Source organism: Alnus glutinosa, chromosome 6 (genome assembly GCF_958979055.1).
Source record: "Alnus glutinosa chromosome 6, dhAlnGlut1.1, whole genome shotgun sequence".
Lineage (NCBI taxonomy): Eukaryota > Viridiplantae > Streptophyta > Magnoliopsida > Fagales > Betulaceae > Alnus > Alnus glutinosa.
In genome coordinates, this window is record NC_084891.1 from 24,848,678 (window position 1) to 24,920,766 (window position 72,089).

The following is a 72,089-nucleotide window of genomic DNA, read 5'->3' on the forward strand; positions in this document are numbered from 1 at the left end:
ATTTAATTTAACATATCGGATTAAGGTTAGCCTAAAAAGTCCTATTACATCCATGCTTCAATAGAATTCAGACCCGACACGGGCTGATAATATTTGACAGGACCTGTGATCGTAACACGAATCCAACACATAATTAGCGGATTATGATTAGTTTATATAATTTTATATTCATAGATCGATATGATTCGAGCCCGACACACGAATTTCACCCCAAAATCAAATTCCTACGTTTTCTCGAGGAAAAGGAAAAATAGCAAAATCATGATCGAAGAACCAAAATGGTACTTATATTTTATGATTAACTCCAAGTACAATAATGCAAAAGAACTAATTCCAACTTTATTCGGTGATTTTTCCTGCTTTAGCGGCAATGAGGTCCTGATTGTCGTCTTATTATTTAAGTACATAATGGTAAAGTATTGCAATCGAGATCAAACGTGCATGCAAGCGGGTGGAACACGTGGGAAACCCTCAGTAATATGCGGCTTTAAAGTTGTTTGAAGCGTCCACACACCAGGACATGGAATAGCTTTTGCATCCAAAATCATATTTTGGATTACAGCAAATGGAACTAGAAAAGCCACACAAATTTTTAAACATATCGCTTTTGCAGAAATGGGAGACAAGCCCTGACTAATTATGATCGTAAAATCCTAAAATATGGAAACTAAAAGCATTCATCCAAGAGTCTCTCCCAGCCCCTTTTTTGAATAATGAAGTGGAATGTTTGCTGCCTTTGAGGAAAGCTCTGATAAGCAAAAGGGAATTTGCAATGATGGTGTTATGCAGATTGAGGAACAGATTGGGGGATATAAAGAGAGATAGTGTGGTCAAAGCAAGGCCCCTTTGCATTATTGGGAAACATTGAGCTGGTTTTGTACTTAGCAGGGCTTAGAAAAGTAGAAAAGAAAAGAAAGCAAATTCAATAATGTAATGGCCACTTCCATATTGCAAACATCATTTCATTGAATATAATCATTAGACCCCCCCCCCCCCCCCCCCCCTAATCCTTCCCTCCATTTTGCAAAATCTTCATTCCAATATGAACCATAAAAAGGTTCAGTTTTGAAAAAGTTTCTTACACTTGAGGCCAGAGACAGATAGTTGGCCCGCAATTTGTCTTTTCATTAATGCCTAATTTCCTCCACTAAACACTTTTGAAAGACAATCAAAATCTTCTTACTTCACCCTCCTCCTTTCCTCCACCAGCAAACACCATTTCCTTTTTTTACTTGTGCATGCAAAACTTTACATGTAAGCATTTTCTAGGTATCAGTCCATGCAGCAAAAACTGGCAAGTGAGACATGGAGATTGCAGCAGGCCTCAACTGAGCTGATGGGAACCAAGAACTAGCTAATGGGGGCTTTGCAAAAAGCATTGTGGAGCCATTTTTATCCGGGCTGACCTCTCTTGAGCTGCTCAAACTGGTCACTATTGAGGATGGATTTGAAAAGTGGGTTCCGAGTTTGCCCGAGTCGTCGACCATCGCCTGGCTCGAGTTCACTAAATCAATGCCAATCAGATCTTGCAGGGCCATTGAGAAAGAGGGACTTCGATAATTAGATTTCTGATGATCAAGTGAGTCTACACAAGCGTTTGGTGTTTGCTGAGGGGGCTGGTACAAAGCCATCTTCCAATCTGAGCCATTCCCATTGTTGTTATTCTCAGGTTGATTGGCTTCCCCACCATTCTGCATTGATGGGTTGTAATCAATGGCTTCAGTTCGTGAGTCTATGTCTTTGTTTCGCCTAGCCAGCTCTCCAGCGAGAAGAGTATTGCTGGCCATGATCCTTTCAACATCATATCTGGTGATGTCAAAGTTGGTGACAGCATTTACACCTCGAAACTTGATGGCAGCTATGTCATAAGCTTCGGCTGCTTCCTCTTGGGTGCCTGAAATTTAGTTTTGAGGAAGGAAGTTATAAAGCCACATTGTCAAGAGCTTAAAATGTAGCAAACCCTTTGGTTCTCTTTATTATCTCGTCAAAGAGGAACAGCCTTAAAAAAAGTGCATTGTTACAGTCTCAAAGTAGCAATTCAGCAGCCTTATAAAAGCATGACTATTCACTAGTAGCTGGAAAGACAGACAGAGAACAGAGGTGTCATAAAAATCAAACTTTCGAATTTCTCCTATCACTACTAGACAATAATGAATTTTGAACATAAAAGATAAATAATGGAAAAAATTTCAAATAAAAAAACTCATTATTAGGAAAAACCAAAATGAAACCATGCCTAGAAGAATTTAGAAAACGCATGAACTTACTGAATGTCCCGAGATAAAGGTCCTTGTTCCCTGCAACTCTGCCAATCCGAGCTTGCCATCTTCCATGCTGGTGATGCCTGCAAAAGAAAAGAAAGAACAAATACTTAAAAACACAACAAAAAATTAGAATACTAGCTGGAATGAACTATTTTTCCTACACAAAAACAAAAACCTTGTGACCCCTCGGTACATTGAAGCTCCCCTTGAAAACCCACTGCTTTTCCTGCAAAGTAAGGGAAACACTTGAGTATCATCTGGAGTCGAAAAGGCAGCATAGGCAACAGAGTACAACAATAACTCGGAATTTTACCTCCTCAAGTGAGCAACAAATTCCTGCCGGCTCATCTTTTTCATTTCTTCCACTTCTACTTGATAGTTTTCTAACTGTCAGAAGGCCAAGAGAAGGGGGGAATTTCAGTAACTGAAAACCCAAATAACAATGATAGACATCCGGGTCGAATCATACCGGGAAGTTAATATGGGTCGAAGGTCCCCAGTATTTTAGCGCCGCAAGATCATAAGCTCTTGCAGCTTTCTCTTCCATATCATAACCCCCTGAAGTTCACATGTCAAATTGATTTAATTAATACAATAACAAGATTATTCAAGCGAAGTTAATCATTTAGTTTTTATGGTGGGAAAAAAAGCTTACCCAGATAAACTGAAACGTGCATCATTCGATTTAAATGGCATCCACAAGAGTCATGAACAAGGCACAAGTCAGATGTGAACACGAAATGGACCAAGAATTGCAGTCAAAAGGGAATACTTCCAAACAAATACTGAGAATGGCTTTTGTAGTTTTGTTTATTTCACTAACCTTGTCTTCCTTTCCTGGTTTGCCCTTCCTTCTTGCAACTGTTATCCCACAGATGGGCCTCATATCTACCAGTCCATCTGTGTCTGGTGGAGGTAAATTGAACATTCAGAAGGGAAAAAGTAAACCCAAAAAACAATTTTAATTAGAGGAACAGAGGAAAAAAATAATAAAAGGAAAATAACACAAGTTAACCATATACTATCAACTAACCTAGTAACACCTCTATACTGTGAAGTTCGCTGACCAAATGTGTCAATGGACTTCCTATGAACAGGCTGCTTTTGGGCAACTTTTCCAGGACCTCTCTTCTTTGTTTCCATGGCAAGACATTCTGTTCCGGTAGGTGAGATCTGCCTGGTAGCTGTAACACAGCTAGACTGAGAACCAGGACTCATTGACAAGCTTAGAGACTGTAAATCCCCACAACCCACTGCACCAACAGACCCAGAATTGCCACCATCATCAACCATGTTGCTATTCATCTGCTGCTCCAAAGCATGATGGGAAGAGTACTGCCTAGCCACCCAGTTTTTCAGGGAAGGTATCCCATCCTCTGCTATTTGGGAACCACAATCTGCTATATGGGTCTCCTTAGACTCCTCCAATGGTGCTTGATAAATCTCATGGCAGGGAAGTCCAGCATAATATAGGTGGTGGCCTTGAACTGGTTGCCTAAAGGGTTCTTGGAGAAGGTCCAAAGAATGTTCCCTGCTCGTTTCTCCCTCAGCATTTTGGTTATAATAGATACTATCTAAGCTAAGAGCCATTGCTTCTCTTTCATGGCTGCCGTACTCGTGGCTTCCCATACTTGCACCGCCCAGAAAGTCCTCCAATTTCGGAGAGGAACTCGGCACCATCCCTTAACACCAAAAGATGTGCAAAATAAAAGTTGAGTGTAAAGAATCATTTTTTTTTTAGTAGAACGAAGATAAATAAGAAAATAAACTTATTAAGCACACCTTCTGGTTGTGATCTACTGAGAGCTTCCATTATACAAAGAGAGCCGTCTGACTTGAGTGGCATCACAGACAAGGGAGAGTGGTAACCGCCATTTTCTCCGACCACATAACAGATTCCCGAGTTGTTGAGTTGAGGAGCGAGGTAGAAGCTGGTAGGAACAGCAGCAGAAGAAGGCTGGCCTTGGTGATGGTACTGATGTTGATGATGCTGAGGGTGGTCAGAAGTAACCTCCATTTTCATGTGGGGCGAGAGAGAGAATCCCAACCAGTTATTATTGCTCCCGTTATTATCATTCATGGACTTCATCTTCTTCCTCTCTCTGTCTCTCTCCTCCTTTTTTCACTCCCAAAGACTCTTCTTACTAGTATCTCCTGCAGGAAGGCAACTCAATGATTGGGAAGCAAATAAACTAATGATAGCAAAATCCTCTTGCCTCCCTCCATCTGAAAACTTGGGTTTTTTTTTTTTTTTGTTCTCTAGCTACAAGACTCAATGCAAGAGAATTCTATGCTCTTTCTCTCTCTCTAAATAGAACAACAAAACTGGTCTCTTTAAACTAAACAAAAAGAAGGAATATTAGCAAACGATGCTGGGAACCCCCCCTTGCATTCCATAGGGATCTGTGTATATGAGAAAGACCACCCTTCACGTCTTTTGCTTTTCCAGTTTTCCTCTCACCTCTCTCTCTCTCACCTTTTTCTTAAACCCTACAAAAAACCCAGATTCAATATAACACCAAAACCCATCTCCATCTCATAAAAAAACCTCTCAATTGCACCCTTAAGTCCTCGTTTCACACAAAAACCCAGATATTTATCAACTTCGTTCCTCCCTCTCTCTCTCTCTCTCTCTCTCTCTTAAAGGACAGTAGACAGTTGAATCTAGTGGATCAAGCAAGGGCCAATAGGGTGAGAGAGAGATTGCGCAAAACCTGATTGCTTTTATTTATTTATTTTTACAGTCACAGGTCCTTAACATAGATTTGACGAGCAGGACATCTGCCCATCCAGTCACTTCATACAGTACACCCTTCTGTGCCAATCTGCCACTCAAAAAGGGCCTCCAATATAAATCCCTTTTTTTTTTTTTTTTGGCTTCCAATTTAAATACTGCTCCTATTTCTGGTTTCCAGCTTTCAATTTCATATACCAGCAACGAACGACAAATTAGTGTCACGGCCCACTGCGACTTTAAATGGGTCACAGCCCATCATCTAACGTCCACTGGTGAAAAAACACGATGTGTTGTGTGGGTCACCTCACCTGACCTCTGCTGACCTTGAGCTTTAATTTTCTGACAGTGGGCTGTGACTGTCATCTAAAACAAAAGCATCAATGTAGTGCCCAATTTCAAATAGCTATAGTCTATTTTCGTAGCTTTATTCCTTTTTTTTTTTTTTTTTAATCAATATAAATTTATTTCTTAACCAATCGGGTCATTCCAATTTAATTTTTGACTTTTTTGAATTCCATTTTTTTACTTTTTACTTTTTATTTTTAATTCTTTCGTCTACAATCGTCTAAAATTGCTATTTCGAGGGCCACTTTAGCCAGCAGCAGGTTCAGATTCCACTTTTTTTCCCCAAGCGCTTTGAAATTCCACTTGAAGTAACTGGAAACCAGCCCAGTGCCCCGTGATTGCCCATTTTAGGAGTAATATTAATTTAAGGGATAACTTAAAAAATGTATTGAATTATGTGCTTATCTAAGATAAGGGTATTGAACTGTTGTTTTAAATTAGAGGATTAATATTTTCAAATGTCTCAATTAAGGGTATTTCATTAAGATTTACTGTTAAATTATGCCAAAATTTTTAAAATATTTATGTCTTGTTTTCTTTTTAAAAAAAAATTATAAAAATTTTCAAAGATTCAGACATGGGTATTTTTTTAAATTCCGTTAAATTCTGACTAACACTTAAGTCTTAGAATTTTTTTCTTAAAAAAAAAAGGGGTTATTTTAGGTATTCCTAACGGAGTACCTTTAAGTGAGACGTTCGAAAACGTTAATACCACAGTTTAAGACATTTGCTAGTTCAATACCTTTATATTAAAACGAAGTATAATTTGATACATTTTGTGAAGTTATCCTTTAATTTAATTGTTATCCCGTTAAAATGTTAAATTTATATCCCCACTTTATTGGTCATTTTAATTTTATTTTGTCCAGATTATTCCAATGATATTTTTGCTTTAAGAGGAGATGATTTTGTAATTTTAACATTTATAATTGTAAGTAGTTAGTATCTCTTAATATTTTTATTTTGTATTTATGAATTTTAAAAAAAAAATTATTAAATAACAAAGTGAAAAAAAAAGAAAAAAAAAAAGGGTCGAGTACCAAGGACACAAGCCGCACAACATTCAGGAGAACACGCAGAAAACAGCAAACAAAACCAGAGACCCACAAAAGAAGTGCATCTCTATAGTTTAAAACATTTTCGGACGTGACTCCACAAAATGTGTTAATTATATTGTCATAAGTTAAAAATTTCAAATTTAATAAAGAGCGTTTGAGTTTGTAATTTTAAAAAGTGTGATTTAAAAATATTATTTTTAAAGTGTGTGATTTGAAAAAATAATTTTTAAAAACGCAATAAAATATTTGACAAAATCGCAGTTTGACCTTTAAAATTTTACATTTTTTTTTTTAAAAAAAAATCCTCCTTATTTTCAATTTAAAAACGCAAATTTATCTCAATTTTTTAAAAATACAATTCAAAACAATTCATTTGCTACAATTTAATTTAAAATTACATCTTTTATTTATAAAATCACAGTATGAAGCTCACTTTAAGAATTATGGTAAGAATTAAGGTTAGGAGGGTCCTTGCCCGTTATGGTGGGGTGAGAATTACTCCAGTCGAGAGAGAGAGGCCGACTTCTTTTGCCGGACATTTTAGTGACACACTGACACAAATAAGTTTATCTCGTAATTAGTACTGCTTTATAGGGGTCAAAATAAAATTCACCGACAATTTGCTGTAGAAATTAGAATGTTATTTTGTATCGACTCAGCAATTTTTATTTTTTCCATTTTAATTATTCATTTTTTTTAAAGGACATATATCTAATTATTTATCTTCACTATTTTATTTATATATTATTTCTTTTCTCAAATACCTACGCTCCAAAATCACATATATATTTTATGATCAGGAGTCAAATTTTTGTTTTCTTATGTTTGATGAGCACTATATCACCTCATTAATTTTTTTTAACTAAAATAGCTAGTCAGTGCAGTTACATTTCACCCAATTTTTCATCTCGACTAGCCAAATGTAAATGCTTGCTGGTATTGGACGAGTGGAATACTCTTTTAAGACAAAATTTGGCTAAAACTCATAAAACCACTCTCTCACTTGACTCTAAAGCGCTAAAGTAATTGTTTTAGTTTACTTTAGCTAGTTGCTTTTCAAATGTAATCGGCAACACTAAAATTTGTTGTATTTTTGAAAGATGTGTAGCTAAAATAAATAAATAAATTAAAAAACAAAAAAGAGTTTTTAACTAAAATTTGGCTAGTCAAATGCTAGCACTTGAACAATATATAGTACTATCTAATATCTATGTATTATAGTGGACCAATTCTCTATTGATATTTAAGTAACAAAATTGATATTTTACCACCAAAAGACACGATTATTGACTTTTTTTTATTATTTTTTTTTAAAAAAAACCAACTTATTTACATGATTTTATATTTTATATTTAATAAAAATAATAATAATTATGTCATGTGGTGGCAACATATCATATATTTTTAAGTAATTATAACACTACAAGTGACCACATAAAATTTTTGTAGTAATGGACGCTTATATCACAAAAAAAAAAAAAAAAAAAAAAAAAACAATGGGGTATGTTTGTTGTTAAAGTGTTTGAGTATTTTTTTTTTGTTAATTTGTTAATCTATTTATGTTAACAATAGAAAACAAAAAATAATTGAAGGTTGGATGAGATGAGCAATAAGAGGGTGAGGACGTGAGGTATTAAAAGAATGAAGTGGTCAAAATGGCATTTGCTACAAATCATGCGTCATTAAAGCGTGTGGAATGATGTTTCTTTATATATATATATAAATAAGTAAAATGGATAACGAACAGAGACAAACTATTTACTTTTTATATATAATTAAGGGGAAGGGGGATATAGTCAACAACTGCTTCCAGACAAAAAGCGGGCAGTGGGTCTCTCATAAACTTGTAATATTCCAGGAATGATGAGCAAAGGGCCCCGAAAACAAGCTTTTGGTGGAAAATGTATTTTATTTTCTATCCTACAATACTCACTTTCATTTTCACTTTATCTATATCTTCTGCAAACGTATCCATGCATGTTTATGTGGATGCTGTTTTTTCTTAATTCCCCATGTTTTTGTAACAACTTAAATTGTTTTATTATTGATGGGATAGCTTTTTGACTATGGTAGGGAGATTTCTTTTTCTTCTTCCTTTTTTTCTTTTTTTTTTTTTTAAAAAAAAAACCACAAGTTAAATTAACATATATATATATATATATATATATATATATATATATATATATATATATATATATATATCATCTGCCCTGCCAAAAAAATATTTGGCAGGCTAGGGTTTTCCTGTCCTGTAACTTGTTGAGGTTCTTTTCTGAGTGGGAATGTTGCATGCAAATGTGCATGGAAGTCTTCATGGAGACAGATTTTCAAGTGGTAATCATAGTGTTTTGAACCTTGAATTTCGGAGGGAAAAAGATCCATGTACTAGGGAGAGCGTGTGGGTGCAAAGATATGGGAGTTTTTTTTTCTTTTTTCTTTTTTCCCTTTAAATTATGTAGCAATGATGAGTGAATCCATGATGAGCACTAGCAACAGAGAGATCACTGAGTTTGCTCTTTTCTTTTTATCCTTTCATTTGCACCAGCCTTTCAGTAGGAAGATAACAGAATCAACTCTGAAACACTAAAATTCATCTCCTAAAATGTATTTAATTATCAAAGTTTCTAATTTCTAACTTAGCTTATCTCTACCTTACATAGCCAATTTCTCTTTTAGATGATTAATTTTCCTTTTAGATCTCAACAATTGCAATATATTTCATGCTAGAACCTGTGCAATGGTTTGGAACGCGTTGAATTTTGATGAAATTTTAATTTTTCAAAGTTTGTGCTCTTTCGGGTTACCTTCAAAGAATCCGAATTCAATGGTCAATAAGCGCAATAGTAGCAATCTCTTTAAGATCATTAGTAGTAGTTTTCCTTCAATTTTTCTTAAATTTAAAGAGCAAAATTATTTTTTACTTCCATATTCAAATACACTTCACAATAGTTTTCCTTATTTTTTCTTATATTATTTCCTAACAAAATACAAGTTCCCTACCTACACTCACATTTTTTACAAAATTGCAACACAATCCCAAATTAAAGGTAAAAATATGAGAGGAGAGAGAGGAAAGATATATTTTTTGTTAAAATAATGTACATGGAAGGTAATAGGCTATAGGGGCTTTTTGTAGTTTTTTCTTTTTAAATTTTTCCTATATTTAAGGAAAGTAATAGGATATAGGAAAATTGTTACTAGTGGTCTAACAACACCAATCATGAGGGAGAGGCTATTTCGAGGGCTGAATCCATGGAGTACCAACATGCGAACACACAAGCATAGCAAGGGTACCAGTGTATGAATGTGCAAGCATAAAAAGAGTACCAGCATGCGAATGCGCAAGCGCAACAAGAGATGCAACAATCGATATGTGAGTTGCAGGAGACAATCGCAAGATTGACGGTTTGAGTTGTACAAAGGAAGGGCATTACGGAGATCGAGATAATGATGGAATCCGCGTATGACCTCTTCATCATCCTACTCCTATAAACTGACCATCGATTTATGAGGAAAACCTCAGTGATGATGAAGACTTTGTTGAATGGGTATTCGAAAGAAGGGAGGATGTTGGCGAAATTATCATCCCCCAAAGCTAAGTGGGCCTACAGCCGAACCGGGAGCCCAGTTGGTCTAACCGACCCGTCTCGACCCGCTTGGTCACCATCGTTTCAAATATTCACTACAAAGTTATGTGGTTGAGTCATATCGGATACATAGGAGGGCGTTTGAATGTCTTTTGTAGACTATGTCCGGGATTTACAGGTTAAGGTTAAAATCTGTAACTCTCCCTCATCGTCAAAAGAACTCTATCCCGAATATCTCGGGACAGGCTCTTATTCAATAAATCATGGGATAAGGTGTTTATTAGCATGGAATCAGCTGAAGAGTTAGTGTCCTACCCGAACTAGACTTTAAGAAGATCAGTCTAAAGCTTGTGCAATCTGGGTCTCAGACTCCTAATCCAACTGCACTCTATCACTCGAGTAATTTTAGAATTGTGTGCCTATAAATAGGCTACTACCCTAGGTATAAATTTACGCCATAATCTTTGAGTTTACTCTGCTATGAATACTCATAAAATTATTTATCAAAACTGACTTAAGCATCGGAGTGGGAACGCTGCCGGGAATGGAGGCACTAGACATGAGAGCACGGGGTATGGAGACTTTGAGCGCACATGCATTGAGACTGGCCAAGACACTTATGGTAGTGCTAGTTACAGACGCGCATACGGAGGATAAGGAATGAGCCATGAATACAAGGGCGAGGAATCCAACGATTACCGGATGAAGATCGACCTTCCCCCGTTTAACAGACATCTCCACAGCGAAGGCTTTCTTGATTGGGTGACGGAAGAAGAGAGATTCTTTAAATATGTGTATTCCTAGAGACTGTAAGGTGAAGTCGGTGGCTTACAAATTCAAATGAGGGGCGCGCTTCGACTGTAAGGTGAAGTCGTGGCTGAAGATGAAGCGACTCCTTAAAGCACAGTTTTATCACAAGATTTTGAATAGCAACTATTCCAGCAATACCAAGAGCGTAGGCAAGGTAGTAGATCGGTTTAGGACTACGTAGACGAATTCTATTGTTTATGAGAAATGATTGTTGTACAATTCTTGACACAACTCCTGTACAACTCCAACAATTTTTGTTTCAAACTAACAATTTGATATGTTTTCCTATACGTGAATCCTACATATCCAATGGTTTGATTTAAAAAAAAAAAAAAAAAAAAAAAAGCTGTTAGAATTGTATAGAAGTTGTAAACGTATCATATTTTATTGTCTATTAGCTCATAACAATCTCATAGAGACAAGGGCACAACAGGTGGAGTGATTTGTCAATGGGTTGCACCTTGTATTCGCCGTAACGAAAGCCATTAGCTTGGCAACTCAAGTGGAGATGCAATTGGAGCAGGGTAAGGCACCTACAATAGAGCGAATTTCAATGAATCTTTGCGACTTGCACAAAGTCGGGGAAAGCAATCCGCAGCCACACAGGCTTCACAGCCCCAACCCGCAGTGCTTGTGTGACGAGGAGCAAGTAGCAACAATACTACAAGGCTGGCAGCTGCAACCTCTTCATCCAATAACTCGTACGCATGCTTGGCCCAAATAAGTGCTTCAAGTGAAACCAGTCGAGGCACTAATCACATTAGTGTCTTAGACGGCAAATCATTAACCTAATTGAGACCGAGTTTGAAACAGGTGAAGAAAGCGAATGGTACTACTGACGATGACCCACTCACTATGAGAAAGACAATGTGATAAAAGGACAAGGTCGTAACACCCCGACTCTTATACACATGCCGTAAGTGGAAAATAAGTGAATTTTTCATGTGGCGTTACTACATAATAAATACAACACTCGCTGCAGAAATATCTAGTGTAAAATTTTCTTTTATTTTCTTTTGAAACCACAAACTCACCTCAAATCACAATGAACCAACACATTTAATTAAACTTAGTTACTTTATAAACATAACCTTGTAATGTTATTACAACGTACTCTACCATGCACTAACATTAAGATGTACATCAAAAGTTGTTATAGATTTTAAAACCAAGGATCCGTTTGATTTCGCGTTAAACCACTTGTCTATGGAAAAGGATTTAACCTTTTTAAAAATAAAACACTTGTATGGCATGGCTACCATAGGAAAAATGGATGAAGAATCTGGGGCACGTGCATACTATATATTTTTATGGGCTTGACCCTATGACCCTTGTTTCATATAAAATTTTAATTACCCTGAATTCAAGGGCTACTATGACATGCACAATCATCAACGGATGACGCTTACACCATGCATGCAGCATTGCTAGTTACGTGGATTGCTCGAGACCCGCATGAGGAAATGGATATGCATAGCTTTGTTCGTTACCTTTTTGGCACAATGGATGGAGTTGCATACTTTTGGGAGCATCATGAAGAATTTGAATTGCTCTTGTTGGGTTACATGTGCTGTGCATGGTACAAATAGTTTAAAAAGAAGAAGAAGAAAACAAAAAGCATGTACTTATCATGTGCTTAGAAATAAATGATAATTTTATAAACTACGTTCCAATTTGGAATAAATCTCTATCTTTTACCAAGTGGATGCTTGGAAATTTGGTATTTCTTTGAATTTCTGGTTCTATCTTATCCTAGGAATTAGATATAAGCATTATACACACTTGAAAGTGTGAGGTCCAATTGTGTCAAAAGAGAGTGGAGGTGGTTAGCAAAGTAAACACGCCCTAATAAATTTAATTTTATGACCACTTGAAAGTGTTTGCTTTTCTGTAGATGCAGCAACAATCTGGACAATCTATTCACTCGCTTTCATTCTTCATGGATGAGAACAACCGAAACAAAATTCCGATAGCTCTCAGTTTTAGAAGCATGAGTAACGAGTACGACAGAGAAATCCGTAATACTTAAGCTTATTGTTGTGTTCCACTTCTTTGATTCTAAAAATTTATTGTAATTATTGTTATTTCCTATAAATCAAAGAGAAATAAGAGTATAATGTAACTATTTGAGCTTTATTCTGTGGACGTAGATTTATAAACCTAACCACGTAAAATCTCTTATCTTCATTTTTATTATTTCCGTTATTATATTAATTTTCCCATGTGATTATCTTTTCTTTCAAGCACTCTACAAATTAGTTTTGATTGAGAATGTATACGAAAACAAATATTATAATTTTCAGCTACAGCACAATTATACAGAAATTATCAGTTTACAATGTTAAACGACTTCAATGTAAAAAGCACAACGAAATGTCCTTAAGAATAAGGATCAAACTCTAAATAGTCGAGGAAAACCGAATTTTATAAAATATGACCGAAGTCTAATTATTATATGAAATTAAATTACGAATCAAAATAAGTATTTCACCAATAACTTGGCGAAATCCGATAATAAAATCCTACTAAAATGGGAAAATCAATATTTCATAAAATGGCAAAAAATAACTCAAAAATAATGGATTTTGAGCCATAAAAAGATGCTCACCGAGCATAGCTCAATGTTCATGACTAGCGCGTGGTAAAGAGCTTTTTGGATTAGGGCTTTACGTGCGATTATGATACTTGTAGCAAAAGTTAATGCCTATTTCACTACAGTGCGCAATATTGTCCCAAATTCAATTATTCAAGCCCACTCTTTCATTTCTTGCGATGATATTTTCTATCAAGATATTTCAGTGTCATTAATGTAGTCAATCATGATATTTACAGATAGATTTAGGACTCTACAAAAATTAATTGCCCAAATTGTTATTGCCGCATGCGAAAGAGTTTATTTAAAATTTACCTACTTGAATAAGTGGTCGAACCCTTCAACATTTAAATTGAGTATACAAGTTACATATGAACTCTCTCGTAATATACTTCTTAAATTGTTAACCATTTGAACAGTTAATTGATGGAGTTCTAACAAATAACCCTGCTTTCAAAACTTGAGACAGGTTGGAGGAAAAGACATGGGAACCTAGAGAAATCAAATTTGAAGTTTTGAAAAGCATGCTTCCCATTTCCCCTGCCCACTGACTGCAAAGGACCACCTTTTTTGTGTGTGGCATTGGAAGGAAGTCAGGCTGCAATCGATGTATATATATATATTTGAAGTACAAATTCACATGAATTATAGTATTTTTAAGCTTTTATGGAAAACTTGGATGATACCGAACTGGGACATTCTTTTTCTTAATCATTTTTGTTTTGTTTTTGTTGATCTTTTGGCGCCAATTTGCAAAGGACAAAAGAAGGTCCGGTTTGTTTGCATTAAGACCCCTCTCTTTTAGAAGTCTGAGGCCCAGCCCACAGAGGCAGAGGCAGAGGCACAGAGAGAGAGACAGAGAGAGAGAGAGAGAGAGACTTGAATGAGGGAGGAAGGAGTAATGAGTATCACGTGATCATAACACAAAATCCAAACAAAATCTAGTGAAAGATCACGGAAATAGGCCATAAATGGCGGGGCAACACAAACAAAGTGGATTACGAGATATTTCTGGCCGATGGCAACTCAGCCTGAGAAGGACAACCAGCTCTGTCTCACTGTTCTGTTTTTCGCTGATCAAAATGCCCCCCCAACCCCATTTTGCTTTATTTTACTCTCTCTCTCCACTAACGCTTCCTTAACAAGCAAGGCCTTTTTAAATAAACCCTCTACGTCGCTTACATCCTCCTCACCATTTCTCTCTCTCTCTCTCTCTCTCTGTCTGTCTCGGCCGGGGATGACATGTCAAAATCTTGGCCCCTCTGTCATGTCACAGTCACCTTAGATTCTCTCTCTCTCTCCGGTACCGCTTTTTAATTTATTTCTTCAACAGTGGGACATGCTTCAAGAACCCACTAACTACAACTAGCTAGCTTTCATTTTAGTCACAATTGAAGTAAGAAGAACCTATGAAATAGAAACAAGTGTGTTTTAACTTTTAAGGAGCATTCAAACCTTAAGCAAATCAATAAGACAGACATTAATGCATATAGTTGGAAGAATTCAAAGCATGTTACATCTTCCTCCATAAAGGACCGGCTAGGCTCCTCACCATAAAAAAGAGACGTGCTTTTAATTTTTGTTAATCTGTTTCCCTTCCTACTTGATTGTTATTGGAAGAGAAAGATTATTTAAAGAATGTTTCTATTTATGGTGTTGGGAGCTTTTAGGAGCAAACATGTTCTGACTCGGCAGGAATGTGATGAAAAAGAAAGCCATCCCCACAACCTCTTTCCCACGATGGGCAAGACTCAAGACTCAAGAGGGCATCTCTCTCTCTCTCTCTAATTCACCCAGCTTAAACATGCAAACAATTAACTTTGCCTACTAATAAAAATGGCTCTCTGTCACCTGTGTCCTTGATGCGCTCAAAGCAGCAGAGTCTAAAGCAAAGCAAAGCAAAGCAAAATTGGACCATTTTTCACAGAAAATCGATTTAGGCGAGAAAACCAATTCTTTTGTACTATAAAGAGCAAAGGATTACACTTTCACAGGTCCACGGCTCTCGGGCTTTGGAGCTGCTAAACATGATGGCAGAGAGATTAATGATGTGGATTATTGGATAATCATAGCTATATGATCCACCGTTCAAAAACCAAGGATGGTCAACCCTGAGATTGATCAGCTAGCTGTGCCCAGAAAAGTAGTAGTAGTAGCATAATATATGACACCTTAGGCAGCTCAAACGAGTTTCTAGAGTGACGGCTATAGGCAATCTGTAGACGAGACTGACCAGTCTAGCGTAGCCCCGACCTATGTTTACTGTCACCTAGAGGGGGGGAATGTCCCATCATCGCTCAGCGTTACAGGTTATCCCCCCACTTGGATTAGAACATCTACAGGCTTCCTTACCAACAAAATCCAAAGGACAGTGCATAAAGTAACAAGAACAAGATTACGAGAGCACAAAACAAAAAAAGGCACCATCATGGCATGGGCCTCAACATGCCCTTGGAAAAGGCTGGCCCATTCCTTCTTTCATGCACCAGATGACAAACATACATGCGTAACGATCATAACATCCAACACATTGGGCTTTGAGAACTGGTTTTGTTTTGTCGCATGATTCCAATTCATTGGCAAATCTATTTTGGAAGAGTTTCTAATGGGGCAGCAACTCATGAACATGCCATGCTCGCATGTTTATGTTCCTCAATCTAGCAAGGGGAACATACATGCTCGCATATTTCAGCCATACAACTTGCCTAGCATGCCGTATATCATTTTTCCCATACATCTTGCCGAGGCATATCTCAGTTGGATCTGGCTTCAAAGCTGTAGTTTAAACTACGGCAAAAAATAAATGGCTCAGATTTAATAACGTCTTTTTAATCAGTGTTTTTTTACCAAATGTTTTTGAAATAAGATGTTTTATTTTTAACGCCGTTTAAGGAGAAAACACACCGGCTATTTCTTTTTGAAGCAGACATCTCTTTTCTTTTGCAAGAAAGCTTCCTCCATTGTTGGTTGGAGGAGAGATCGAGAGCGTCGATACCTTTCACTTGTCCTAGAGTCTTTGAAATAGGACCCGAAAGAATATTACTTGTCATGAATAATTCCTCCAAGCTCTTGCAGTTTCCAATTTAGCTGTGAATATTACCAGACAAACGGTTGTCAGAGAGGTCAATAGTAACAACACCTACCAAAGCAATTTCTAGAGGTAAAGGTCGACTTTGACAGATTCAAAACAGTGCTCAAACTAGGAAAACTTAGAATATCTTCGGGAATGCTCCCATTGAACCTGTTGTTGGATAAGTCCATGGAAAGAAGACTCTTTGAAGTTTCCAAAAGTAGTGGGTATTTTTTACCCACCAAACTGTTTCCTCCCTCCTTCAAGACTTGGAGCTTCGTCAAGTAGCTAAGCTCTTCCGGAACTCTTCTTTGGAATCTAGTTTGCAATCAAGTCCAGGATATGGAGTTAGGTCAATTGGCTTATATTTGAGGGTAGCCCACCTTCTATGCTGTTGGTGTTGGAGCTCATGTTTGGCACTCTCAAACGGAAAAAATTGTCGATTTGATGAGGAAGCTGTCTTGTAAATTGGTATGGAGGAAGGAGAGACGTCTGCTTCAAAAAGAAAAGTGACGATTGTTTTTCCTTAAATGGCGTAAAAACAAAAAATTAAGAATCGTCTTGAAAAGACCCACTTAAATCTAGGCCGTTTATTTTTTTTTTCCCGTAGTTTAAACTATAGCACTGAAGCAAGATCCATCTCAGTTGATGTCTTCCAAATTAGCATTTAATGACTAAATGACAACAGAAATCCCTGCCTATGATTGTGCTGCTTTAACTTTTCTGCCAAGATGGAGAGGTTGCAAGAATGGAAACAGCAATAACTCTAATATTCTACTATTCACAAAAGATTTTCCTTCAAGGGCACTAGTGCACTCAAATCCTGATTCTCCAAGGGCCACATATGGTTATAATGTATAAACCTAAGATATAGAAGATTCATCACTAGATTAAAAAAGAATTTCTCAAAACTGGAAGCCCATGGACATCTATCTCACCCACCTTGCTTCCCTAATACAAAGATTGGCATAAGGCGATCAACCATTTGAAGCTTACATTACCTTTTTCAATAGAGTAATGCTATCTGGTTGACTGTTATACGAATATCATATAACTTGAATGACGTGATAATAAAAATCAACCTTTGATTTTCTTTTTTACAAATGTTGATACAAGAGATGATTGTCACTGCCTCATCATCAAGTAGTATGGCAGTCTACTAGACTAAATAAATAGCATTACTCTTATCAATATGTCTAGTCAAACTAACAAAAAGGCTCTCTCAAAAGCCACATTCTTATCCTCATCACCAGCTCCTAGGGGCAATAATAGGTAAAACCAAACGACCCATTTATACCAACCCCAACAACTGTGTCGTCCATAAAGATGTGCTGCATTTCCATTGCCCTGGAAGAGGTGCATACCATTAAGAATCCTGTACCTAGGACCATAAATATAATGAAAGTATTTCTGCACTGTAAGTATAAAACCAGAGCCCATAGGCTTTGGGTTGTGCTGTGATGCATTACTACTACATGTCACTCTATCTAACCTCTTTCTTTAATTCTAGAACTCTTCCTCAGTTAAGAGTATTGGTAGACCCACTACACAAGTTGTTTTAGTTCTAAGACTGACTGAGGCTATTACTGTTACTAGAGTTCTTACAAAAAAAGTAAATCAGTTTCATTAAAAGTGCAGAGGAGTGCAGCCATAATACATAGGAATTAGGAAGTATACAAGACAGAGTTCTTACTTAAACCACCATTCTTTTGTTGGGGTGGCATGGTTCTCTAAACACATTACTATTCAAACTTGTTCCATAAGCTACAAAGACATCAAGCATCCATGATGAGCACCTTAGCCCTAGTCGTTGAGACCTCAATGACTTTGTCTCAGCGTATGCAAATTGATAGTGAGGCAATCTACTAAGTTCTCTAAAATTAAACTGAGAAGACTGAATTAGCTCAAGGAAATAGATGCAACAGAGTCAGTAAAGGTGCAAAACCAAATGATTCGAGTAGTTTTTTTTCTTACAAGTTAATGCAATTCATTAAAAAGCGCAACTCAGGTACATAAAAAGTATACAAGAGAAATATTTAGCTAGAAAAAGAAAGAAGATCAAGAAAAACATGAAAGCTAGAAATATTTAAGTCAAAAACAGTTGTCCAATTGTAAGGTGTTTATGTTAAAAAAAAAAATCCTCTAATTCTACCACCATCCATTCACAGTCTTCAAGACTCAGATTATTTCTTTTCCTCCAAACACGAAATTACGAATGATTCGAGTAGTTACTAAATGAGTTACTGAATTTCTGTCCAAACTTTTATCTTTATACTTATTTGGTTATTCCTTGTATCAACACATTAGATGAAACAAATTTTGGAGACTAAGCAAGAGCTATGATACCTGGATTTGAGAAATCAAAATTCGTACTTTTTTTTTTTTTTTTTGATAAGTAGAAATCAAAATTTGTACTTAACACATATCTATTCAAGATATTGCTCACTTGTTACATTACAGCAGATAAGTACAAGAGTCGGAGAAGAACCGAAAGAAACTGATGTCTAGGTGTATGACAATATGGTACAAGAACAAAAGAAATGGCTTTCATCGTCACCACCTCCGTACTAATGACATGAGCAACTGCAACAATAAAGAAATGAATCTCTATTAGGAATCAGTATCACAGTGTATTTGAAAAGGGCAGTGCCAATCCCTAAGAAATATCTAGGTCTAGTTCATTATAAACTGTACTAACAACCTCGTATTGGAAAGATTGGGAAAAACTGACAAATGTACCTGAAGATTTCTTCATCTTTCAAAATATACAAGAAAGTAGGAAAAGACAGGAAAAACTTTTCATATACTTTCAAGTGTCCTACAATTCCCAAGCTAATTGGGTTGCAAGGGTTATTGCCTAAGAACAAATTTACTCTTTTCCCCATGCTGTCTCATTAACTAAACAGGACTAGGAAATCATTTCCTAAGCTCAATTTCCTTAATTTCCTTCCAAGAAACCAACTTAATCTTAACAAGTTCTCTAGCATACAGTGCAAAACTTAGAAGCCAAAGGTTTTCCAGCATGCCACATGCTAAAAATTCCTACACAAGAAATTCCACCTGAAGCAAGTGGTTTTCTCTCTATTGGTAACATTAATATAAGTATTATGCAGGAAGATATTTCACTGGTAGAGAAAAAAGCTATCACCATAATATAAAAAATTTCAATATGCTGCTTAGGCAGAAAGAATCCCATACCTCAAATAGTTCAAATGGGCTGCCACGGCGATATACATCACTCTTCTTGCTCTTATCATTGGGAAGAATGTTGTACAATATTGATCTCCATCCAATAAGTAAAACAGCAGTACTTCCCATTGTTACTAATATAAATTTATATGGTGGAAAATGGCCTGACGTTACTGCCCTGATAATTATTCCTAGCTGAAATTAATGTACAACAAAAACAGTGTTTTAACAGGTATCTTGTTGGCTTAATAACATGGAAAAAAAAAAAAGAACCATGTGAGAAGTTACATAAGCGGATCATGTGCTACAAAGAACAACGACAATGCTAACAATATTTTCAAGAATATAAGAACCTCTATGAGTTCAAGGAACTAAATGCAAATAGTAGAAAATGCGACCTTCTAAGTAGACTTATGGAATATAATGATTTTCATTCAATCTCCTTAAACAGCAAACGAGACATTTGATAACCAAAAAAAAAGAAGCCAATTTAACACAAAAATTGTTGAGTCTAGGAAGATCACATCGTACAGTCATATTCTACTTTAATAGGAAGAAAAAAAAATGAATAAAAGATAAGAAAAACCTAACAATCAATTATAAGCAAGGTGCAACACAACTTTTCTATAAACAAGTTGTAACAAACTGCCTACATTGTATGAATTACCAATCAACCAATTTTAGTTGTCCGTTAAGAATCTGCGTCTATATAGATCCTGTTCATGTTCAAACGAAAATCTGCAAAGGCTCTATTTGCATCTACCATTCCCTCTCTTCTTTTTCACGGCTTTTTCGGATATCCCCAATAACCAATGAACGACAGTTGTATTTCCTTGTGCAGATCCTATTTCAATGGGAACTAGATGAGTTGATCTGCCTCGAAGTCTTTCTTTTACTGCTATATAAGGGATTTCTTCATATATTGCTTGAGGGAAAACTGATGTAACCTATAATCAACCCTAGTTGGATTTCTACATTAGGTAGAACGAGATAAGTGGAATGTCAGAAATGCCATGGGGTAAGATGCAGATTAGAAGATCCTTTGTTTGTTGTACCTTTATGTTGGAGACAAAGTTCTTCCTATATCTTCCATTAATAAGTTTCTATTATGTAAAAAGACTCAATAAGGTTTCTTAAGGTTTTTGGGGTTGGTTTGGGTGCTTTTAAGGTTTTTTTTGTATTCGGAGGTTACTATTGGGGGTTTCTTTTGTTTTGTGAAGGTTTATATTATGCTTGTTAGGGGTTTTCTTGTGGGTTCCTTGTGGTTTTATTGGTTTTTTTATGTGGGCTAGCTGAGTTGCTTTTGTGTATACATCATGTGTATTTAGGGGTGCCTTACACTTTTTTAATGAAATTCTCTTATCAAAAAAAAAAAAAAGACTCAATAACTGCATATGTTTCGGGCCTTCGCCAAGGGAACCCCTTCTTGCCTCTCCTTTACATGATTGTCATAGATGCTCTCAGCAGGATGCTCTCTCGAACAATGATTGGGGTTTATTTAGCAGGTTTCCAGGTAGACATCCATAATTCTGCCCCCTTGGAAATATCCCACCTTTTTGCAAATGATACACTTATTATGTGTGATGCAGATCATGATCAAATTCATAATTTGGGATACATTCTTCTTTGTTTTGAGGCTATTTCGGGCTTGAAGGTCAATGCAAATGATACTCTTATTATGTGTGATGCAGATCGTGATCAAATTCATAATTTGGGAGACATTCTTCTTTGTTTTGAGGCTAGTTCGGGCTTGAAGGTCAATCTCGAAAAATCTAAATTACTTGCACTGCATCAGGAAGAGTTGGTTGACATTCTCAGTTGTAGTATCTCTTCTCTACTCATGAAATATTTGGGATTCCTCTGGGTGCTACTTTTAAGTTGAAAGCTATTTGGGATAGGGTCGTTGAGAAAGTGGAAAAAAGATTGACTAGTTGGAAGAAGATTTACTTGTTACGAGGCGGTCCCCTAATTCTAATCAAGAGTACATTATCCAAGTTACCAATGTATTTTCACATCATTTCTGTGATCCATTGAAGGCAAACACTAACGAGGTCTCAATTTATAAATGCCAGAAACATAGGTCTAAATTCATCAAATTTAAAACTGGGGTAAAGCATAGGGTGTTGACAGTGTTGTGACATAGTTTTCCTTTGAGGGTAATACCTCTTAATGATCTGATGCAAGACCATGACAAGGAAGCCGAGTAGCTGCACCGATAAGGAGTGCATAAAAAAGAAGAAGAAGTGGAATTCAAACTCACAAAATGCATCCCGGTAATCTTAGAATAACTTCCAATGCAATTCTAATACTACCATTATTGAGATCATCACCAACAGTTGTTTACTGAATATAAAGTTCTTAAAAAAATATTCAGTTCCTATACAGATGAGAAGAGCAATTTCAGTGAAGTCTTTCACAGACTTGATGAATGAAAAAACTTTAGAACGTCAAGGAAAAAACAAAACAACGTTATGAACTTACCGGAATTCCCAGAGCCCACGACTTAGAAGTAGCAATGAGAGCCTTTGAAAGGCCATTCATTCCACGGCCATCCTCCGCATAACCTCCGAGGAAGTAACCACCCAAAAACCACCCTGATAACCCGCATTCGTTTTATTTTCTAAAATATCCCAATAATAAATATAACCTTATTTTGTCGAAATAAAGCCAAACCAACAAGAACAAAACGCACCGGCAATAAAAGGGTCGGCTGTGCGCAGGGTCTCAGTGTCAAAAACTGAGAAGCCGTGACTGAACCTCCCAATTGCAGCGAACAAAAGCAAGGCCATAACATCCCCACCAGCGAGCAAAGCCACCCAACTGGGAAACATAGCAAGCCCAAAACCATTAAATAAAAATCTCAACAAGAAAACAAAAAAAGAAACATGCTCAGTGCTTTTGAAATTACACTTACCCCCATTTGTTCAAACGAGAAGAAGAAGAAGCGGGTTTGTCGAATTGGATAACGCCCTCCAAAGGAACATTTTCCTGACCCACGAAAACAGTTTCTTCGTCATTCTGAAGAGGGGGAGGGGTGGTGGAGGAGGAGCTAGAGATATCCTGTTTGGTTGCGAGAGTAAGATTCAAGAGGGGTCTGTGACTGAATCTGGGTTTGCGGTTGGAGAAGAGAAGAGGATTTGGCTTACTGAATTTGGGAATGGGAGGGGAAGAGAGGGAACATCTCTTGGCTGATAGAGCTCCGCTTGGAGCTTGGCCTAGCACAAGCATCTCTCGCTCTTTTTGCGTTTTTTTGATTTGTGGGTTACGTTGTTGATATGCTTGCAAGAGTCACAGATTCTTTTTCATTCTTCTTTTGTTTTCGTTTTAATTTTTGGGGCCAGAATTATCGACTTATTTCTTTCTGGATTAAAAATGGATTCTTTTTTTTCCTGGGTAGTAAATTTATTATCTCGTATGAAGAAAAAACAAAAAATAAAATTGGGAAATAATGAGAGAAATGAGAAACCTCCACATTCAGTGATTTCTTTGTTGTTTTTCAACTTTCTTGAAAATTTAAGCTGACATTATGGTAAGAAAGGTTAAAATATTGATTAATTTTTTTTTTTTTTTATTGCCTTAAATTTTTAGGGTAATTACCTTTTTCCCCATGAACTATCAAAAAATGCGCGATGCCCCCATGAATTATCAACTCGACTAAAATAGAGCATTCAACTACCAAAGACAACTATTTTCTCCATTTCCATCAGTTAGAGGGGTTAAAAGAAACAGTCAACGGGTTATGTGCCGTTTTACATGGGGGCATGTTGGAAGATGGTGGTAGTTCATGAGGGAAAAGATGAAGAAAATGAGGGTAAAACGGCGTGTGACGGTCACGTGACCCGTTGATCGTTTGTTTTAACCTCTTTGACTGACGGAAGGGGAGAAAATGGTTGTCTTTGGTAGTTGAATGCTCTATTTTGGTCGAGTTGGTAGTTCATAGGAGCATCGCGCATTTTTTGGTAGTTAATGAGAAAAAAGGCAATTACCCCCAAATTTTTAGAATAAATAATAATTTAATATGAAATAGAGATTTCATATTATTAACATGGTCAATCATTGGTCCTGAGTACAAATGACTTTGTCTTTGTCCGAGCAAACAATGTAGCTCCATGCTAGAATATTCCTGACTATTATACGTTCTTTATTTTCTAACAAGAAACAAACAATGTGATTTATCTTTGACGGTGTAGTGTAATTGTTTGAATCGTTCAATCGGAAAATGGGTAGCAATTGATTGGATTGGGTGCAATTCGGGTCACAGTGAAGTCAAATTTGTGGGATCTTAATTTCTTATTATTCCTTGTTCAAAGAGGAAAGGGCGTGAAAAATAATAAAGAAATAGTGAAAATAACTTTCTTGCCCGAGCAGAGGAGTGCAAACAACGAATAAAGCCCTATTGGCAAAGGCGGAACGAATTGGGAGACAGAAATCCTCCCAAAATTATTAAAAACAACTAAATTTTTTAAAAATTCTCTTAAATTTTATAATTTTTTTTTATTATTATTATTGAGTTTAACCCCCCAAAATTAATTTCTTACCCCTTACAGATTTTTATTTTTTACTTCCGTCCTCCCTCATCTCATATCTTGGTACTTCCCTTGCCCACAGGTGAGCCTCCTGCTTGGATAAAGCTCTCTTCTACTAAAACAAAAAGCCTCTCTCACATACCTTTGCCTAAAAAGAAAAGGATAAGCGGAAATCCATGAATCAATTTGTGACAGCATTCTCGCACAGGAATCGGGCATTGCAGCGGATCCCAATCCCCTAGCACAAAATTGCCTAAAACCGACCTACCTGACCAAATAAAAATTAAGTTGTCCAACCATTTATCTGATTATGTTAATCTCAAAAATGGTATTTCAAAATCACCTATCCGAATTTTCTCAAATTTGAACAAATAATTGTAAAAGATCCTTATCCAGAGGTTAAGGCGGGGTTGAGCGAAAATTGCTGACCTTAGACAAACTTGCTTCTTGTTCTTTTGAATGCGTAATTTGTAAGAATCAATGGATATGAAAGTTTAAATGATTTAAATACAATCACGGTGTATTTAATTCTAGACCTAGCAACAGAGAGCTGACTTTCTCATCAGGGAACGAGCAGCCAACTAACTTTTAAGGTCCTTCAACTTAATCAGATGGCACACAAGCAGCTCCAGAAAAGTTTAATTTATCACCAAGCAGTAATACAAATAATGAATAATTAAAGAAAGTACCACCAGGCCAGGCTTATGTAACTTAGCAAAAGTAAAAAATAATTGTAATCCTTTCAAGCATCTTTATATACAGATGGTAAAATCGAGGTCAGGGGTTGCTCATTAAATAATTTTATACTGTTTCTTGGTGTCTAAGGCATCAATTGCAAGGGAACCCTAGGCCAATTTTCAACCTGCTAAATTTACAAATATTGCAGTTTTATTCAACTCTCTAAAGACAAATTAAAACATGCCCATGCTCCACTTTATAAACACATGCAATCTGCTGCCAACGTAATTAGAGCATCTCCAATAGTAATGGCTATTTTAACTATTCAAAATACACATTTTTCTATTTTAACAACCAATTTTTCAATACAAACAGTAACAGATGTCCTATTACACTATTTTCTTGAAATATTATTTTTTTCAGTTTTTTTTAATTATTGTTTGTTAACCCTCGTTTTCTTCCCCACTCTCTCTCTCTCTCATCTTCAGAGACCCTTCTGGGTCTTCTGTAATGTGCTATTTATTTGAGAGAGAGAGAAGAATAATAAAATGCTTCACTGTGCTACAGTAAACTTGTGAAAGTTCACTGTAGCAAAATTTCTATTTTGAAGCATCTCTTGAAGACAAAAAAAAATAGCTCGTAATAACTAAATATATATTATCAGCCCTTTAAAGCATCTGCTGGATATGCTCTTAGTTCTTTGCAAAAACAAAACTTCCAGAAAATTTTGTAATACAAATATAAAACAAACCAGATCATAAAAAATTAGAGGTGCAATCAAAACAAGCCAAGGACTGCTTAAAAAATGTATACAAGAACCAGCTACCAAGAACCAATTTATGATGTTTTTGCTACTACCAAATATGAGATAAAAGGATGTGATAACATTCCCTACCAAAACAGAGAGCCCACAAAACAAAACAAAAAAATCTTCCCTCAATTATTTGAATTTGATAGCATAACCTAATAGGAATGGTTTAATTAATTGGCACAAGCCTTCTAAACCCATCTATATACGGTCTCAAAGAAATAAAGCTATAATGATAAATGACAATATGCAGATAACGAATGCAAGCAGATATAACTGCAAAAATCATAAACAGAGTACCACATATTTATATCAAATACCAATATTTCATTTATGGTTCATTTGAATGGAAGAATTTCAAGAGAATGATTTGGATTTCAATTTTTTTATTCAAATGGCTTGAATGAAGTATGTAAAGGACAAATTTGAAATGACCAGGCGTAAGATGTTATTTCAAACTCATAACACAAACAATTTGTGGAAACAAAACTCTCTTTTTTCTCTAACTCAGACCAATCATGTATTGTTAACACTCGTATCAAACAGTTTATACTAAAATTTGCTACTCAAATCCCTTGATTTTAAATGCTCACATCCAAATGCAACCTTAAATTAAGACACTAGATACTTCTAAAAATCTATGGGTTTTTTGGTCGTTTCCTAAAGCTGCCACCCTCAAAAATCCCTTCCTAGCTTCGTCCCTGATCAATAACACAGGAAATCCTTTAGAAAAGTCCCTTTTAATTTTAACAACGCCTTGCATATGCATAAAGCATGCAGTTTTTCATACACAATCTTTAAAACGTACTCGAAACATTCAAACTCGATAATCCTCGCGCACAAGAATAGAATATGCATTTTGAAAAGCAAATCAATGCTCTCTATCATATTCCTTTTTTTCCCCTTTTCTTTTATAAGGGACTCAATGCAGAACATGACAAAAAAAAAAACAAAAAAACAAAACAAAAACAAAAAAAACAAAAGATTTTAATGAGCATGCAAGTGCTTTACATTCAACGTTCACAATCGCATCACTATTCTAGCAGGTACTAGGTAGTTAGAGAAGAAAAACACAAAGGACTTGAATGCGATTATATTACAGAAGACACAATCCTGTACCAATGAATCATTAAAGCAAGAGATGACACACAGCAAGCAGCATGTCCAATAAAGGACATCTGAACAATGATGGTTTAATCTACTTACCATAAGAAACAATGATAAATAATCGCCCAGCCCCAACAGTAATGTATTTACTAACTTCTCAATACCCACCAAAGACGTGCAGGGAGTTCAACTAGAATTACCTACAGGGTTAGGCTCAAATCATCCATCCAGATTCTTTTGGCTTTCTTGCTAAAACTAGGCACCATTGCTTCCCTTCAAACCTGAAGATTCAGCAGCTGACATTCACTCTTAAACACGAAGAAGTGTTGCATCAGCTGGCAATTGTTCATTGCCACCAAGAACCCGATTCGCTTTCCAATTCACTACGCCCAACAATCCCATTATATCCACCTGCAGCCATACCTACACCCCCAACCCCCCCAGTAAAGTAGGCAGGATAAATGGAAGCACTTCCTTGAGGCAAAGGGAAAGCCCCAGCACCAATCACCCGGGGGCCATACCAAGGATTTCTAGGGGCGAGTGGAGCAACCACAGAACCCACACCACCAGATCCTCCTGTAGGGTACCAACCACCATAAATATTTGCTCCATAAAGAGAGCCTCCACCACCACTAAACCCAGGAAATGGCGCATAACCGGGGAGAATCCAATATCTGAGACTATAAGGAGGGTAACTGCCAGGAGACCCTCTTCCACCCTCAATTCTCGTGTTAAAACCACTGTCACTACCGTTATTTGCCTCTTTTGGCACAGCCCTCTTGACCTCCACAAGCCTACCATTCAGCTCATGAAAGCTATTCTGCATAACATTCTCCACGGATTCCTCTGAATCAAAGGTGATAAAGCCAAAGCCCCTAGGCCGATGGGTTGTGCTGTCATGCATGACCACTACATCTGTTACCCTACCAAACCTCTCAAAGTAATTCTTAAACTCCTCCTCAGTTAGACTAGCTGACAAACCCCCTACAAAAATCTTTTTAGTCCTAAACTGATTATCGCCATTGTCAGTACTACTACTCTTACTCAATCCCCTATTCTGTGGTTGGTTTTGGTGTTGTTGTTGTTGTTGTTCACTTCTGGGTATTGCTTTTTTCACTTCTACCTAAAAAATCAAGGAAATAACAGTAAATTACATAACCCAGAAAATAGATACATACATTAAAGCTCTGTCAATTTTTTTATTTAAAAAAAAAATGTAATTTTGTTGAGGAATCGTATAAAAAAAACGAAAGAAAGAAAAAGAAAAAGAAAGGGATGTTCCACTCCTTTGCACGCAACTGACCTCAGCTATCCCAACTAATTGGAGTCGGAGGCAAGTGCCTTTTTTTTTCACAAAAACATCAGCGACAATAATAATTATAAAAAATGGTACAGTTTTTTCAAAAATTTGTGCAAGATAGCGAGAACAATTTGTAGTATAAAGAGCAAACCCTTGAAACTGTGCACACAAAAGACACTCACGCAGTTATCCGAATCTCTTCGAAAGTTGTCCTATTTTCTCAGTAACCAAACAGAGTGTGGACACTAACAGCTCTACCGCCAAATTTAAGAACAGGAAAAAAAAAAAACAAACAACAAAAAACAAAGCACATGAACTGACCGTTTTTCCCTGTATAACATGCGAGTCTTGAAGGGCTTTATCAGCTGCAGAGGGATCAGAAAACCAAACGAATCCAAACCCTCTAGAATTCTTGGTGACCCGGTCCTTCGCAATCGACGAGCCCAGTACGGTGCCGTACTTTTCGAAATGTCGCTTCAGAGTGTCGTCGCTTGTCACCCGAGAGATTCCTCCGACGAAGAGCTTGGCTTCATCAGAGTCCATTGATCCGCTCCCAAAGGCCAAAACCCTAAAACCCTAGAGAACTTGTCTAGCAAGAGAGCTACTTCTCTAGGGATTCTATCAGAAAAGACTCGCACACTCGCACGCACGCTCGCTCGCATGCACGCTCGCTCGCATGCACACAGTCAACAGTCAACGGCAAGGTTGATTACAGAAACCTAAGGTCCAGTGATTCGGATCCAATAGCTATCCAATACGACATTTATGGGCTGGGCTGGGCTCGTTATGAGCTTGTGTTGTAGCAGTTCTTTCATTGCGTGTTTTGTGTATGGGCCTCAGCCTATTCTACTGTATTGGGCCTGCTTTTGAAAGTTGGCACAACAATATTTTGAAAATGTGTATACAAGTTATCATAATATGGCTTAGGTATATGTTTATGACTAATGATATATATACCATATTTGATCTCATAATTATCACATCATGCTGATATGACAGTTAAAATCAAATTTTAATTTAATTTAATTTTCTTATTTATTTTAACAATAATTGATCGAATTAGTGGACACTATCACATCAAATTATGAGATAATTATCAGATAAAAATATAGTTCTAACATCACTCATGTTTACGTTACGAAAGAAGCCGGCAAATGCTATGACACAAAACCCTTTTTGTCGTTTATTATTCTTATTTGATGTTAACAAAAGAAATATTTATTTTAATTTTTTTTTCTTTTTAAGAAAATGAAACCATATATCGATTATATTTTTAAAACCCAGCTTATCATTGGTTTAACTTCCTTTCTCTTCCTCCCTCGAAACCATTCACTAATTACGAATGTAGTTGATCTAATCGTTTTTGTATTACTTTATAACAAATTTCAAACTGGCCTAGTTATTCTGGCAATATTGATAAGTGCTCTTTTAGAAATGTACGTGAAAATCACAAGTATTTTAAACAAATATCAGTTTAAAATAGACTAAACAAGATAAATTTTCTCCAATTTATTGAGTGAAGAAAAAAAAAAAAAAAAACTTTGTCCTTCATAAGTTATATATATGGTAAATCACAGGAGCTAAAATAGTGCATGTGTACACGCACATCACGTTAATTTCAATTACAATTTACATGAACATTTGTATATTTTCTTAATTAAAAAATTAACCTAATACCTTGATACCTGGATTCAATCCCAAGATCTCCTCACATGCTGGGTTGCAGCGAAATGCTGAAAAAAGAAACGAGTCATTAGTATAATCATAAGACTGGTCTTATGCGTGCGAATATTCGATAATCGCGCACAAATTATTATTTCAAGGATTATGTGAACATAAGAATCCCCTTAATCATTTAACTAATCAATCTTTACCCTTTTCAAATCCTTCCATGTGACCATGAGTTTTGAATAAGCTAGCCATGTTTGTTGTTGGATGAGAGAAGTGGTGTTCAAACAAATGCGTTGAACACTCTACAATAATTCACTTTCAATCACGTGCTACTACCCTAACTATTAGGAATTTAATAGCTCAACTAAGCACTTTCAAATTTTGGGTAAAACTCAAGATTGAAAACCGGGTTACTCTTGGTTGAGATTAGACTTAACTTATGTGGAACACGATGCATGATCGTAACATATCACCACGCTCTACAATTGATATCCACGGTGACCGACTTTATCGACACTAATCCGATGGCAACCATTTCTTTTCTATCGGTATTCAATAGCTTTACACGATGCTCAAAAGTAGTAACGGCTAAGGCACCAACTATGACTCGACCACAAAGTTCAAACCGATTCGATCTCATACTCGAACCGGGTCTGATCTCATATTCGACATGACAATCTAGCTTTGATACTAAATGATACAACTTACCATTTAAAATCGGCTTGCAAGGGCTCTCTGTTACATATTAATCTCTTTCCCAACTCCTTTGTAAATTCATCATTGAATCTGTGAAATGTAGTTCCACAAATTCAATAATGAATTTATCTATTTATCGTACAGAGATAGACAAAAAATAAAAACAAAACATTTATCTTTATTATAATAGTCTATCTTTTATAAGTATCGCACCGTGGCAAGACACTTTTTACTAACTTGATTTACAATAAATGTCACATAAACTATCATATCTAATGCTGCCCTCCATTAAACTTGGTGGGGCATTGTCCCCAAAGATGAATTTGGTCTTCAATGGCTAAAGGTAACCCAATACATAACTCAAGCTGAGGGTAAGTAAACTGATGATAGGCATAGGGATTAAACTAAAGCAAGGTGATGATGTGAGAAGCATCTTTAAGGTTTTTTACGGGGTTTACAAATCTGATTTGCATTTCTTATATTTGTCATCTTCTCGTTGCCAAAACATTCATATATATAATACTCAAAGCTCTTCCGTCACAAAAAGCATTTCTTTTTGTGGGGTTCGAAGGCAATGCAAATGGATGCCATGAGTGGAGCCCAAACTCCAACTAATTAATTAATTAATTATAACTTCCTTTAATAAAGGTATCCTAGATTAATAAAGTATGCTTTAGTTTGTTGGAGTTTGATCCGAGGGTTACCTGCATCCTCTGACCTAGGTAACAGCTAGCCCAAGTTCTGGTCTTGAAAAAGTTCGTCACCCTCCATGTTAGATTAATGCCGAGTTTAGTAACTTGTCACAAGGATTTTTTATTTTTTTTTTAAAAAAAAAAGTAATTAATTTTTCTCCTCATTTCTGCTACTAAACCATGAACCATGAACCATGAACCATGAAGGAATGAGGTTCGAAATATGTCCAAGTGCACTTTAACCTCAAAATATAAATATAAAATTATATAGAAGCATAAGTATATTAGTCAACCATACTCGAATTATTTAATTAAATGTCAAATCCTTTAATGCAATTCACTAATTTTATGATTAGTTCACGAATTCGAATGATGTCAAAAATTAAGGACCTATATCCTTTATACATTTATTGCAGAAAGAGAGGAGTAATTTGGCACATGCCGACATGCGTGCTTCCTATTGCTTAACACTGCAAATGGTAAGAAGCAGGAAAAGAACCTTTTTTGTTCAATGCAAGAAGCTAGCTACCTTTATTTTACCTTACCCGAAAAAAGCTGCATTTTTTGGTAAAAGATCTTATGAGGGACCAGTGGAATCTAAAGAAAGATCAGGATTTTCTTTTTCTTTTTCTTTTTTCTTTTTATTTTTTTAAATATTTTTATTTTATATATATATATTTATTGTAATAAACATGTATCGGCTTCTTATTAAGTACTGTGTCATGGCTAACTAAAGAAATTATTAACTTAGTGGATGAAAAATTTGTTTAGGGACTGATTTATAATTATAGTTTATTATAAGAACCATCTATAAATTTTTTGAACTACAAAGAGTGATATGTAATTTAAGTCAACCCTAATAACCAACAGTGCAATTATCTCTTAAATTAAGTAGTTCTCGATTATTTCTGGACCGATTCTTGTTTGTAACTATCCAATAATTATGGACATTAACTGTAAAATATTTTTAGCTTAAAAGAAAACGGATTAATGGTGGTGACAATTTCCAACCATTATTATTTTGTCGAAAAAACTCTACATACCACATTTGATCTTTCATTATTTTTGTAATTATACTCACATTTCCATTAAGATTTTTCATTAAATCCTATAAAAAAATTCAAAATACTCTTGTTTTTTTAAAATAAAAAATAAATTCAAAGATTCATTTATTGATATTTTTATAAATTCTGTTAAATCCTTGTAATTTTTTTTTTCTAAAAAAATGAATGGTATTTTAAAAATTAACACTTAAATCATTACAAAAATAATGAAAGTGAGAAGTGAAGTTTTGGTTATTGGCATTTGCCATACACAGAGAGAGAGAGAGAGAGAGAGAGAGAGGGAGAGAGAGAGCACAAATGTGAATGAGGTCGCCATGAAGTTTTATAAGGAAGAAAGAAAGACAGAAAAGAGGGCATTGGAAGGAAACGAACGCGGTAGCTTAGCTTAGAGCGTAGGTTTCTGGAGTGAGTAGACACCCAAAATAATGCACCTAAAAGACTAGAGGACAAGGAAAGGACAGGCATGGTCGCCCCTTGAAGATTTTAAAATATATATATATATGTTTGTTTATCTTCACCGAGAACAAAAGGTGATAAGACATGCCTTTGGGATTACACATTCTTCGGGTCTTGTTAAAGAAAATGCATCGATACCCGTAGGTTATTATTTCTTCTTTTTACGATATTTTTAAATGATGACTTGCGGTTGCACCCAATAAATTAACCTATCCCTCTACTACTGCACAATCCCATTTGTGACCCACTACTCTGCGACCCAAACCATAACAATCCAACAAACATATTTAAGAAAACCGAAACAAGATATATATATATATTGTATGATGTCTTCTCCTACTTCCCAATGCATTAATTTGTATTCCCATTTAATTCTTGGAAACTCCACGTTGGTTGCTTCTTAAAACTCTGAGGATGAGATGTAAACCTAATTCCTAACTCCATCATGGTTTGACCAACTCATCTCTACTTTTCTCGCTCGCTCATCTCTTCAAAAGCATCTCCTACTGAGTACTGAGTACTGAGATATATATTCGAAAAATGTAACTCTACGTGACTACGTGAGAATAAAAAGATATTCAGAGAAAAAGTCAAGTTGGTCATGTGAGCATCATGAGCTCAACTGGGGAAACCTACGAATTCTTCGCCACCTCTCTACCTAATTATGATGTTCTGTTAGGCTTTCTAGAATCCAGTACTTGTTTTTTTTTAAATCTATTCCTCGCTTTCCACCCGGTTGTTTTAAGTTCTTAATGGCTCACTCTTTGATGTATCAATTTTTACAGTCACGTATATATTAAGAAACGTGAAATTGCAGATTAGTAATATTTGTATTTTTATAATGTAGTTATTATTTTTAGATATTTACATTATCATCATGTGATTAGCGTGTTTATTATTGTTATTATTTATTATTTGTATTTGAAGTAATGAGTGTTTTGAACCTTGAAATTATAATTTAATTTATGCTCATAGTAAATACGAAAATACATCATCTATGGTTGAACATTATTATTCAAATCGCACTTGCTAATCATTTTATCGTGAAAATTTCAGCTCATACATTATTTAGCTTCCTACATTTTACAAAAGAACAAAAAATATTGAAAAAACCTGCTATCCACATGCATATGAGGTACATCAAAACAACGGCGTATAGTTAATCAAAATATATATTATATATGAAAGGTATTTGAATGCGGGTATTAATATTTGAAAACCATTATCCGATACGGATATTGATTTTTGTTAACCTATCTGCACATGCGGATAGCGGATATTAACGGTTATTATCTAATTTTTTTCATGGTTTAAATGTAAAAATTAATCAGTAAAATATAGGGGGTTCCTTAATTAGTGCACTGTGCACCCATGTGAGTGGGTAGAGATGTTTTGGCGCTATGCATGACTTTATTTTAATCGCTTCTTAATTAACTCGATCGTTATTGTCGTACTTTGAAAGAATGAGAAGCAAAAGGAATTTCAACCACGATTTATGGTGTTCATACGTACAGGAGATTATTCAAGGTTCTGTTCGACCTAGATGATCAGATTATTTAGGATTTTGGACTTGGAATATTGAACCACTACAACGTGCCCTAATGTTTTTTAACTTGGTGAAAAAGTTTCCGCTAGATTTTGACTTCTAAGCGTTTCTCATAGATGCAATATGCAGTGTGTGAAGAACCTTATAATTAAATGGAAAATAAAATAGAAAAGCCATAAAAAAAAAAATAAAAAAAAAAAAATGGACCGTAATTCCGTGCTAGATATATACTTACTTCCACCGTCTAATAGAACTACTCTTTGCTCTTATTTTCTTTAATGATATTTTGAGTACAAAAATTTTTTATTTAATTGATAATTCAAATAGCTAGGTACCGAAGATAAATATAAGTATGATAATCAAATCATTCCATCAAACCCAATTACAATAATTTAGATTTTAATTAGGTGCTGTAAAAAGACTATAACACATATGTTGTAGTTGACTACCTAGTTTTTTCACGAGTTCAAATTTAATTTTAAACTTCTTATGAGAAAGAGAAAAAGCAATGTTAGATTTAGACCGTTGTAAAAATAATAATACATGCATGTGTTGTAGTTTTTTTTACAGCTCCTAAACCAAATTCGTGGTGGTTATGCTGCTGAGAGATGGATCGGATGCATGTTTTATTCGGTGTTTTTGGTGAAAATGGTTTTCAACTAAAATAAATAACAAAATTTAGGAAAATATTATTTCAATCAAATTAAATAAGGAAAATGCTATTTGCACTTCAAGTGCACAACAGGGGTACAACGCTCCCTCACATGGGGTGGGCCTCACACATTGGGACTCACCCCCATGGCCCCATGTGAGGGGGTATTGTGCCCATGTTGTGCACTTGAAGTGCAAATAACAAGCCCCATTAAATAAACAATAGGAATTAAGCAGGTTTTGGAAAGATGATAGTTAAGGTAGGAAACAAAAAAAACAAAAAGAAAAAATAAAAGAAAAGAAAAGAAAAGAAAACGAAGCTGGTTTAGTTAATTATTTATTTTAAATAAAAATTTAGATAAAGCATTGTGTGCTTAACTTTTTCTTTCATCCCCTCTCTAGAGATGGCATTTGAATCATCTCTGGTTCAAATGAAGAGGAGAAAAATCTGTTAGTTTAAGTGAAGAGTAATGTTACAAAAAAATAAATGCTCAACTAATTTTTTTTGCAGGCTAATAGGGCTATTGTACATAAATTTTGATGATTATTCGTTATATTTTTTTTGTTTTAAAGAAAAATATTGATTTCATTGATAACATAAAATCAACCAAAGTAAAAAAGCTCTATAAAACCAAAGATGAAGACTTAGATAAAACAATCTCATGAATACAATTGGAAATAACACCTATATATCCAAGTACGTACAATAATTTATATTGTGAGATTTTATTAGTGTCAGAATATGTATAGTCGAATTTGCCCTTCTTTTTGTATGATAAGTTATCCAACTATGAAATTCAACAAGAACTGCTTGATATCCACAATAATATTCTCATACTTGCTTCAATTCTTACCTATACAATTAATAACTTGTACCACAATAAGAAAATTTCCCTCCAAAATAATTTGTTCCCTTAAGAAGAGACCATTTATGATAATCAAAATTGTTGCACAATTTACGATGTTTGAATTTACACAAGCGGATAGAGATGAATGCTGCAGCTGAGCCTTTTATTTTTTGCTGGCTAAATGTACTCGAATTTTGTTTTTCTTTGGATGAATAATGTACACGAATTTTGATGATGATCAATTGCTTTGATCTTTAATATCTATTAAAAGAAGTAAATGTACTCGAATTTTATTTTCTTGGATAAATAATGTACTCGAATTTTGATGATGATTCATTGCTTTGATCCCTCATATCTATTAAAAGATTTACGTACGTGTAAGGACGAACTGAGATACATGCATGAAATCTTAGCAATAACTTTTCAGCCAATAGTTTTTGCTCTAAATTTATGTGACTCATATATATATATATATATATGCACGACCCTTAGCTATGACTTGACGCAGCTGTTGACTGTCAGATTTGGATTTTAGAGCATTAGAGCATATTTTTTAAAAATTTTCATTAATTTAAGAAATTAAATTACTTTTTGTTAATTTTTCTATTTAAATTCACTCTTCAATTCTCTTAAATTCAGACAAATAATTATAAATCATCATGATCCTTTCACATTAGCTTTATTATCTTTTTTTCTATACCATTTAAATATTCTTTACATTAAATGTTACGAGAAAAAAATAAAGGAAAAATAAATTATTTAGATATTGTTTCAAATAGATACTAGAGAAAATAGAAAGTTTATTTACATTAAAATCATGTTAAGAGAAAATAGAAACTTTTGATTCCCTTAATGTTTCCTTAATTTATAGAACAATAAGAAAATCGGATTCGATAGGTTTTTACGAGTTTTTCCTATATCTAAGGAAGGGAATGAAATTTAAAAAAGATACTACTAGTGTTCTTAAGTGCTGTAAAGATTTTATAGTATATGTGTTGTAATTTATTTTAACAATGTAGATTTAATTACAAGTTTTTTTTATGAGAAAGATAAATAATGAAATTAAATATGAACAGTTAAAAAGACTACAACATATATGTTGTAATTTTTTTTACGGTACTTAAGCCAAATCCTGCTCTAAATGTGACTCATTAACGTTCGACATCAAAGTGCAAGCTTGCTCAATTAATATACATCTATTTTTATGTGTGGATTCCTTAATTTGTAGTATTATTTTTATTTTTATTTTTAGAAATAAGGTGATTTAATTAATCAAAGAGAAAATTCTTGCTCAACAAATGCTCTTAACGGGGGAAGAAATCCATTTATCCAAACCTGATCTAGCATATGTGACAATGCTACTTTGGCTAACCGATGGGCAGCTTGATTGGCAACCCTACGAGTATGCCTAATAACAAAAGGCATATGCTACTTCCAACAATGTCGTATTTTTTTTTTCAATAATATAGATTTAATTATAATTTTTTTTTATGAGAAAGATAATAAAATTAAATATAGACTATTGAAAAACTACAACATACGATAAAAATAAAACTACAATAAATATGTTGTAATTTTCTTTTTACCGCACTTGAGCCAAATTCTCTCCAAATGTGACTCATTAACAACCAACCTCAAAGTGCAACCTTGTTCCTCATTGTGCGAGGGAGGGGAGAGGGGGGATTCCTTTGGGGCCTCATGAAGGAAGTTTATAAATATTTAATTGAAGAAAACCTATTATTCTTCTCTCTCTCATTCATATTTTTTTTTTAAATCAACCATTATTGAATATAATACAGATTTAATGGTAAATTTATTATAAAAATATGGATAAAGGCTAAATGGACGTGTCTAAGCGCATGAATAAAAAACCACACGTAAATATTTTGAACCTTGCCGTCTTAAGTGGTATCAACAACGTAATATAACCTATATCAAAACAAATTTGAACTCTAATTTGTAGCCCTTTTCCCTTTCCTGCATATTGCTTTTTTGAAATTAATTAATTAATTAATTAATTAAACTATATCAAAACAACTTCTTCCGCATACGAGGCATGGGTGTGTTCGGCAAAAAATTTTGAAAAAAATGAAAAAAGAATTAATTAATTAATGTAATAGAAAATAAAAAGAAAAAAGAAAAAAATTGCTTGTTAATATGAATAAATGACTTTGATTTTTATAAGATAAATGAGAAAATAACAATTTTTTTTAAACAAAAATTTTTGGCGTGTTGATTAATCCTTTGTCAGTCAAACAGTCAAAAAAGGTCCCACATTTATCAATAATTTTATTATATTTTTATAATTCTGGACGGGGGACAGAGTAGTAATGGTAGTGTCCTCTTCACCGTAGAGGTGATTCGTGAAGATATACACAAAAAATAAAATAAAAGAAAATTAGAAGAAGAAGAAGAAGAAGAAATTAAAAAGAAAGAAAGACAAAAAATGAAAAGAGTAGCAGCAGGAGTAGTAGGGGGAAAATTAATGTTGAGGAGAGAAAATTTTTCAAAAAACAGGTTGGGGAAACTCAAAATCCAAAACAGGAGAGATTGTGTGATATTTAGAGAGTAGGTGTTTTTTTTTTTTTTTGTATTTAAATTAAAAAATAAAAAATTTGTTTTATTAGAGAAAGTAATTTTTAGAATTTTTGTCGTGAAACTTGTTTGTTAAAATTTTGAGTTTTTTTTTTTTTTTTTTTGAATAGATTACCCCACATTGAATAAGTCGATAATAAAAGTGTTCATTAGTATTAAGTTCACATTGGTTTCTTACCGAGTAAAATTAAGTTTTATAAATGAGTAATATTACGTATACTTCACACTCATATCACACGACTGATATTACGTGTTTTAAGTAGTTTACGCGATTTTTTTCTTCTTTTTTATTGTTAATATTGTAAGCCACTTAAAATACGTCATGTCAATATAATGACATAAGAGTTATAAATAGGTATGAAGAGTTGTAGTATTTTTTTTAAAAATAATTTTAAATAGTTATAATTATAATTTGACTAATCATTTTATAGTAGCAACACTTGAGGAAATAAACCCTAATGAATAAGGTTTTTTTTTTTTTCTTTAAGTAATGAACATGGGGTTGATATTAACTGATCATTACCTACCACGGTACCACCACACCTGGAATAACTGATCATACTTTAAAATTTTTTTTTTTAAAAAAAAAAAAAAAAAAAAAGGTTTGAAATATTGGTATCCTACGCCAGCAATAATTTCACCAAGACCATAGCTTCTCTTCGGTTTGGGGGAGAAATTATAGAGCTGACAAAGGAGTACCCAAGGACAACCTCGTCTATAACACCGATTCAATGGGGTTCCTCTCTCAATTGGTACTCAAATGTCTCAAGAACTGCAACAATTTAAAGCCCTGAAATCGTATGAGAAATTAAATATGTCTTTCCTGTAAAGATCTTGGGGATCATCCTTTTTGTGATGATTCCATGCTTAGATAGTGTCCTCCATAGATCTCGGTCGATATTCAAATTTAATATCTCAACCTTATTAGAATAATGTCATGTATCAGTTATTTATTCGAATTTTTTCGGTCGAAATCAAAATAGGAAGTTGGTACATAGCATTTATTTACTTATTAAAGAAAAATTTGAGCTTATATATAAAAGGGAGTGATAAAATATTAATTAAATTGTTGAATTAATTATTTTTATTAGCTTAATTTATAAATATATATTGTAATAACAACTTCATTTCACAAGAGTAGGGTTACAAGATTAATACAATGAGGTGGGCTCTCCAACAATGAACCTAAAAAACTAATAAAGCTGAGCCAAAACAGTAATAGGGAATGAGAGAATTTTCAGTCCTAAAGGAAATAAGGAATCAAAAATTTATCAGTCCTATCTACCTTAGACAAAGCCAAAGATTTATATACACAAAGCACACTAAGAACCAAATCGGTGTTGATAGGGGCATGACCCTTTGCAATTTGCAGAGTCTTCGACCCTGTCAAGATTAACAATTCCTTCGCAAGGGTTGAGATGTGGACACCGGGAAAGAACAACCCCTTGCGGGTTGAAGTGGGTGAATAAAGGAACTTGCAATTCTTCTTTAGAGTCATGCATGGGGTGAATAAAGAATGTGATTTCCTCCTCCATACTTTTGCTTTTTGTTTTTTTGTCCTTTTCTTACAGAATAGGGCGAAAAAAAAAAAAAAAGCTTTTATTTTCCAAAACAAAAAACTATTTTCTGCTTACAAAGGGATTTTCCTAAGATTTGGAAAACGTTTTCTATTCATTAATATTTTCTAATTGTATCAAATATCCAAAAATGTGAAAAACATTTTTTGGTAAAAAAAACCAAAAACTTGAAGTCAAGATTAAACGCAGCTGAAGACTGTAATGATTTTTTGCTGAGGAGCGTTGTACTTAATTTATCTATTTATAAGATGCGTTCGACTCCACTAAAAAAAAAATCCCTAATCAATATTTTAATCCAAAAGTTACATAAAAATATAAATTATTAAGAAGCAACAAAAAATGGGCTCACATCTATTGTTAATTTGTTAGACCATCCTTTTAGTCTTGTTATTTGGTTAAAGGGCCATTTGTAGTTGCGATTTCAATTAAGTTTTCTTACCAATAGCAGTATTAATATCAATTTGCAAAAAATAATAATATTTTACTATTTCAATTAACTCTCCCTCTTTTTCTTTTCACTTATCTAAAAAAAAAATCAAATAAAAATTATTCTAATTTTTTCACTTTTTATATCACATCAATCATATTTTACTACTATTCAAATAAAAAAACCTACTACAAAATAATTTTTTATCTTCACTTTTTTATAAAACATTCTCAGATTTTATATCACACCAATCACTTCTTATACTACACAACACACAAATATTTAACAATACAATTATTTACCCTTTATAGTCATAATTCAATACTTTTTTATTTGTTTTTACACACCATTATCTCTCACGTGATAAATCTATAGGGGAAATCATAAATCAATCGTGCGAATATGAGTGACTCCGATGAAACAACAGGTTAAAACAACAGTGTGATAATAGCAAAAAGCCAAGAACCAAAAGGCAAGTTGCATGTTTGAAATAGTCAATGCTTTGCTGTGTGATGAGTGATGGCGTGTAGGCACATCACGGAGTTGCCTTGTCGTGTGGCTCGCAAGTCAAATATAAAAGGCCCAGAACTCCATGCACGGTAAGTAATATTCGGCAGTGATTTAACGGGAGGCTAACAGTAGCTCAAAACTCACTAAGAAAAGACGTTTGCATGTAGGAACACATTCTATTAATTCCTTCTTTTTTTAAGCCTATTTTGCATATTTTTACCGCTGGATTTGGTTTAGGTACTAAGAAATTACATCATCTATTATGTAAGTTTTTTACAATTTTACTACATATAAAAAGTGGTAGAAATTCCGGAGAGGCTTTTTTCATACTTTCCAAAACAGCAGCTTCTTCTTTATTTATTTTTTTTATTTTTTATTTTTAAAAAAATAGTCATTAAATTTTCACATGATTTCAATTTAGTTTCTTAATTTTTAATTTCGACAATGAGATTAATCGGTAAAACTCTAGTTTTAAATGAATCATTCTATTAATTAATGACGTTTCATGTCTGACCAGCTTGACAGTTGACACATCATGTGTCGATTATACATATTACGTTGCAAATTTATTTTAAATCTAAACATACCGTTAATTAATTAAATAATTAGTTACGGAGTGATGTATCTAAAATCTGAAAAAAAAAAAAAAAAAAAAAAAAAAGAAAAGAAAGAGAGAGAGGTTACAGAACTTAATTATTAAAATTAAAAATCTAAAATCTAAATTGAAGTAACCTGAAAAAAAAAAAGAAGGAAGAACGAAAAAAGAGAGAACCACAAGATTAATGACACTATGACAGCAATGAGGAGGGAGGCGAAAATATCAGTGGAGGGTGGGCCCGCCAGTTGGGATTATTGGAAGAAAAAAAAGATGACTCCTGACGCGAGGATGGGGACAACCACGAGAGGCGGGTCCCAGGGGAAGGCTGTCGGCAAAGAGGAAACGAACGTCTTCTATCCGCGTCCCGCTCTCTCTAACCCAACACCCAATCGTGGTGGTGACTGGCGGGGAACCCACTTCCCAGTTGTACTTTGCATCATTTTTGAACGAAGGTCTTTCTCTGACTAGTGACTAGGATGGGGGAGCAAAATCAATCGGTAGGAGATGAGATGATCATCATCATCAATCATCATCATCATCCCCCGGGGGGGTGGGGGCCCCACGTGGCACCATCCCCACCACGACAACCCGCTTCCGACACGTCAACGTCACGGTACGACCCCCCCTCTGTCTATCTAATCCTCTCCTGTCTACAAAAAAGAAATTTGCGTGCGCGCGTGTCTTTTTGTGTGCGCGGGGAGCGAGGAATCCGAGATAAAATAGTTTTTGCTTGGTTGCTTTTCTTTATTTATTTTATTTTATTTTTTTGAACAGGTTGCTTTTCTTTATTAGTAAACATGTTTATGTTTATGTTTGGTTTGGTCGCTCTCCCTTGCCTCTTTTAGCTTGAATTGTCTTGCCCACCATCTCTCCCACGCGCCTCTTGCGATATTTATTTATTTTACACATGCATTTGAATATTTGATATATAAATCTATCAAAAACAGAAACACTTTTTTTCATTCAGATTTGGAAACTTATGGAACAAATATATATATATGACGATTATTTTATAACGTATTTTGTTTTATTTCTAAAGTTCAAAGAAAATTAGATAAAATTATTCTCATGATACAATAAAGCCTAAAAGTTACACTAAAATAGCACATTCTAAAGCAACTCAAAGCACCTTAGAATGAGAATAATTTACACAAAAAATATGGAATAAAAGATCGCTATTGCATTGTGTCTTTGGAGATGGCCATAAAGTTATATTTATAATGATTTTTAACTCATATCAACGGTCCAAATTAACTCAATCTGACCATCACTTTCTCTCACTTAGGAGTGTACACGTGAGGATGTATATATTAGTTTTATGGTATACGAATGGATATAATAATTGCATCCACATACCTTTTACATTTAATATATATATATATATATATATATATATATATTTTTTTTTTTTTTATATTTATATATATTCCACTAATGAATGTGTAATATTAGACCATTTATATTTTTTTATGTTATGAATTTTTATTTTTATTTTTATTTTTTTATGTTTGTTGGCTTGATTTTTATACTTATTGAATCATAGATAAAAAAACATAAAGATGTTTTTTATTTACGGATGCAAGTACAGATATCACAAATTACCATGTGGGTATCCACATGTACACCTATACTCCCACATAATAGGCACCTAAATGAGACATTTAACATGAATGGATCTTTTTCTAAGCAATTCAATTAAGGGAATGGGAAGGGAATGGGAAGGGAGAAATTAAAACAAATAAAAATACATAAAAAGCGATGGGCAATCCAATAATAAACTCCAATATAACAAGAACAACACTGAAAAACTTAAACCAAGAGAAAATGAGCCAAATGAATGATTCGGCCCTATAAATTTTTTAACACAAATGCTAAGAAAATTAGCCGCCAGTAAAAACGGTTTGAAAGGCAAAATCAGATGAGTAACAACCTTGACAATCATCACTGCAGCTACGTACACATTGAAATGAGAACCACAACATAGAAATGGGCATTGTTGGTGGTTGGAATGAAGCCTCTGTTGGGAGGCACCATCTTGGTGTCCGGTGAAGGGGGTACCCTGCAAAAAAGGCTTGGTGGGCACCTCAAAAGAAACTGCTACAGGATTTGGTGTTCTCAACAGGCAAAAACAAGGTATCAACTATAAAGATTCAGGCCCTGTTTAATAACCCCTTCCCCTCCCCCTTCTCCTTATTTTTACCTTTTTCAAAAAAATCAACTCAAAACATTCTTAACCTTTTTTACTTTTTATATCACATCAATAATTTTTTATTATTATTTAAATAAAAAAGCATGGGCAATGATGTGTGCACCATACGCTCTTCTCATTGATGCTATTAAAAAAAAATTGGTTTGTAGCTAATTGCAATAAACTAGTCTAATAAAATGACATATATAATTAATTATGACTTTTTTTCACTTTTGTTTTTGTGATAAAGTTTTCATTTAAATTGAATTAAATGATTTAATTTATTAAACTGACTTATGTCTTTAAAACATGTAATTCTTACATACATTCTTTAATATATATATATATATATATATATATATATATATATATATATATATATATATATATATTAAAGAACAAATGCCAAGTTAACAAACTAAATTAAAGAAATCACATGTGCTGAAAAAAAAAATAAATAAATAAATCACTTGATTTCTTTACAGTTTTTTCAACGATTTAAATTTTATTTTATTGTTTCTCTATTTTTCATAAAAATTTTGAAATTAAATAAAGACAATTAATATACCGTAGTCTTTTACGGCACCTAAACCAAATTCCTATTTATCATGGCTTAACTTTGAAGTACCGTGTGGCACCCACGTGGATGAAAATTATGAAACATGCCAATTTATTGCCCTGGGGTAAATTACTGGCAAGGAGATGACCGTCCAAGTTATTTGATTCATGATTGATCAACAACTGAAAATATTCAATGAGTTGCACTAAATGACCTTCGAATATAATAAGTTGTTCAATTCAAACATTTTTTTTTTTTTTTTTTTTTTTTTTTTTTTTTTTTTTTTTTAATGTTTGAGCACTAGTAGCAGTTACCTTATAATAGTTCTCTTTCCTATATTTAAGGAAAATTTCATGAAAAAATCAAAAAACCTCCCACAGCAGATACCCTATATTTCGATGAGGGGATTGAGAATGAATAGTAATTCCCTATGTATACATGTCTACTATTCATTCCGTATGTATTATTTTAATATAAAAGAAGTATAATTAATTGATATAGAGAAGAGAGAAAAAGTAGGAAATAGAGAAAAAGAATAAAATAAGAGTAAAAAAATAATATTTAATTGATATAGGGAAATGTAAGAGAATCAATTGTAGGGTATTTTTTTATAGGGAAACAAAAAAATTAAAATATATAAAAAAATAATTAAGAATCTGCTGCTAATGCTCTTATTAAAATAATGCATTTGATATGACAGATTGAAGAAAGTGTATGGCTTCAACCTGCCATGGAAATGATACCACTTGCCAATTGACAGCTCAATTGTTGTACTACTCAAAGTACCAAGTCTAATCACCTGGTCTTTTAACCACATAATTTTTGAACAAAGGAAGACCGTTTCTTTACTCCGATAAAAGCCCGAAGGCATATAGCGAACAAAGATACAAGAATTTCTACATATTAAATCAGGATAAAGTAGCTACCTAAATATTAAAAACAGACATTACAAGATCGGCATTTGAGCCTCTCTTTATAATAAAGCACATACAACAAATAAAAAATGGATGATTTAGCTCCAAATCCATCTAAACTAGGCTTGGCAATTCAGGTCGGCAGGTTGGGTTCACGTCGACCTGACTAACCCAATTACGTAATCGGGCCCAACACGAACCCGACCTGATTATTAATCGGGTTGAATTTTGGAACCCAAACACAACCCGCTTGCCAACCATGAACCAAATTACCGAAGTTACCGAACCGTGAACTTTGAAGGGCCTGAAGGGCTGACCGGCTGAACCACAAACCGTGACTGTGAGGCGCCATAGCTGTGTGTAACTCTGTGAGGCGTCGTCGCTATCTTGGGCTTGTGGGCGTGGCTGCGTGAACTGCAAGTGAGCGACTGATTCGGAGTCTCAGAGAGTCGGACTGAACTAGTGAAAGAAAGACAGTGAAAAATGAAAGTGTGCGGCTAGCGTTCAACTTCTTTCTTGAAGTTTTCGTTATTTTATTTATTTATTTTTCATTTAAAAAAAAAAAAAAAAAAAAGGGGTTATAATCGTATTGGCGGGTCTACCCGCGGGTTGACCTGTCAAACATGATTATAATCGGGTATTATGACCCAAACCCGATTTTTTTTTTTCTTGTCATATTCGTAACGGGTTCGCGGGTCGTATCAAAAATTCTCAAGCCTAATCTAAACAGTCCTAGTAACATCTAAGTCGTTATAAAGGCAGACTGTGAAGAAAGGAAAAAATCACAAACAAAACTGAAAAAACAAGAACATTAAATCATAGCCGTCGCTGCCGGGATCGCCACCATCGTTGGAGGCGGCGTATGCTCCAGAAGCCCTTGAAAGCCAGTTCCCTAGCGCGTGCTGGCCACATGCCATGCACCGATGCCCGACACAGCTAAGGAAAGAGGCAACCGGACCGGAGGGAGACGGTGGACACTGCTGAGGGGCGCGTGTCTTGAAGAAGCCTGCATAAACTCCAAGATCTGGCATCAAAGATACGGTTAAATAAGAAAAAACATGACCAAAAAAGCCAGAGACACACCGGAACAACATTCACTCCACCGACACTTGAAAAAACCTTCATGCCAAAGAGAAAAAAAGGAACGAAGGAAACAAAAAAAAACACAAAAGTTTCAGAGCCCAAACAATGGCTACGAGAAGGTTAGCCACCACTGGAACTAAGACAAGGGGTAAAACAAATCTCAACTGTATCTAACTAGGGAGACAAAACAAAAGCCCCCCTAGCCCAAAGGCTTGGAGGGAGACAAAATAAAACAAACCGGGGGGAGGGAGGCTTCTCCCTCCCCCGAAAGAATAGGCTCACAAAAGGTTCTCTCTCTGGAAACGAGAAAGAAAAAGTCATGATTTTTTTAACCACATAATTAAACTCTATACAAATTTGTAACTCGGAAAGTATATCACATCACATAACCGTAAAGTAGAATAAAAACATACACACAAGCAAACAAGATTTTTTTAATGTGTTTCAGGTGCGATATCTTAGGAAAAATTTATGATTTTAAGCCAAATCGTAAAAAATGAATTGTTTATGAATACGCTTTTAAAGAAATTTATTTGAAAATGAAAAAAAATAATAATAAAATTTGTATTTTCAAATAACAGACAAGGGTTTTTTTTTTTTTTTCTTTGTTGAAAATGTTGATAGATAAACTGCGATTTTAAAGGCCAAACATTTTACTAGCTAATTGCGTTTTTAAAAATTATGTTTTCAAATCGCATATTTTAACATCGTTATTTTAAAATCACAGCATTTGAAACCGTATACCTAAATGAATCCCTAGTCAATTTGATATATATATTTACAGCCAAAGATTTTTTTTTTAAAAAAAAAAAATTGAGTAATTCCAACCTAAGTCAAACCTTCGATAATGTTATTTTAGGGGGCCAAAATGTTAAAATGAGACTACAATAAATTATATTCAGCCATCAAAAAATGCTTAAACATTAATTGGTAAGTTGGTATATATAGTGCTCACCAAATTTAGTGAGCATTGTTTACTCACTAAATGTTAAAAAAAAAAAAAAAAAAAAAAACTCTAATATTTTCTATCCCCTCAAAGAAAAAAAATTAAGAAATCATTGAAATGAATATTTAAATGAATTAGTGAAAGTTGATAACTTAAATAGAGGGTTAGATGTATATGATTTTAAAAATGGTAGCTAAAATTGAGAGAGACGATTTTTTTAGTTAAAAGTTAGAGTAAATTTACTGAGTCGGATGTGAATGCTCAAATTATGTATAGAAGTTGATCTACTAGCTCTCACAAACTACAGTCTAACCAAGCTCACAATCCCTCAAAAACACAGATCAATCCAACTTTCCTCCGTTGTTAATGGTGGTGGTTGAGAGGCATTAAAGAAATCACAAAGTGGTTGTGTATGTATTCCGATGAGAGTTCGACTTCTGAAGTGGGAATCATCAATCCAATTAGTACTAGATGTCTTGAGTCGCACAAATGTCATGATGGGACTGAGTCGTGTTATGGTTTAATTAGACTTGAGTGAATGTCTGCAGTTATCATTGTATAGGCCCTTCATGTGAGGCTCCCATGTCGCACATGTTAATATAATCACGCCCAGCTAAAATACTTAGAATTGGTCTCTGCCGCGTACATTTTGTAATAAAAAAAAATTAAAACTTCACTTCCCTCCTACTCAAATAAAACCAAACTCACACAACTAATCAACCATGCATCAGTTTCATGCAGATGTCTTTTAATCCTAAAAGAACTACAACACTACTTCCTATATGTGAAAAAACTATTAAAAATTGTAATAAAATATGTTAAGAATTAGAATACAATAATATTCTAAATTGCAAAAAAAAATTAACAAACCTTCAAACCATCAATTTGATGTGTAATATTATAGAGAGGAGAGCCATCCCAGCATAGACCCCTATCCTGATTAAGGTTACCGACCTATATACTCAAATATGAACTATTTTATTATATAGCTACTAATAAACAATCACTTAATATATTGAGTTTATCTATACATCACTATATGTTATACATTTTCCAAGCTTTTGATAAATAAAAACTCAAAATTAGTGGAAGCTTAATTATAAAAAAAATATTTCAAACACTTACGCCAAAAATATCAAATCTTTAAAATAACACATAGAGAAGAATTTTTGTTTGTCATTAGATATTGAGAAACAGGAAAATGCTTATTTACATTATGGCGTTCATCTCGCGTATATTTTCACTAAGTTAATATGCTTTATTCACCCATAATTAATAGGAAAAAACACAAACACGGAGTAAAACATGCTAACTTAACGGATATATACGCGAAACGATTTTTTTTTTTATACCATGAAAACTCAAATAAGTAAATTTGTGTACTATAATAAACATATTTTGGAGAACATGCAAAAACATGAGCATGTATATATATATGTTCTCATAAATATTTAAAGCAATTTGATAATTTGTCAGATCAGACATTTCTGCAGAGGTTGAATTTTCTCTTTAACAGACTCAGCTGAAGCATAGTTATGATTATGAACGAGACACAGCTTGGCCGGCCATTTACATAAAGTTTGGCCATGGAAACTAAACTGACTCAACTGTACGTTTAGGGTTTAATTTAGAGCAAGTTTTTAAAGAGGTGGAAGAAATTCAACGTTGGAAGAGAGACCAGCGTAGGCCAGATCGAATTTATTTGGAAAGAACCAACACCACCAACAGGTACACCACGACAATAAAGGGGAAGCAGGACACGTATGCAATGACATCAATGTAATTGGAACAACCCTGTGATTATGTTTTAATGTTGTGTAGGGCATTGTACAAAAATTTGTTGACATATATTGGGTTTGCCCATCCAAAAATATGGATCATTATTAATTCTTACCCCCTAATGTCAATCGAGCTTGTAAATACAAGAAGCCTATAAAATATTGCTTGCTTCTAGGATACGGAGTTAATGCGAATCTTAGTTAGGATTCTCCAATAAATGGGCAATAACATGTTTGTCTCCTCTCAGGGACCGCGCCCGGTTGGGGGGGGGGGGGGGGGGAGTGGGGTGAATTTCATTAAAAAAAAATAATTATGAGGTTAAAAAAAAAAAATCTCAAAAAAAAAAATATAAGCTAAAAAATTAAAAATTTAGCCTATTGACCCTTATTAATAATTTTTTTTTTTTTGCCAGTGGCCTATGCCCATAAGAACTTTTAGCTCCGTCCCTGTCTCCTCAATAAGGGTGGTTCAAATGTCAACGTATTTGGTGTTACTTTCTTACTCATATTTTGAACATCTATTATTGAATTTATCTCACAAATTCAATGGTAAATTTACACATTTTTTATACGGAGATGAACATGAAATATGCAAGAGAATGAAATCAAGCACTTCGATATCTTTTTGGTGTAAAGGAAAAAAAGACTCCAATAGCTAGCAAATTTAATCGGGGGTTTTTTTTTTTTGGTTCAAATTGAGAGTGGAAATACGGCTGCATTACCACAATTATGTTATAATACAATTGAACCAAACCATAAGCATAAAGTTTTTAGGTTATGTTAGAATATGTTAAACACTTAAAACATGTCACGTCAGTCATTGTGAAAGAGAAATGTTTGATTTTCATCTATTGGTCATCTAGCTCCATACAAAATATGGATAAAAGATGGATGTGTAACAGTTCTCGATGTGAAGAGTAACATTACTCTAATAAGACACCACGTAACCTCAAAGAGTAATGCTCTTCTTTGTGCCTATTTTTCATTTGCTGGCACGATATGTTTTAAGTGACTTTTTTTATTATTTTTTTTTAAAAAAAATTAAATAACTAAAATAAAAAGCCACTTAAATTAAAATTAGTTATTTGCCCACAATAAGACATCACTCGTCTCAATATATTATATCATTGTCTTATTGAAAAGACTAAAAAATCTTCCGACAATGATATCATAAACAATAGTTGAGTTTTTTTTTTTTTTTTTTTAAACATGTCCACACATGAGGGAGAGGGAGGGGGAGGATTCGAACTAGTGACCTCCGCTTCATGAGGTGTGGTCTCCAACCGATTGAGATACCCCTTGAAGACAGTGACAAACAATAGTTGAGTTAAAGACGAGTGTTGGATGCAAATATCTGTATAGTGGACGATTGTTGATACGTTGTTATCAATAGTTACGAGGGTTGAGTTTTTGGTGTTTGCGCGTAACACTTGGTAAATGTTAAAGAAAGCTACCAAAATATGGAAAATCAATAAAAGAAGACTAATCCTATAATAGGAGGAGCAGAGTCTTTTTTGTGTTTTTCAAAATGTTACGTGACTTTTAAAATAATTATTAGATCAAAATTAAATAATAATTATTTCAAAAAAATCACTTAACATTTAAGTGGACATAGCATTACTCAAAAAAGACAGCAGCATGAGGATTGAGCAGCAATGATCAACTCCACATAAGGCAAAGATCAAACACTTACCATGCATAATAGAATTGGAATGATTCTAATGCCTAAAACTTATGAATATTGTCTCTTTTTTTTTTTTTTTTTTTTTTGGGGGGGGGGGGGGGGTTTCTATTTTTGATATTGTGTTTTCAATTTCGACAATTAGGTCTTTTGGTTATTCTGTAGTTTAAAATAAATCCATCTGTCAATCTATCGTCCCATTAATTAACAGTATAACACGTCAAACCAATCAATAAATATCTCTTAGCTCTCACTTAATATGTCATGTACCGGCTATACGTTATACATGTCACATTTATTTCAAATTATAAGTATACCCTAAATAAAAAATAATAATTGTTTTAAAGAGAGGAGAGGGGTGGTCCATTACCCTTAATTAGTAAAAGGGTCGCCTATCACCAAATAAGGGGTGACGACAACCTCTCTCCTTTGAGGGGCAATGTCCCCTCGCATTGGAAGGGGCATCCTTCTTTGTGAGTAGATATTTTTCTCTGTGATCCACCGCTCATCTTTATGAAGGGTGGACTCCTCTCATAGATGGGTCATTGTTTATTTCACAAGGATGGTCACCCCTCTGTGAGCGAACATTGCTCAACATAGGATAGGAGCCGCCACTCTTCATCTGATGAGGAGTAATTACCCCTCTCTTTTTGAGTAGCCACTTCTCTCTATAAGCAATTACTCATATCTATTAAAAATTGACATCTCCTCACATAGGGGTGGTTGCCCCTCCATGTGAGAGATGTCTATCCCTTTGTAAACGGATGCTGCTCATCATAATAAAGGGATCACTACCCTTCATTTGGTGAGGAGAAGCTCAGCCCCTTAACTGATAGAAGTGGCCAACCAACTCAAAACATGACTCATTCCGCCGCTACCACCTGTTGAACTAACAACTTTTCTTCATTCAAATATGTTCCCATTCCCCCTTTGTATACTTTTGTGGCCTTTTTTGACAGGACGTGTATTTCTCTTTCAGTTGTGTTTGCTTTCTGTCTCTGTTGTTGTTTTGGATTCCAAATATATATATATATATATATATATATATATATATATATATATATATTAAAGAGGCGTGAGATCAGAAAAACACCATGATGTAGCGTGCGTGGAAGGCACGTGCTTGGGAATTTTATTATAATATTATCTATGCGTCTCTTGTAACACATGCAATGTAGTACACAATTAATAAGGAATATAAAATCCTTTTTAAAAAATGAGTTCAGATCATTGATCTCTCTCTCTCTCTCTCTCTCTCTCTCTCAATATTACAACAAATTCAATTGCAAAAAGTGAACTCATACGCCATTACTTTTTTGTTTTAAATTTAGGGATTGAAAAACCTAGATCCAAATCACCGTCCAAAATGACGATAGTTTTTATTTTATTTTATTATTATTGTTATTATTATTATTAGAAGTATATTATATTTATCAACTACTCAACGAAAAGTATTGTTTTTATTTATCTTTTATACTATCCGAATGTAGAGACCAAATGTGGATCGACAGAAGATGAGATAAATGAAAAATAAATATAATATTATTCAAAAGATTATTTAAATAAATTAAAATATTTTCCAGAAAATTTAGTTTCCAGTTCAGCTAAAAAATCACTTTTTTATTTTTATTTTTTATTTTTACTATTTCATTTATTATATTCTTTATTTTTTAAAGTCCATACATTTCAAAGTTGTATATATCTTATTAAAAGTCCGTTTTTTAAAAGAAGTTTAAATAATGTGACGTCATGTATTTTGTAAAATGTACTAATTTTAAATATTGATTAAAAAATTCATTTTAAATCAAATGGAGAAAATCCTATTCCGTTTTTGAGAAGTTAATAGTTTAAAAAAAAAAAATTAAAATCTGACTAAAAATAATTAGTTCAACGAGAATGCTTCAAGCACATTTGTTGTTGTCGTTGGTTTTTTTTTTTTGTTTTTTTTATAAAAAAATAAAAGAAAAAGAAAAAAGTATTGAGTCAACAGTTCAAATTAAGTTTGTGCCATGTGGTAATAGATTCCTAGTTTGAACACTCAACACAGATAGGTCGGCGGTACTAAGGAAGGGTATTAAATCGTATTCACCAAAAAGTAGGAGGGTTATTAATTGTGGATTACCTTTTCTTCTTCTTCTTCTTCTTTTTTCCACGCAGGATTGATTACCTTTTTCTTTGACAAGTTTCTTTCATCACCCCTTTGCAAATGGGTGATACCTTTTTTGTCTCTTTGGGCACAGGCTTATACCTTTGGCCACAAGGGAGAAACCCATTTCAAAAATGCTTTCGTTTATATATATATATATATATTTTTTATTTCAAAATTATTAATTCAATGATTATTAATGTACAAAATAAAAAGAAAAATAAGAAAAAAGAATTCAAATATACAAAATAGCATGTCTAAAAAAAAAAAAAAAAATTCCATTTTTTGGGAAGTTAAAAAACAGAAAGACAAGGGAGGGGGGAAAGCGTGACATAGGTAAGGAGATGGGGTGAGAGTAGGGACAGATGAGATGAGATGAGATTAGGGTAGAATTTCTGGTGGCGTCTGTGTCACGTGGCGGGTGCATCTTTGTTCATGCAGCCCACCACTTTTCTGGCCTTCTAACTTTAAGATGAGTGAGAAATCTTTGAAACCGCTAGCGGACTTTGCAAGCCAAAACCCTCTCTCTCTCTCTCTCTCTCTCTCTCTCTCTCTCTCTCCCTATCCAACTTTTTTTAAAAAAAAAAAAAAAAATTACAAATGTCAAATTTGGAAATGAATAGTGTTATTTAGCAGTGTCATTCAATTTAATAATATAAACTTAAAAATTGGCCATTAATTTTATAAATTTTGGTTTAATGACTAAATTTTTCAATTTCATATTCTCTCAATTTACTAAATAATAAAAATACCCTTATTTTGCCTCCAAAGTAAATTGTCTTACTCCAAAGGATATGGGCTTGTTTGCTAACCCGTCATCTTTTTTTTTTTTTTTTTTTCTTTTTATCTAAAAAATGAAAATATTAATCAACGACTTTTTCTTACAAAACACTTCAAAAAAAAAAGAGGCAAAACTCATTTTCAATCAAAACATAAAAATTACCTCCTAAAACGAGTTATCAATCACCGCCTAGTTATTCAACATATGCACCTTTTTTCTTTTAGGCTAACTAATACACACATATATGTGTGTATATATATATATATATATATTTCTTTTAAAGCTGGGTTTTGCTTTGCTTGCACAACTAGAAGCCCATTTTTGTGTTGCTAAAAATAATACGACCAAGATTTATTTTATTCTTTATTTTTCATTTTAACGGGGGATTCTTATTTTAATTCGTAATGAAATACAAGTACTATATCAGATATTTTTGTTACAATGTACGAGATAATAATATAAAGCGAGTATTTGGTACGAACATTTTTTTTTTATTATTTTTTTTTATCAAATTTGGTACGAACATTGTTCGGTCAGTTTCTTTACCCACATGTACATCCTTTCTCTCTCTCTCTCTCCAATTATTATTTTTTTTTTTTCTCAAAACATTCAACTCCTAAATAAAACCAGTGTGGTTTTCAGCTTCAGCTTAAGCTTATCGCCCAACCCTTAAAATGCGCCTCCACCCAACCCCTCAAGTCTCTGTCTTTTCGGCCAACGACCCAATGTTCCATTTCCTCAGCTTAGTAGTTTTGTGAGCTTTGGTGGGCTTTTCTAGATGGATTTTGGGGTGTTGAGTTTGGATGGGTTAATGGGTTCAGACGCTGGTTTTTCTTCTCTTGCTTCAGATCCTGAGACAAAGCAGAAATGGTACGGAGCCGGCTTCCTCAAGCAGGAGAGATCTGCTGGCACCTTTGAAGATGACTGGAGGAGCTCAAAGCTGGCCAAGACTGATGATTTCTCTGCCTCCAAAGCCATGCTGTTTCAGCAGAGAAATGCTTTACTGAGATCTAATTGCACTCTCTTCTCTGATGGTCACCAACAGCAGCAAATGCTGAGCTTCTCTTCCCCCAAATCAGAACCTTTTTTAGTGGAAAAGAACTCTCAGAATGCCCCATTGCCTTACTTTCAACACGCATTACCTGCTTATAATAGAAATACAGGTACATATTAAGCAGTTTAAGGTTGTAGTTATGTGGGGGCTCTGGAGCGTTATATTGGGGAAGTGAAAGTGATATGTCTTTGTATGCCATTTGAAGAGTTAATGGTAAAAGTTCGTACTTGCATGGATCTTTGGTTTTGTGAGATGGGTTGTGGTTAATTTGTTATTGGTTACTTGAATTTCGATTCCCTTAAGTGGTCGAGGGTCTTTTCAAGAAATTTACGAGCGGTCTTTGTTCTGAGTCTTGTCAAGAAAAAAGTGCAAACTTTTTTTTTTTTTTTTCCCCTGAGAAATTTCTTGTCTTCTTGTTTTTCGAAGATGGGCTTTTGTAATGTTTCAATACAGTAGACTAGTGGGCACAAAAAAAGCAGTAAAATATATTTGAAGCTAGGATGGGAAGAGCCATAACAAGAAGAAAAGCGCCATTTTTGATTGGTTCTGAATCCTTTCCCCTTTTGATCTTTTTTCCCCTTCTTTCTCGTTTCTCACTTTTTTATTTAATACTATCAGTGTATCACTTTGTTTTTTGTACTATGAAAGACAAGAAATTTATGATTGTCATAGGTCCCTTAAATATTTCAGTCAAGCTATAATTTTTCCTTTACGCACTTATTTTATTTTGCTTTCCTTCAGAAATTAACTTTATTTCCAGTTTTGGTAAAGATATGGGTTAAGACTTCGTGTTTCTTGCTTTCATACTTTAATTTCTTACTATGATTTATCTGATCTTGTCTGGTTTTCTTTTCAGGCTATAGCTCTGGAAGCTTGAATGGGGCAAGCGTGCATGGTGTTCTAGCAGGAGCCAGAGGGCCATTCACTCCATCTCAATGGATGGAGCTAGAACACCAGGCCTTGATCTACAAATACATCAATGCAAATATGCCTGTTCCATCTAACCTGCTCATCCCCATAAGAAAAGCCCTTGATTATGCCGGCTTCTCTAGCTTTCCTGGGAGCCTTCTGAGACCCAATACCTGTGAGTTTTCCTGGTTCCTTTTAGCAACTTAAGAGAGCAAGAATTTGTACATCCACAAGATTTGCATGCTCATCTTTTGAAGTTATTCGTCCACAATGGTGTTTGATAGTTAAAATTGCTGCATAATGAACCACTGCCTCTCTCTCTCTCTCTCTCTCTCTCGCTTAGAGGAGTTCAATTGATGAACCAGTGTATCTCACTGTTCCTAATTCCTACTACTGTGGTAGGGAGTCAATATTCAGTTGTTTTCCAACAGTGTTTTGTGTCTATATGCCACAGATTACTCTGTTCATTTAAACAATAGTGTTTGGTACTTACCAGGCTTCACAAAGAAAAAGAAATTTCTGCACTTACTCTAAAACTGGGTTCTTTTCTTGTTTTTTGGGGGTTTCATATTAAAATTCATGTGAGAATCTCTCTCTCTCTCTCTCTCTCTCTCTCTCTCTCTCTCTCTTGACTTTGGATGCTTTTGTATACTGTATGTATCAAGTGGGATGGGGTTCTTTCCATCTGGGATTCTCCAACAACGATCCTGAGCCCGGAAGGTGTCGGAGGACCGACGGGAAGAAATGGCGGTGCTCCAGAGATGCGGTTGCTGATCAGAAATATTGTGAGCGACACATGAACAGGGGCCGCCATCGTTCAAGAAAGCCTGTGGAAGGTCAAACCGGCCATGCCATTACCGGGACCACCGCCGCCACCACCACCAATGCAAGCACTAGCACAAAGCTGATGTCTATTGCTTCATCCCCATCAGGGTCGGTGGTCGTGGCACCCGGCAGTGGCAGAAGCGCTGCGACCAACAGCCTAGCGCACCAACAACTCAAGAACTTGCAGCCTGGTGCATCTAATCCTTCTGCTGCCACCACCATTAGCAGGTGAATAGTGATGCATTATCTCATGGACCTTCTTATCCTCTTAAGCATCTATTCGCTGCCAGACTTCAACTGAAGCATCTAAAGTGGTGTGTCTTGTGGTCTGCCATATTCACATTGGTTATCTAATCCTTTTGTTTTATGATGGAAATTAGAATCATAGAATCTACTGTTCATGTATGCAGTGCGGATAGTGACTGGTCTAATGTTCGAGATTCCTTGTTAAGAAGGATTGGTTTATATTTTTTTGAAATGTTATGGAAGTGACGGTTTGGTAATTTTCTCTTGCAGGATGCTTATGAACAAGGAGAATGTGAGCGAGACAATGCAAGACACACCCAGCCTCTCCATTCTATGCCCCTCCATTGACCATAAACCTAAAGAGAACTCTTTCATGATTCAGAAACAGCAAAACCCATATGAAGAATCCTCTAGAAATGTGTTTGGGCTAGTCACTTCTGATTCCCTCCTCAACCCTTCACACAAAACCTCTAGTCTAATGAACTGCTCTTCACAAGAGCTCAGTGACAGAGGAACCGAATCGCAACGATCTCTTCGTCATTTCATTGACGACTGGCCTAAAACCCAATCTGATCGCTCAACCATTTCCTGGCCTGAGCTCGACGTGCAGTCGGACAGAACCCAGTTGTCAATTTCAATCCCCATGGCTTCCTCAGAGTTCATCTCATCCACTTCCTCTCCCACCAATGAGAAACTCACACTCTCGCCCCTCAGACTTACTATCCTTAATGAGACAAACCAAAAGCAGGCAAATTGGATTCCCATCTCTTGGGAAACATCCATGGGAGGTCCTTTAGGAGAGGTTTTGCATCATAGTAGTAATAGTGTAGGGGACTGCAAGAATTCGTCTGCACTTAACCTTATGACTGGGGGCAGCTGGGACAATAGTCCACCCATAGGGTCATCTCCTACAGGGGTCCTACAGAGGACCACTTTTGGGTCTCTTTCTAACAGCAGTGCAGGGAGCAGCCCTAGAGCCGACAACCACAGGACCCTTGAAGGGGCTAGCCAGTGTAATGACCTCCTTGGCTCAACTCTTGTGAATTCTTCGTCCTTGCCTGCCTTGTAGCCACTTGACCTGCCAACTCAGAAATTTGTTAGGTGATGCAAGAAAAATGAATTTTATCTGTGTGAGGAACATAGTGAGAGTGAGTTTTTTCTTTTTTCTTTTTTTTCTTTTTTTCTTTTTTTCTTTTTTTTTTGTTGTTTCGTTTAGTGTGTTAAATCTTTCTAATTTCATAACATGTTTCTTTTCTGGCTCACCATTTGGGTTTGTGGGTGTTGCTTGAAAGCTCCATTTTTATTTCTCGGTGCATATGTTCGGCAAGCATATGAGAGTTCTAAATCTGTTTTGAAATTTCCTAGTCGACCCCAATCAACACCTAGAAGTGGTGAATCTGTGTTTTTCATAAAATTCAATCAGTTAAAATTATAGGAACCACAAAATAAGCAAAGCAATTTGGTGATGAAATCAAATCACTTGAAGAACTTTTCGAAGTAAAACAGTTAGTAGAAAAACCACTATGGGTTAGCTAACCTTATAAGACTCGTCTCCTATAGAAGAATTAAATTATAAGTATCTCAGGCTTACAAAACTATTGTAATGGGTACATCCCTTGTACCAAACCAACTATTCGTTTGTTTCCTCAATCAAGTCTTCTATTGCAATCCCGTAAGTGCGTTGATTGAAGGTTTTTCTAAAATTTGGTGTGGTTTAACAAAATTGAGATTATAAATTGGAAGTATAAAGATGCTATAGGTCTTTCTTAGCACACAAAACAAAGCCATCAAGTCTCACTGAAAATCATGCATTAAAGTCTTTAAATAGACATTGAGAATGCTAGAGGTTTATTGACGCGGCGTTTTAACAACTTAATGATGCGTTTGAACTCGTGATAGGGTTTCGCAGTTTTCTTAGCAGTAGTGTTCTAACAACATGTGATAGAGTTTCATTAGAGTATCTCGGATCTACTTTAATTAATACTATGTTCAAACTAACTCTCAACTCCAAAACCAACTTAACACCCTAACTGTAGGGCTTAGATACCAACGAGCCCTTGGAGGGGCCGTCTATCGGAAAGCCTAACTGACCTCTAGCAATACAAAGGATCACAAGCTATTGAAGGTTCAACGTCCTAACAATTTGATGACCCATAAGCTCAGCTAGCTCCTATGATTCAAGTACACCTTCACCAAAGGGATGCCATTAAAAAGACGATTTCCCCTCCGCTAGCTTAGCTAACCAAACGTCCAAACCATGCTGCCTCTCCTAACAGATTGAGGGAGGGAATCTCCACATTAGATAACAAACTCTTAGCAGGAATCCCTCAAACCCTAGGAGGGAGCCGTCGATCTTTATAAAGAGCCAAGGTGAACCTTAAAAGCATACCTAATTAATCATACTATTATTCTCCCAAATTCCTTTCCTACATCACTAGATTGACTTGACTGTTGGAGTAATCTCACCATATCCGACCCCATCAAACACTCTAACCTCCTCCTCCTATTACAAATCCTCCTCCTAGTGAGCAGCCTACGGTTACTATACTAACACAAACTTAGACTTACAATCATACTAGTTTTGACACTAAATTTACCAACACAAAACGTAACATATTCAACTAAAATAATTGAATAGATGGTGAGATCCAGATCGTAAGCAGGGTTCTAATAGTTGCATTTCTAATATCCGTAAAGTATGAGAATTTTGGTTCTAGTTGTTAGCTTAGTCAAATACGTTCGGTTCAATTGAAAACTGCAACAGTATCTACTCCAGCTACTTTTTCATTTTATGACTGCGCCAACAAGGGTTCTAGTTGTTAGCTTAGTCAATTACGTTCGGTTCAGCTTAAAATTGCAACAATATCTACACCAGCTACTTTTTCATTTATGACTTGTGCCAACAAGGCTACGTGAATTTTTGTTGCTCTTTTGCCTTAAACTCTACAACCGAGTTTCAATTAATCCAGTCCTATGGGTATATTAGGTTACTGGGCTTTGGCCTTGGTAGGTTGACCTGATCGGAGTCCTCTTCCAATCCTAGTACTTGGATTAGTTCAAGTTGATCTCCATCTCATTAGTGTGATGAGATATTAGCTTTATCTTTCTAGTTGGTTTATCTCATATCTTTATCTTTCCAGTTGATTTATCTTAAGAGTTGTTAAGTTAGTAGAAGTGTTATTGCTTATGTTTATCAGTCAATAGGTTGTTCACGCCCAGTAGAAGTGTTCTTCTATTTATAAAGTCAAGAGGTTATTATGTGAAATAAAAAAAGATTTAATCAAATACCTTGTGTTTACGGTGATTCCTACCTTAAGTGGAGTATTGTGGTGTTCTTCTACCCTAAGTGAAGAATTGTGATCTCTCCTACCCGAAAAGAGCTATCAAATTTCATCTCACGTCACTACCCAACCTTGGGTTCCTATCATGACCCTTGGGTTGTAATAGATCTATCCGTATTATAGTTGTTAGGATCCATGGGTTATGTAGCCCAACTGGATGGTTTTGATTAGAAGTTGTAAGGGTATTTATAAACTAAGACCCAAGAGATGTATTAGGCACTTAATTTGGTAATCAGTTTACTTTTGTAAATAGACGTTGAACACCTCGAAATACTCTAGGAGGCCAAGCACCTCTAATGCCTATATTCGATAGACCAGCGTTCATCTTTTACATTCCTTATCCATTTCCATCATCCATTTGTATCAATCTTTCATTTAGTTCAATTCATATAATTTCATAGAATTGGTTTTATTGTAATGTTTGGTTTTATTCTCTTTGTATATTTCTAGTTTATCTCTGGATAAGAGATGTGCAAATCCATCATTGAATAAGTTAGACCACATATGAGGTTTCACATATTTAATAGTAAATTTGCAAAAAATAAGAGATAGGCAAGAGAGTGATATCAGACACATCTCATAACCAAAGGAAACACAATAGGCTTAACCAAAGGAAACACAATAGGCTTAGAGAACATCATCCACCAAGGAATTGCATTATCAGTGATCCAAACTATCTACAACAAGAATCAGCAGGTCCAAAATAGGCTAAAAAATGGCACAATCCTCTCTTCTTGGACAAAAAGCTAAGAAATTGAACCCATAATGTGGTGGGTCACTCGGTTAGAAATTAGGACCTTGGACAGTTGGACTCCAAAGACTTGAACAGAGGCTGCCAGCAATTGATATTTTTGGTGAAGCATGGACTCAAAAGTCTTGGGTTGTCTTCCTATTTGGCATCGGGACATTGACTTGAAGAACCTTAATCTTTGTCGGTCATATTAAGAGGAATCCTCTATTCAGTTTCTTAAGGGGTCTCATATATGTTTTATATATGAACTTGCTCTCACCTTCTGAGACAACTCGTATTTGCAATATTTCCTTCCTCATTGTGCTATATATGGGAACGATTATGGACAAGAAGACCAGTTCCCTAGTGGTCCTCTTATCTTTCATGGAAATCGAAACGTTCTTTGCAGGAAAAGAGAAAGAGAAGCCCTTCTAACCTTCAAAGCAAGGAATTGGCGAGGAGTGTTGTATTTGGAAAGGAATTGGCCGTGAAAACATAACTAGGCATGCCATCCACCTAAATCTTAGAAATCCATATGATATCAATGCTGCATATAAAGAAAATCGATATGATCTCAATGCTGCTGCATATGAAGGTTTTAAACGGTTACGGTTGGGCGGGTCGGTAAGCAATTCTCTGCCGGGATTGAAGCATCTTCACTATTTGGACCTAAGTTCCAATTGTTTTGAAGACAATCATATTCCAAGCTTCCTTGGTCATCTCCATAATCCAGATATAAGAATCTATCACATGCATGTTTTGCGAAAGAGAAAATAGAAAAATATTATGTTTTGGTTTTTTTTCTTTTGGGAGTTCGAGGAATTTGTGGAAAGCTAAGCAAGGTAAATGTTTAATTGTTTATAAATTAATTGAAACTTTTATTCATTTAGCTCGAGATCTTTTATTACTTACTAGTTTTTTCATTTAACTCAAGTTGCTTCTATTGTTTGAGCCTCAAGCTCAAGCTTCAAATTCTAGGACTGAAGCATCTCTTATTTAGTAGTTTCTTAGTAATGAGTATTATTATTTTGTCAAATTTTACTTGCAATAATACAACCATCATTATATTTTACATTTATATTGGGAATTGATTTAGGAGAAGACCAATTTGTTTGGATAATTAATATTTAACAAACGAAAATAACATTTTAAAATGTTACCAAACAAGCTTTATCTTTTCATTGTATTACTTTCAATACAATTTTCTTTCATGATAAAGATATTCAAATGATGATTAAATTAACAAATCATTTCATAATTTCTAAGAAAAATTTTAATGATAGACACACACAAATTTTAATATATTCACAAAATCTTATTTCTCCTTTTCCTGTTCTTCTCCCGTCCAATTCCATCCACAGTTTTTTTTTTTAAAAAAAAAGGACCATTGAAACTGCCATTCAATTCCATCCTTTTTTTTCAAAAATTCAATACCTATACGGATCAAATGGTAGATTTAGAAAAGAGTTGAACAAAAGTAGACAGAATAGGTCTCATTCCCAAAATATTTGTAGAGCACATACAAACCCCACCAGGAAGGGCTCTCCTTGAGCAGAAACCATTAACACAAACCACAAACCACAATTAAATTGAAATATTAATTATAGTTCTTGATCTCCTAAAAGCACCCGAGTCTTTCTTAAATTGAAAGCCATATATTGACTAATTGATTCTTCAAACCACAAAAATCTCATATCATATTCAAGAAGGAAAAGAAGAACATATGAATTTTCATGCAATTGTAATACATTACTCAAATTTAGATCAAAAAGCTATTGAAGTCCGAGTCTATTATCAATGAACCAATAACCAGTAACCAGTAATTAGTTTAACTATAATAAGACAACATTCAATAAAGAAAATCCACACACACAAAAAGCAAGCAGTAAACAGTAAACAGTAAGGACTGAAATCAGTATTAATCATACGTTGCACAAACATTGAAGGAATATGGAGGCATGCGTAACCCTGACTTGTAGAATTATTTAGTCAAAAATCAGGGCTTTAAACACCACCCAGATGAATATAAGGAGTTGGCTGAGCACAAAGGAATAATAGGAAAATGCCCTGTGAATATCAAAGCCAACTCCTAAACATAAAGAAGAACAAGAACACCACATTAGGCAGGGAATTGAAAGAGTTTCGCTTCTCTTCCAAATATATAATTGGTTTTCCAAATTTACAGAACAAAATTTCAAACAGAACCATCAAGAAACTGTTCAGAATCCAATAATATGTGAGCGAAATGAACTAATTACGTAATAAGCTGAATGTAAATGAAATGGGATGGTGCTCATATTCTATGGGTGTAAACGTGTCTGTCATGCCATGAAGCATTCAGTACGAGGAATTTTTATAATCATCGCAACCAACCCCATGTATTTGCATATAACAAAAAAAAAAAACGAAAGCTTTCAAAGCCTTCGAAATTCATAGAAGAACTGGATAAGAGAGGAGGAAGAGGAAGAACCAATTCTTTGAAGCGCGGCGCAGAGGCTTTGCTTGTAGGCTATGAACTTGGAAAGGCCTCGTTTGTTTATAAAGAAAATGTTATAAGCGGTTGATATCGAAACCCTAGCGGCACATGAATAGCTGAACTTGCTGAGCCCGACCCGGACTGTAAGAGACTTGGACTAGGCCCGGGCCAGATCTATCTGGGCCTGAACTTCGAGGTAGTTAGTTATCTCGGCCGACTTAGTTTGAAGGAAAAGGTTTTTTTTTTTTTTTAATAAAAAAAAGGTAAATGTATAATAAATTCCTGATTCGGAACGCGATTTGAAAATGGTCCCTCACTTTTTAATTTTCAACATTAACTCCTTAACTTTTTTTGTGATTTTGAATTGACTCCTTCCGTCCAATTTCGCTAATTCGTTAATGCCACATCACCTTAAAATATTTTTTTTTTTTTAAAAAAAATGAATTTTCTTTAAAAAAAAAAAGAAAAATAAAAGAAAAGAAATGGTTGGGGATGGCTGCCGAGGGGGTGGCTTATTCCTCGGAGAATGTCACTCTTACAGACCTGCATTTTCCTCCGTTGTTGAGGTGCACTATTCTAACCTCCGTTATTCCCCAGAGAATGTCTTTGGCTTTTTACGTTTCTGTTTTCTTTACGATCCGTTTGGTTAATGAGAAATCGGAGGAAAATAGATTTTGCATTCTTACAAAAGCCTATGGCGTCGGTGTTCATCTCACTGGTGGTGTTGCTGGGTAGCCTAGGTGCCGATCAAGTGAGGTCAAATGCATCGGATCACTGGTACAAGGAAGGAGACCCGGTGCCTCTATATGCCAATAAGGCCGGACCGTTTCACAATCGTATGTAAGCATTGTTCTAAGCCCTTTAGAGCTCGATCTGTGCCATCCTATACCGCCTGACATGTGCAAGAGTGGCAAAATGGTTAAACTGCTTCTGCTATGAATGATTTTGAAGGTCCCCTCTCATCCAATATCAGAGAAGCAAAATCTCTTGCACAATTACTTCTTGCTAACAATTGGTTCCCTAGTGAATTGCCCTTGTCAATTCAGGTTATGTGCATGATGTGGCACAATCTGCAAGTTCAGGTGAAGTTGACTCTAGATGTGGGTAGTGGGATGTTGCGTGCAGTTATGACGTGGGACCAGGTTATGTGCATGATGTGGCAAGTTCTGACTATGTTGTGACCCATTGAATGAGCTCGAGTGACCATAATCAAATTGTCCAGATGAATCAATTAGACCCCTCCGAAGCACTCGAAATCAAGTCATTAGGATAGCCATAAAATTCTCCCTGTCTATCATACCTTGCACTAGGAAGGGCACTCGTCAATGATGGCACAGAAGGTGCCAAGGGCGATGCAGGGACAACAGGGTGATTATCAGACAATTGAACATTGCTCAAGAGATAATCCAAAGGTGGGTAAGCAGAAGGGCGAGAAGGGATGGGATTGTTGATATTGTCAACATTCAAAGACGACCCAATTGCTATAGAACTGGAACTATCCTGCTAGAGTGTTGGGAATAAATTCCACTCAACCCGATCCAAGGAGGAGATAGACATTTAGCAACTACTCTAGATAAATCAGGTATCGGTTATCTCAGTAAATTTGAACTAGGACTCTACTCCAAATTGAATTGAAGTAAACAGTCATAATCCGATCAGTATGTGATCCTATCCCCAAGAGAATTGGGATAGGACTCTAATTAGTCCAACTATAGTTTGATCAGTAGTCATATTCCTGGTGGAATTGGGATAGGACCCATGGTCCAATAAGAGATCAGATAAGAAGTCTAATAAATGATCAAAGTCTAATTAGAACTCTGACAGCAATTCTGGTTCAACGAGCAGGAATCCTAATTCAGGTTTGACTCTATCTCTTTGCCTATAAATAGACCCATATCCCAAGTATAAACTAAGACTACATTTTTTATGCACAAAGTATTATTTTCTCACATAAGCTAATTCAGGCATCGGAGACGACCCCTGGAAGGGTCCCTCAGGTTTGCTCATTTTGCAGAATTTTTGAAAAGCGTGAAGAACATCAGAAGAACGTGCAGATTCACACTATACCAGAAACTGTACCAACAGTTTGGCATTGTCTGTGGGAAATGATTATTCGTTCCTCATAAAAGAAAAAGAAGATCCAGCATACTGATGAACACATGTTTCGAAAGCCAGATCAACCAAGAGCCCATAGTCCAAATCCTTGCCAATTATTCAAAACAATCCACAGCCTCCACTGTTCCCTCCCCCGGGCGGTGAAGATCAAAATCGCATAGCAGTGTTGGAAGCCCAGATCGAATCCTTAACACGGCGGAATGCCGAATTGTTGCAAAGGAGGTTGGGACAGCCCCATCCCGAGATGATAAGGGATGAGCACGAAGAAGAATGCAACAGCCATACCGACGGCCACGGTCGTCGAGAGGATGATCACCAAGAAGATAACTTTCGGGAAGTCAATCCTCGGGAATTAAGGAACAGAAGGCCCGACCTTAATGGAGATTCGAGCAGAGTTTTGGCCTAGCTGAAGAGAAGGTGCACGTACATGGAGATGGAAAGGAAGGACAAAAGCAAATCTGCAGTGGTGGACAAGCTCCTAACGGGTATAGACTCACCCTTCACCAGGCGAGTAGCAGACTATTGGCTACCCGAGAAGTTCAAGGTACCTCAAATTTGAAGTTATGCTGAATACGGGAATCCTCTATATCACTTAGAGAATTTTCGAGCTCATCTAGACCTTCATAGGACATCCAATGAAGTAGCATGCCGAGCCTTCCCCCTTACTCTTTCGGGGAATGCTCGGGACTGTTTCATGAAGTTGCCCCCAGATTATGTTGATAAATTCAAGGAATTGTCCAAGATGTTCCTAACGAAGTTCTTGGCTTTTAGGACAAGGAAGAAGCCATCGGGATATTTGTTAACGTTGCACCAGCAAAGCAACGAGAGTATTAAGGATTTTATGGCCCGGTTCAACCGAGAGAAGGTTACGGTCGAAGATTTGACCGATGATATAACCTTTGCTGCCATTTATCAGGGAATTTCACCTGATGAGCCTTTGATGAAGAAGTTGGTCCAGAAGCAACCGAGTACCTTGCAGGGCATAATGGATAAGGTAGAAGAATTCATCAATTAGGAAGAGACGCTAAAGGCTATGTCTAGTTCTAGGCTACCCCGAAAAAGAAAAGGAAAGAGTTCAGAAAATCTGATAGGGAAGAGCAAAAGCCAGTAAAAAAGATCAAAGATTACAACTTTACTCCTCTCAATACCGAGATATTAGAAGTCCTTATGGAGATCAAAAGAGATCCAGTGTTTCGGGAACCACAAAAGATACCAGGTAATCCTCCTTACAGGAATGCAGGCAAGTATTGTGATTTTCATAAACAAACACGTAATTACACCGAGGGGTGCGTAACCCTAAGGTTGTTAATAGAAGAATTCATAAAGAATGGCAATCTGGTTCGATTTTTGGGAGAGCAACGAAACCATTCAGTAAATAACAGGCCCCGAAATCATCGGGACTATCAGCCACGAGATTATTATCCTTGAGACCGTCCTCAACTAGAAGAAAGGGATCAGGAGAATGATCGTTGGGATGACATAGAAAGAAGAGAGGACCGAGGAAGCAAAAGCCCACGGCGGAGAGAGCCGAGGCAACAACAGAATATGCCAGTAATCATGTAGAGAGGACTCTCTAGAATTTCAGGCTAGACTTTTATTTTTAGCATTTATGTTTGCAAAGAACTAGACTTTTATTTTTAACTCATACTAGTTATAATAAAAGACTGAAAATTCTCCAGATTTTGGGAATAAGTATTTTCAGAATAAAAGAATAGAGCTAACTTAAGCATTGGAGTGATCGGGAACCCATTGATGTCGCTTCTTTTGTAGGCAAAGCCTCTCGGATCAGTCCTAGCCGAGAGCAAGAAGAAACCTCTCGGATCAGTCCTAGCCGAGAGGAAGAACAAAACTCTCGAATCAGTCATAGCCAAGAGTAAGAAGAAAATTCTCGGATCAGTCATAGCCAAGAGCAAAAAGAAAGCATCTCGGATCAGTCATTGCCGAGAGAAAGAAAGAAAGAGAGCCAGGGGGTCGAATTTAACCCTCGGGTTTTGCAGGTTTTTAGGAATTAGCCATTCTAGGAGATATGGAGAAAACCCTAAGGAAAAACAAGAAGGTAATGGGAGTCGGATTTAACCCTCAAGTTTTGCAGGTTAGCAGGTTTTCAGAATGAGACAAAGCTCGGGTTTCCTTAGACATAGAATTCTTATTATTCAACCAAGCTTCAGATAAGGGAATTGGGGGTAACTGTTGGGGATAAATTCCACTCAACCCGATCCAATGAGGAGATAGACATTTAGCAACTACTCTAGATAAATCAGGTATCAGTTATCTCAGTAAATTCGGATTAGGACTCTACTCTAAGTTGAATTGAAGTAAGCAGTCATAATTTGATCAATACGTGATCCTATCCCCAAGAGAATTGGGATAGGACTCTAATTAGTCAAAGTATAGTTTGATCAGTAGTCATATTTCTGATGGAATTGGGATAGGACTCATGGTCCAATAAGAGATCAGATAAGAAGTCTAATAAATGATCAAAGTCCAATTAGAACTCTGACAGTAGTTCTAGATTAACAAGGAGCAGGAATCATAATTCAGGTTTGACTCTACCTATTTGCTTCTAAATAGGCCCATACCCCAGGTATAAACTAAGACTAAATTTTTTATGCACAGAGTATTATTTTCTCACATAAGCTAATTTAGGCATCGGAGAAGACCCTCGGAAGGGTCCCTTAGGTTTGGTCATTTTGCATAATTATTGAGAAGCGTGAAAAATATCAAAAGAACGTGCAGATTCACATTATACAATAAATTGTACCAACACGGAGATGATTGGAGAATCCATTCGCACGAGGAGGGGCTTAGGGCAGGCCTGCAATTTCAGGAGACGAGTATAGTGGAATTGTTCATTGCGTCATTTTCTCAAACACCATGGCTACCATATGCTCTTTCCAGCAAATTGTTCATTGCTCCCTTTTGCTTCATTTTCCTTTTTACAGATCAAGTATTCTTCATATCAAATGGAATAACAAACAAACAAACAACTTCTTCAACTCAAACCACCCTCTCGTCCAATTGGAAGTTCCACTGTTAAAGCAAATACAACGACAACTCCTACTACTCCGAGAACAAAGACACAAAACCCAGCAAAAGACGCATTCAAATTTCAAAGGGCACATAAGTAATAGATTCAAAAAGAAAGACATAAAATTTGAATCAGTTTCATTCGGCCATACGATAATGTTGGGGATTTCTCTCTGAAGAATTCTAGACATGATTTCTCTCCGAAGAATTCTAGACATGTTGGGGATTTTCGGCAGCCTGGCCCATGGGGGTGGTTGCCACCACCCCAAACCCTTCCTTTCTTTTTTCTTTTTTTCTTCTTTTTTTTTTTAAAAAAAAAAAAAAAAATCTTATTAAATAAAATGATTACAAAAAATAATATCTTAAGGTGACGTGACACTAACAGAATCAGTGAAATTGGACGAAAGGAGTCGATTTAAAATCGCGAAAAAGTTAAGGTGTTAATGTTGAAAATTAAAAAATGAGGGACTATTTCTAAATCGCGCTCTGAAATGATTTATTACACATTTACAAAAAAAAAAAAGAAATAAAAAAAGAAAAAAAGAAAGTAGTTTGAAGGAATAGTTATAGGATGTTATTATAATCTTGTCCGAAGAAGCTATTTCATTGTCAGGGTTTATGTTCTGATTGTTTCGTTTCGATGTAAAGTGTTATTTTCATTCAAATTATTTTTCAGTTAAAAATGTTTTCGGTGTTTGGCTCGTAAGAAAAGTGAGCAACTGCGGACAATAATCGGTGACTTTCTGCAACCTCCGGCACCGTGAGAATGAGAACTTCAAACTTGAAAAATGGTCTACGAAATTTAAATACATAATGGTGTGTTTGGGTGTTGAATTTTTGAGATTGAAAAATATTATTTTTTAATGGTAGGAAATTATTGGAGGTTTGAAAAGTTGTGTATAATGTTTGGTATTGTGAAAAGTTGTGTGGAATAATGATTTATTATATATTGATTGTTTAATTAAAAAAAATAAATAAAACTTTTTTTAAGAAAAAAACATAATTAAAATTATTATTATTATTATTTTTTTTTTAAAAAAAAAGAAAGCAAAGGTGTGCCACCCCTAGGCAATGTGGGTGGTGTGTGCCACCTCAAAATGCATTTTCGTTGACAGCCACCCCTTTGCTTTTCTTCTTTTTTTTTTTTAAAAAAAAAAAAAATTGTTGATTTAATTTATAATTATTTTATTAATTAAATGTGGCACCCACGTGTTTTTGGAGACAACTTGTCATGTGCGTGGGTCTCAATCCTCAAATCAAAGTGGTAGTCTTGAATTGAGACTAAATTCGGGTGGAATTCGGGTTTTTCTGCTGGTGGGTAGGTTTTAGAAAAAATCTGAATAGAATAATTCTGAATCCAAATGCACCAAGCCATTTTTCGAAACTAAATGAGTTTTTTTGGTCAAACTAAAAATATTTTTCGGTTTAATTATTATTTTCGTCACACCAAATACTCAAAAATACAAATTACATAAAATATTTTATGCCGAAACAATGAAACTTTAATATTGTTATATTTAACAATATAAATAATATAACGTACGTAATAAATATGGTAGTAAGTCATTCAAATAATGTGGCATCATTTTCTTCGTTAAGTCAATAACTTTAAATTCTAATCAAAAAGTTTAAAATTCCAACCCACCCAATGACAGCCGGTCCAAGATTGACTTTGAAAAATCTTTATTTTTTTCCTTAATTTCAAGATTAGGATCAAATCACGACAGCAATCCACGACTTTTAACATTCTTCAATGCACAGAATTAGGAATTTAACTTGAAGGGTTCCTTAATTATTATTATTATTTTTTTTTAAAAAAAAGAAAAAAGAAAAAAGAAAAAGGAATTTAACTTGAAAGGGACCGGATTCGGGGATTGTATTGAAATTTTTTTAGTGGTCAAAGTAAGAAAAAAAATTATAAAAAAAAGACTTCAATTAATTTTTTAATAAATTTAAAGGCTGAAAAGAAATTTTAATCAATTATTTTTTGTGGAGGGGTGGAAGGGGCCATGGCCATCAATGCTTCAATAACCAATTAATAAGTAATAACCACCTTGTAATATTAAGGGGTAATTACATTTTTTCCATGAACTACCAAAAAATGCATGATGCCCCCATGAACTACCAACTCGACCAAAAAGGAGTATCAAACTACCAACTTTACACATTTTGCCCCATTCTGTCAGTCAGACCCGTTAATATGGACGGAATATACCGATTTTGGACGTTAATTTTGATTAAAATACAAAAATGCCCTCAATTGATTAAAAAAAAAAAAAAACTGGTTTATTAATTTGATTTAAATTTATTAATAAAAAATATTAAAACTACTATATATATATATTTTTTTTAAAAAAAAAAGAAGAAAGAAAGACAGAAAAGGGGGTGACAGCCACCTCCTTAGGCAGAGGGGTGGGAGTGCGAGGTGCGAGCCACCCCAAAAAAACCTAGGGTGGTCGCGCGGCCCCCAGGTTGTGGGGTGGCCGAACCCACCTCTGGCGAGCCACCCCCCTCCGGCAGTACCCTTTTCCTTCTTCTTTTTTTATTTTTTATTTTTTTTTTATTTTTAAGTTGAGGGCATTTAGGTTATTTTTGAAATTAAGTGAGGGTATTTAAGTATTTTCACGAGTTAGGCTAACAGAGAGGGGCAAAACATGTAACTGTGGTAGTTGGATGCTCTTTTTTGGTCGAGTTGGTAGTTCATGGGGGCATCGCGCATTTTTTCGTAGTTCATGAGGGGAAAATGTAATTACCCATAATCTTAATTAATACAACCAACATGAATAGCTATACCTATACTTTTTTTTTTTTTTGAAATCAAGCTGGTTCTTTCACCCATAGTTAACAAAGAGCATGCTCTCGTGTAGAATTCTTAGATTAATGCTCCGTTTGTTTTGGCGTAAAATGTTTTTTAGAAAATGATTTCAACATTTTTCGGTGTTTGGTACGGGTGAAAATAATAGTCAACCGAAAAATGATTTCTGTTTGACCAAAAATACTTTGTAAATTTCGGAAAATAATTTAAGCTTTTTAAAAACGTAAATCAAATACGCCAGACGCATTCAACCCATTTTAAACGACACAGTCGACCTTCATATTAAAGCAGTCGACCATCACCGAAATCCGACAACCTCAGGTCAATGTCGCCAGAATCCAGCCATCTTCGTCGAAATCCGGTCGACCCAATTCCGGCGACCAAACTGATCGTATTTCGGCCACCTGGCCGGAATCTGGCCAGAACGGCCATATTCCGGCCGGCTGGCCGGATCTGGTCAGAATAGCCGGCCGGCCGGATCTGGCCAGAAAATCACCTTTCTCATTTATATATATATATATATATAGGAGCTCACTATCTCTAATAGGATTTCAATTATATTTGTAGCATATATAGGAGCTTACTAATAAAGGCTAATTTGTTTAGTCATGGGAGGTTCTAATCACCTTTCTCATTCTCTTTTCTTTTTTTTTTGGTCACTTGTTGGGTATTCGTTATATATGTATAAATTTAGGTTTTCGATGGACAATGGACACCAGAACAGGCTTCTATTAAAGTCTAGCTTTTCATTGGCATTTTCTCCAATGCCATTGTTTATATCGTACAAAGACTGATCTGATTTGTGTGTTAAAACCAGGCATCAAAACCAAAACCTTATATATATATATATAGAAGATGTTAATTTAAGGTGAGTAGACTGTTCAAGATCTAGCTTACTTTCTAAGGACAAATATCATTATCAAACAAATACTGCAGACAATTCTCGAGCAGCAATTGGTGAATATATAATACATCTATTTTAATTTATAATGATGTCGCATGCACTTATTTAGCAGTCTAGCTACGATCCAATCTGTTTACACACTTTTTGTAATGTTTTTGGTTCCTCTCG

At 35.1% G+C, this 72,089-nt stretch overlaps 4 protein-coding genes and 1 non-coding gene across 5 annotated transcripts; 1 reads left to right on the forward strand and 4 right to left on the reverse strand.

The window, feature by feature from the left end:
* Window positions 1-1,015: 1,015 nt before the first annotated feature.
* On the reverse strand, window positions 1,016-4,950 carry LOC133870917 (AP2-like ethylene-responsive transcription factor ANT). Its single transcript, XM_062308193.1, has 9 exons — window positions 4,047-4,950; window positions 3,298-3,946; window positions 3,088-3,170; window positions 2,920-2,928; window positions 2,734-2,822; window positions 2,578-2,651; window positions 2,440-2,490; window positions 2,268-2,344; window positions 1,016-1,894 (listed from the first exon to the last, which is right to left on the reverse strand). Exons 1-9 carry the CDS (start codon window positions 4,351-4,353, stop codon window positions 1,266-1,268), a joined length of 1,968 nt encoding a protein of 655 aa, XP_062164177.1. The 5' UTR covers window positions 4,354-4,950; the 3' UTR covers window positions 1,016-1,265.
* A 13,865-nt stretch (window positions 4,951-18,815) lies between these two features.
* On the reverse strand, window positions 18,816-22,953 carry LOC133870191 (uncharacterized). The gene is made up of 5 exons (XM_062307258.1): window positions 22,568-22,953; window positions 22,346-22,473; window positions 22,135-22,247; window positions 19,663-19,848; window positions 18,816-19,047 (listed from the first exon to the last, which is right to left on the reverse strand). The coding sequence occupies exons 1-5, from the start codon at window positions 22,879-22,881 to the stop codon at window positions 19,018-19,020; spliced, it is 771 nt and encodes a 256-aa protein (XP_062163242.1). The 5' UTR covers window positions 22,882-22,953; the 3' UTR covers window positions 18,816-19,017.
* A 3,677-nt stretch (window positions 22,954-26,630) lies between these two features.
* On the reverse strand, window positions 26,631-28,732 carry LOC133872002 (heterogeneous nuclear ribonucleoprotein 1-like). The gene is made up of 2 exons (XM_062309505.1): window positions 28,394-28,732; window positions 26,631-27,895 (listed from the first exon to the last, which is right to left on the reverse strand). Exons 1-2 carry the CDS (start codon window positions 28,613-28,615, stop codon window positions 27,119-27,121), a joined length of 999 nt encoding a protein of 332 aa, XP_062165489.1. The 5' UTR covers window positions 28,616-28,732; the 3' UTR covers window positions 26,631-27,118.
* Window positions 28,733-54,097: 25,365 nt separating this feature from the next.
* Window positions 54,098-57,775, forward strand: LOC133871938 (growth-regulating factor 6-like). Its single transcript, XM_062309411.1, has 4 exons — window positions 54,098-54,642; window positions 55,390-55,617; window positions 56,108-56,495; window positions 56,784-57,775. Exons 1-4 carry the CDS (start codon window positions 54,258-54,260, stop codon window positions 57,580-57,582), a joined length of 1,800 nt encoding a protein of 599 aa, XP_062165395.1. The 5' UTR covers window positions 54,098-54,257; the 3' UTR covers window positions 57,583-57,775.
* A 5,097-nt stretch (window positions 57,776-62,872) lies between these two features.
* On the reverse strand, window positions 62,873-62,956 carry LOC133872134 (small nucleolar RNA snoR8a). Its single transcript, XR_009900978.1, has one exon. It is a non-coding gene; the product is annotated as a small nucleolar RNA snoR8a (small nucleolar RNA).
* Window positions 62,957-72,089: the final 9,133 nt, after the last annotated feature.

What these genes read in the sequence shown, in the direction of transcription:
- LOC133870917 (XM_062308193.1), bottom strand. Translation starts at nt 4,353, where the DNA reads ATGAAGTCCATGAATGATAATAACGGGAGCAATAATAACTGGTTGGGA. An exon ending in CAGTATAGAGGTGTTACTAG is followed by an intron (nt 3,171 to 3,297) that starts GTTAGTTGATAG and finishes TACCTCCACCAG; the next exon opens with ACACAGATGGACTGGTAGAT. An exon ending in ATGTACCGAGGGGTCACAAG is followed by an intron (nt 2,345 to 2,439) that starts GTTTTTGTTTTT and finishes TTTCTTTTGCAG; the next exon opens with GCATCACCAGCATGGAAGAT.
- LOC133870191 (XM_062307258.1), bottom strand. Translation starts at nt 22,881, where the DNA reads ATGCTTGTGCTAGGCCAAGCTCCAAGCGGAGCTCTATCAGCCAAGAGA. An exon ending in AGCCGACCCTTTTATTGCCG is followed by an intron (nt 22,248 to 22,345) that starts GTGCGTTTTGTT and finishes GCGGGTTATCAG; the next exon opens with GGTGGTTTTTGGGTGGTTAC. An exon ending in GCCCATTTGAACTATTTGAG is followed by an intron (nt 19,048 to 19,662) that starts GTATGGGATTCT and finishes TTATTGTTGCAG; the next exon opens with TTGCTCATGTCATTAGTACG.
- LOC133872002 (XM_062309505.1), bottom strand. Translation starts at nt 28,615, where the DNA reads ATGGACTCTGATGAAGCCAAGCTCTTCGTCGGAGGAATCTCTCGGGTG. An exon ending in ATGTTATACAGGGAAAAACG is followed by an intron (nt 27,896 to 28,393) that starts GTCAGTTCATGT and finishes TTGATTTTTTAG; the next exon opens with GTAGAAGTGAAAAAAGCAAT.
- LOC133871938 (XM_062309411.1), top strand. Translation starts at nt 54,258, where the DNA reads ATGGATTTTGGGGTGTTGAGTTTGGATGGGTTAATGGGTTCAGACGCT. An exon ending in CCTTCTGAGACCCAATACCT is followed by an intron (nt 55,618 to 56,107) that starts GTGAGTTTTCCT and finishes GTATGTATCAAG; the next exon opens with TGGGATGGGGTTCTTTCCAT. An exon ending in GCTGCCACCACCATTAGCAG is followed by an intron (nt 56,496 to 56,783) that starts GTGAATAGTGAT and finishes TTTCTCTTGCAG; the next exon opens with GATGCTTATGAACAAGGAGA.